Source organism: Anolis sagrei, chromosome 1 (assembly GCF_037176765.1).
Source record: "Anolis sagrei isolate rAnoSag1 chromosome 1, rAnoSag1.mat, whole genome shotgun sequence".
NCBI classification, from domain to species: Eukaryota; Metazoa; Chordata; class Lepidosauria; order Squamata; family Dactyloidae; genus Anolis; species Anolis sagrei.
Window position 1 is genome coordinate 101,111,383 of NC_090021.1, and position 72,089 is coordinate 101,183,471.

At 39.0% G+C, this 72,089-nt stretch overlaps 1 protein-coding gene across 1 annotated transcript; it reads right to left on the reverse strand.

Annotated features, from left to right (window-relative positions):
- Positions 1-3,443: 3,443 nt before the first annotated feature.
- On the reverse strand, positions 3,444-36,198 carry UFL1 (UFM1 specific ligase 1). Its single transcript, XM_060753059.2, has 19 exons — positions 36,035-36,198; positions 31,071-31,216; positions 30,030-30,058; positions 29,298-29,395; positions 28,251-28,365; positions 27,078-27,208; positions 25,953-26,011; positions 22,894-23,040; positions 21,664-21,839; positions 19,405-19,584; positions 16,254-16,374; positions 14,889-15,011; positions 14,138-14,258; positions 12,090-12,256; positions 11,077-11,207; positions 10,008-10,088; positions 8,184-8,269; positions 5,732-5,912; positions 3,444-3,678 (listed from the first exon to the last, which is right to left on the reverse strand). Exons 1-19 carry the CDS (start codon positions 36,109-36,111, stop codon positions 3,463-3,465), a joined length of 2,385 nt encoding a protein of 794 aa, XP_060609042.2. The 5' UTR covers positions 36,112-36,198; the 3' UTR covers positions 3,444-3,462.
- Positions 36,199-72,089: the final 35,891 nt, after the last annotated feature.

Sequence of the window (72,089 nt, forward strand, 5' to 3'; positions counted from 1 at the left end):
ATAGTACCCACACACAAATGAATATGTGAAAAACCTCACTTGCCTTTATTAAAATATTTTCACACATTTCACTGAAACGCATTTACAAAATAGATTAAGTTATATAACAGATGTTATGGTTGATGATTAAAAAAAATCAAATAAACCTAAGCCAACAATAGGTCTAATAGTCTGAATACATTTATTTTAAGATGGAAGCATATCCTCAGCATATTGTTTAGGTTACAGGAGGCATGGAAATGGCAGGAATGCTCTTCACTGGTGCTGAATTACACATATAGTTGAAATTCCTGTAGGTGAGGCTAGAAAATAGGCACTTAAGGGCTCAATATGTGGTAGGTTTTGAAATCAATGCAGCAAGGTTTGTTATCAGCTTCTAACTATGGATCATAAGCAGTATAACATAAATTAAACGGACTCCTGAAAGTTAATGCAGTAATTAAATGTATTCACCAAATTACAGACACATTATGAAATTACTACCAGATGAATGACAGGTTCCTCGTATGTTTGATATACATATGGTTTGTTAGTTGCAGAGGGAGGTTTTGTAGCTGTAACAGAGTACTGCTAGGTAGGCTCTTGCCTTTTTGTGTACATCCATTTGAAGAAAAAAGAAATGCAATTTTTGAGGTGCACCATGTCTTCTATTATGTTGACACTAGGGGGGATTTTTCAAAATTGGAATCAAAATGTTTAACTTTGAAAGCAAGGGTGAGGAAGCTTCAGCCTTTCAGAGATTGCCTGACTTCAACTTCCAGAAGATCCAGCCAGCATAGCCAATACTGAGAAACTCTAGGAGGTTCAGTTTATCTTTTGGAGGAACGCAGAATCTCTATCCTATATTTTAGGTCTTTTAATGCCCCCCCCCAAACACTATTGGAAATTGTAGTTGGTCTTCAAGCTTGCTATCTCTCTTTTGTGTAAATGAAGCTTACACACACACCAGCTCTCATTTCCAAACTCAGGAAATAGAGATATCAGGGTCTTCCATTGTGGGGCCTTCTATTAAATTGAAAAAATGGTGGAAACCTTCCTGTTTGTCCATATATCCCTGCTGTCAATCAGAACTTGGGAAGACTTTTTTTCTCAGCAGTTGTACCCTATGCAAGCAACTTCCAGAAGAGTTGGTCATGCCCATTCCTTAGTTGGACGGAACATAGATGCAAAGACAATCTATCTTTAAAAATGTGGGAGTAAGAGGGTCAGCACGAAGCAGCCTGAAATCTAAATGTGGGGAAAGCTAACAGGTCAGAAAGCCAAAGGCATGAGATACGTTACATTGGGGCAGATATTCCTGCCATAATTAAAGCCAAATACATTACAAAGAGAGCCAGTTTGGTAGAAGCTGGCTGTCTCGTCCTGCAGACCTATCCAGATGGTTTATAAGTCATGCATATCAAACTATGAGTTGACTATTGTACTATACCAGGCATGGGCAAACTCCCCCCCCCCCCCCGGTGTTTTGGACTTCTAACTCCCACAATTCCTGACAGCCAGTAAGCTGTTAGGAATTGTGGGAGTTGAAGTCCAAAACACCTAGAGGGCCAAAGTTTGCCCATGCCTATACTATACCCTATATTTGCCTTATATGAATCTGTGACACTACAGCATGAATGTACGTATAGTTGAGGATGATGAACATGGCACCAACACATATTTGTATTCTGATCACTATGAAAGCAAGTCATTTTTATTCTAAAAACCCTAAAGATAATAGGAATCAGGAATTGTTAAAACAAAGGTTTTCTACATATGACAACATTTGATTTTACTTATACCTCTAAGTCAAAAACATTGAAACATTGAAAACAAGAATGATAGCAACATGAAAAAATTATAAATGGTACCAACACTATTAAAAATACCCTGAAAGAATGGCAGTTCAGAAGAATAATTTGCTCAATAAAACCAAGATATACACAAAAAGCTGACACAAGAACTAATGATTGCCTATCCATTACTTTTTCCTCTTGGGAGAGATTAAAAGCTCTTTACAGCTTATAATGGTATTCTGAATACCAGAAGAGGAAAATAGTTCTAAAAATCAAAGTAGTAAAGGTGAGCATAGATGTCATTTTAGATTCATGTTATTTAAACAAAAAGATACATGATATACAATATATTACTTCTTTGAGGAACTTTTCTAATAATTCTTTTACCATAAGGGCCAAAAATATTTTCTCATCCCTTAAGGGACAAGAACTGTTCAATATACAGAACAGTTGAAGACAGTGTCGGAAATCTTTGGAAGAATTTGAGGATAACAATCAGCTTCTTTGGCATTCCATTTTTTGTCCTAGACAACAAAATTCCCTTTGGCCGTATGGTGGTTACTGTGATATTAATTTAAACATTTATACCCAACCCTCTAACCAGAGAGCTCAATATAACCAAAATGACAATTTAAAATGTGAATAATTTAACATTTTAAAGGTTACAATATTATACAATGTAACATGTTGAAAAAGATAAAGCGTCAAAATAGTTTAACACAAATCCTTTGCAGAGCAGTGGGGTGGGAGGGAAGATCAACTTGTGCCACAAAAAGGCAACCAGTGGCATTTTAAACTGTTAGTAATATGGGAAGACAGACATGTAATCCAGAGATGTTTGGGTTGAATCCAGAAAGGGCCTTGCAGACACAAGGACTCCTTCCATCAGCAGGAGGATTTTGATCCAAAAAAATATTTTTTTACTGGCTGGACAGGGGAAGATATTATCTTTACTAATTCTGCCTTCTCCATGCATATGTTCCCTGTCAATTTGCTCTGGGGGACTGTGGAAAGGAACCACTGGAAGCGAAGGGCAAGAACAAGGGTGGAATTGGGAAATGTTATCTCCCCATTTTCTCTCAGGGCAAGCATTATGAACCAGAGACACTTCTGCTGGAGTAAATGATGTGTTTTCCACACTTTAAAAACATGTTTTTAAATGATTTGGCAGAGGCTACATACACGTAATTTCAAATGTTTGAGAACTGAATGTATGAAAATGTGGATGCGTGAGAATTCACACACTCATTCAAGAAAATAATAATAATGCATCGAATGAAATTTGAATCTTCTCCCAAGTTTCAAACAGATTTCCAAACAGAACTGAATGAAACTGAAAGAGGTGACCCCTAATAATTTTGACTTCTAGCCTTTGGGATCGACACGATTGCCACTGCCCACAGACAAAGAATTCTCAACAAAGATATTAAGTCCACAGACCATTTAAAATTCAACTTTCTTTCTTTTCTTTTCTTTTTTTTAAAGCATTATCTTATAGTTATTTGCCTCGTCTTTTTAAGACTGTCAAATTCATGTATACTCTTATGGTAAAACCAGCAGTTGCTGTGTTTTGAATTATAGCGCTAAAAGATGCATATTTTTTTCTAAAAGACAAGTCAATCTCACACATCCTCATCCTTTGCAAAGAAAATATTCTGACTCTGAAAATCCTGAATGAATTTTATTATCATTCCTCTGTTACAGAAGTTTTCCTTGTTCTTAGAACAAGATCTTTGACAGAGGCAGAGAGTTCTTGCAGTTCTTTTCGGATTGCGTCAATGTTCTCTTCTGTGTCCAAGTTGTTATCCACTGAATCGTCATCACCTTGACCAATCTTCTTGTTCTGACTTATCAGCTGTTTCACTACTAACCCCTGGTATTTGATGAGAAGAGAATGTTGATCCTAAAAATATAAAGAAATCTCTACTATGATGGCAATATGTATCATTTTTTTAAAAAAAAATCAAATACCCTATATACTCATGTAAAAATCTAGCCATTTCCATCAAAAAATCAACCCAAAATTTCTGAGTCAACTTATCCAAGGTCAATATTAATTACCTTAACTTATCAAAAAAATTGAACCATTCCCTTCTCTGAGTAGAATGCCAAAAGGCAGGAGCTTTGTTCACCCCAGAAGAATCTAAAAGAAGTACCAATACCCTGTAGTCTCTCTGCCATGTCTGGTCTTTTTGGTCAGAAAAATGGATGGTCAGGGGTGGCTGTTCCTGAAGTGATATTGGTGCTTTCCCCTCTGCAGAATGACTCTTGACTTATCCTGAAGTCATATCAAAATCCATAATTCTGGCCCCCAAAGCTGCCCTCAACTCAAACATGAGGAGGACGACTAGTCGCCAGAGGAGGGCGACTAAAATGATCAAAGGTCGGGAGAACAAGCCCTATGAGGAGCGGCTTAAGGAGCTGGGCATGTTTAGCCTGAAGAAGAGAAGGCTGAGAGGAGATATGATAGCCATGTATAAATATGTGAGCGGAAGCCACAGGGAGGAGGGAGCAAGCTTGTTTTCTGCTTCCCTGGAGACTAGGACACAAAACAATGGCTTCAAACTACAAGAGAGGAGATTCCATCTGAACACGAGGAAGAACTTCCTGACTGTGAGAGCTGTTCAGCAGTGGAACTCTCTGCCTCGGAGTGTGGTGGAGGCTCCTTCTTTGGAAGCTTTTAAACAGAGGCTGGATGGCCATCTGTCAGGAGTGATTTGAATGCAATATTCCTGCTTCTTGGCAGGGGGTTGGACTGGATGGCCCATGAGGTCTCTTCCAACTCTTTGATTCTATGATTCTATGAATAACAGTAACATCAGATTTAAAGATTATGAGCATAGTTTAAAGCGGGTATGTATGAGGAAATTACTGAGATCTTTATGCTGTGTTTATTAATCTTTATAGTTATTTATGGAGGAAAATTTTGATCAATGGGAAAGAAAGCTCAACATGGAGTATTTGTTGAAACAAAGAGCTGCTGCTCCAAAATAGCAGGAGCTCTGAAATGCAGCAGGCCACATAACTGATTTGCCTACCACACTGCTTTTTGTTACTGCTCAACAAAAGCCACCATATATTCTTATCTATTTCTTTATATCCTACTTTATCTCTCCATATGGAGACTCAAAGTGGCTCACAATAAAAAACATAACAACTTAAAATATACAATAAAACAGTATATCATTATGTATCATTATATATATTATCAGTAGTATTATATTTAATATATTAGCATTATTATATAACAATATTATTGTCTTATTATATTGTATTATTAGCATTACATTACATTATCATATTATTACTATATGTATATATAATATATTATTAGCATAGCACAATATTAGTGTTATATATTATGTTGTACTATGCCACTATTCTTCAATATTATTAGTACTATTACATGTCATATATAATATACAATTTTTACTACAATATAATTCACTCTACTGAACAAAGGAAGCTAAAGGCAAATTTCTATCTCTCTCAAATAAATAAATCAAATCAAATAAATGCAGCTTCATTCAAGTAAATGTTGCGACAAGGCACTCCAACATGTCACCCAGAACACAATGTTAATTCCTCCTTTGCTTCTTTCATCATGACATGTTTGGGCTGGCATAACCAATGATCCAATTATCATCTCCTTAAGAGATCCATAAGGTTTGGATTTAATGGATTCAGAGCTGCTGGTGTCTCACTTACAGAACTGCCACTGCATTGTTTGGGGTTTTTCCATTAGTCTGGAAACAGCACAAGCTTCTATCTTGGAGAAGGTATCATTAACTTTTTCATCATTAACAAACCTTTTAACATGTACAGGCTGACAGAGAGCTACCCAAAGCCAGCACTTTTGGTCTTTTCTAAACAGAAACAAGTACATTACAGATACAAAATGGGTGTTCCGTTTCTGTGAAAAGTTTCATGCTTTCTATATGCATGTATGGAAATACCTCAGGGATTTTTGTACTCAAGAAAGTAATGATCTGTGGCACACATCGTCCTGGTGCATGCAGCATGCAGTGTGTTGTGAACTGGAACAGCAAGACAGATGTCAGGTGGAGAACAAGAGCGGGATCTTCTGTCACTTTTAGGTGTTCAATCAGAGCCTGCCTGTGTTGGTACAGGATTTGCCTAAAATAAGGAACAGAATGTATGATTAAGGCAGCCCTGATAAGAGGCTTCACATTTCCCTTTTGTTACCACAAAAGATCTTCAAATAATAGATTTTAGTCTAACACCAATTCAGAAATAAATGCCTGTTGGTATCAATAGGACTTGCATCCGAGTTAGTCTTTTCAGGACCTCAGGCTAATACAGGGTGAGGCAGCATAACTTCCTTTTTAAAAATGCGCACCATTCAGTCGGTTGAAGACGTAGCGGAGCGCTAGTGGTCTTGTTCGAGGCAGGAGTATAAAGTTTTGTCCTGACACAGTTCAGTTGCCATCATGCGTTGGAACAGTGAGGAGCGTGCTTTTGGCCGGCCCGCTCTCCAGATTTGGCTCCTTGTGATTTTTTTCTATGAGGTTTTTTGAAATCCTGTGTTTATGTGAACTGTCCAAGGAACCTACAAGATTTGAAGACCAACATCCAGGAAGAAACTGCCAACATAACGCCTGCTATGCTGGCAAGAGTCATGACAAATGCCAGAAATTGGTTTACTCAGTGTATGGAGAATGGGGGACGTCATCTGCCTAATTTGATCTTCAAAACTACGTAAAATAAAACTTTAGGTATGTGCCTACATTATTAAAAAAATCTGATTCATACAATGGGTTTTATTAAGTTTTGAAAAAAAGGAAGTTATGCTGCCTCACCCTGTAGAAAGACATGGCTTACCTGTAATTGTGGTTCTTCAACTGGTCATCTATGAACTCACATATGGGTTACTCTGAGCCTGCACTAAGACCCCTGAAACTTCGAGCTTCAGTGCTTTCAATACAGATATATGCTATACTTTTTCCATACCTGCCAGAGCAGTGCTTCTGGAGAAGAAAGGTAGCACAGTGGGAAGGAAACATATTGCTACTATGTGTTAGGTCCCCTGGTCTCTCTCTCTCAGGTGTGGCTGGAAGGGCAGTAGCAGGGACATGATGCTAGTGACTTAAGGCCAGGGCATGCAGAGAGATCATGTACCTAAGATTCAGAATAAGATCCAATCATCTGTACATCATCTGACAAATACATGTCTAAGTCTCTGATAAAGTTTTGCAAGATTAGGTTTGGAGAATATGCTGAAGCTACTGCCAAGACATAGAATTGGACAGAAATTGCTGGTACTGGTACACCTATCAAAATTATAATTGGACACGTCAGCTTCTACCATGAACAATTGCTTCTAACTAGAAGCAATTGTTCCTTGGTTATCAGGTTTTCTTCTTTGGTCCAAAATCTGAAGAAAATAGAACATGTTTGTTTTTTTGGAATTGCCCTTCTAGTGACCTTCCTGGCATTCTAGAAACTTCCATGGCTCTCTGCAACTTTTGCAAAGATGTTTTAAGATTTCCGGACCACTGCGGCCCCAGCTTGGCAGGGCCCTGAATCTGGTACTGAAGCTGCCAAAGGCCGAGGCATGTTTCTATCAGAATTGTGGAAGTGCACAGTATCGATAACTGGTAGCATCAATACCAATGTAAAATTCAGCGATTTTACAGATAGCCAAGCACAAAAAGTTGGTCCACCATAGGAAATGAGACAAAGAGATGGGAATGCTATATGTCAGGGTTTATTATGTGCCTCTAAAGCAGCTGTTTTAAGGGCACGCTCCCACTTTAGGGCCTTGAGGCTGGAATCTCTGCTGCATTTTGCCTGACAAGTGAAGGTGTAATGAGGACAGAATGAACTGTGCAATCCTTGCTGAGGCAGCAGTACATCATTTATATCCTTCGGGGCCATCATTCAGAGTGGACAGAAAAAATAAATATTAAAAATAAAACAACAATAAGAGACAGAAACAGAAAATACATTAGATTTTGCCACAATGCTAAGGAAGTTTCCTATTGATGTTACTGCTGAAGTAGGTGGAAATGAACAAGAGAATAAACAAAAAAGCAAAACAGGTGGCTGTACCAAAGGAGGCTAGCTCCAAAACTCAAGTCTAAAGGTTTCCAAAGATATATGCGCAGATACCAATTGACCCATAGGTATGGGTCACAGAAACTGTGAAGAAGGCCAAGTTCCTATCAAGCATCTTCTCGTACTTTTGCTCAGACTCCAAGTGTCATTAAGAAAGCTAGGCTTATGAATAAAGAGCTGACGAATATGAAATGGTATTGCACGATGCAGTAACATCTCATGTATTGAAGTCAGCACCTGCCATGGAAGGAAACATTTGGTCTTACTGCTGAAGACATGAATTTGTGCATATCCTACGGACAGAAATAGTAAATTACACAGAAGTATTACCTCTCTTTCTTTTTATCTCCCTTTTTCACCATAATATCACAAGCTTCTGCAGCAACATCAAGACAAGACACAAACTCTTCCACGCTCTTGAAAAAGGAAAAAAAAGTATGCTAATATAAAATCCATCAATATCTCCCCACTGACTGATTTTTTTTTATTTTATACAGAAGAAGAAAGAAAAGCTAGAGACGCAAGAACAAAGTGATGCAAAGCACACGTGTTAGGGAGTGAGAAACAGTAACAAAATACAGTAAATATGTAAGAAACTAAGATACAGATTTATAAATAGGTGATTGAGAAAGCTGGTGGGAATTCTGTACATATTCACATTCCTGCAACCAAAAGCTTATGAATGCAAAATCCAATTTGTATCAAAGTTTACATCAAAATGTGCCAGAAGGAGGCCTCTCTTCCCTACAGAGGGCAATGCATTCCCCTTATTTTAACCTTCCTTAGCACAATGTCTTCCAGTCATGTTCATCTACAGTTTCCATCAGTTTCAGCCAAATGATTTCCAAATATCATTTGGCAGACCTAGTGCAGAACACTGAAAGTGTATGCAGCATTAGCTCACAGCTTACATTATTAAGGTAAAGCTAAAGGTTTTTCCCTGACATTAAGTCCAGTCGTGTCCGACTCTGGGGTATGATCTCCATTTCTAAGCCGAAGAGCCGGCATTGTCTGTAGACACCTCCAAGGTCATGTGGCCAGCATGACTGCATGGAGCGTCATTACCTTCCCACTGGAGCGGTACCTATTGATCTACTCACATTTGCATGTTTTCAAACTGCTAGGTTGGCAGAAGCTGGGGCTGACAGCGAAAACTCCCCAGATTCGAGCCTGCAACCTTTTGGTCAACAAGCTGAGCAGCTTAGCGCTTTAACCCACTGTGCTACCGAGGTATCCTGCTTACATTATTAGGGTTATGTTATTCTCCATCCCTCATTCCCCAAGTGCCTTTTAAAAACACAAAGAAACCTTAGCATTTCAAAATCTTATACAGATGTTTCTGTATATTTTCTGATAGATTTTGGGATTTCTCCTATGACTAGTGGGGCTTTCCCTTCATTGGAATCTCTTCCAGTAAGAAGTCAGCTGAGAAAACGTAACTGAACAATGATAAAAAGAGAAAATGTGAATACAGCAGGCCTTCCATATTTGCAAGCTTGACTTTTGCAGATCTGATTATTCACAGACTGTATTAATATGTTCTCCCAGGGATTCTCTACGTCAATGTCTGATGGAAATCTAGGTCTATGCTCACTGTCAGGTGGAAGATAAAGAGATTCCTAAAGAAGGGTACTATTAGGTTAAAGACGTATTTTTAGTCATGTCTTCCCTCTTTCACAGAGTCCTGCCCCATTATGTTGAGAGCCCACTATATATCCAAAAATACCCCAGTACATGTATAAAAGAAAAGATTGCGTACAACAACAATGGGAATATTCTGTTTTAAGGATGAAGTGGAATTAAACTCGATTCATTCCAGTTCCACTGTAAGCAAAATCTTAATCTCCTTTCAAGTTAGAATCAAGCCTTTCACCAAGGTTGATGAGAATGCATCCAATGAACTCCCCAAAAGGAATTCTGGAATGTTCTAACAGAACACCCAAGATGAGAAACTTGAGCTTTTCCTCATAAGCCCACCACATAGGTTCCTCCATATGTTTTGCTTTTCTACACCTGCAAATCAAGTGCTCCATAACAGGCCACCACTTGTTTTGTTTCACTGGCTGCTTATTTTGAATAACTGAAGATTTTATTTCTAAATTAAGAGCAATAAAAAAAATGAAAACCAAGCTTGTATAGCGCCGTAGAATTTACCTTGCCATTCAGAGAAATGTGGAGTTTTGTTAAAGGACCTCTTGTTTCTTCAGGTAATGTACTTAAAATCTTTTTCCTCATCTGTAGGGGTTTAAAAAGGACACACAACATTGAAAATAATATTTAAGTTAGGTAGCTAAATTATCTTAAGACTTATTATTAATTTTTATAAACACCAGGTTTTGTTTACAAGATAGTGTGAATGGGTAGCTTGCACCCCCAACTCACTGTCCTCACATCTCAGAGCAACCCAAAAATACTAATCTAAAAAAATTGGTAGCGAACATGTACATTTTTATCCTGTCTGTTTCTTAATTCTTGGATGCGAAAGAAACAGTATTATTAACTATATTTTTATATCATTGGTTTATTGATTCTAACAGAAACAATGTAATTCACAACCAAAATAAAAAAGAACAAAAATGAGAGAAAATGGGAAATATAGCTATACAAACATGAAGATACACATGTATATATAAGACTAAAACCAAATTAAAGCTAAAACACACTAATAGTACCCCACACTAAAACAATTAAACACCAATTAACTAAAACATTAAATATAAACAGTACAAAACAAGAACACTAAAGAGTTCTGTTCCCCTCTGAATCCAAACTGTAATGAAAAAGGATTATATAGCATTACAGATTCAAATAAATAAATCTAGCAGAAATACTAACAAGCATAGCTACAAATTATAGCACTGTTAGATTTCTTGGCACTCAAAAAGTTCATAAGTGGTTTCCAAGCTTTCAAAAAGTATTCAGTTAATTCAGATTTAATTCAAATATTACTTTGGCAATTTGGGTTAACTTGGTAACCTTAACAATCCCTCAGCCATAAAAAATATTAATCACAAAGGCCATGCAATGGGGTAACTAGGAAGCTGTCAATATGATTGGATAGCAATGATACACATGTGAGCATGTCTGTGAAGGATGTCTGGCTGATTCTTGAAATTGCAAAGGAATGTATGCAAATAATTCATGACTATTTCAATAGGCTCAAGATCCAATGCTTACTACCTTAAAAAAAACTTCAAGGCTAACAAAAATGGCATTAGTGTACCTCACTTGTAATGGCAGTGTAATCTTCTGCTGCCATCATTTGATCAGCAGCTAGGAAGTTGAAAATAAGATTAGTGATGTCTGTACAAACCGTCTTCAACATGTGCTTGGCAATATTCGTTTGTGTCTCATCTGCAAAACAGAATTTATATAATTAAAAAGCAGCTTATAAATCAATATATTACATTAGTATATCTCTCCTGGTCTCAGCTCATTATAGTCATTTTTCACAGCAAGAGGAACCAAACTTCACCCAGTAAGCTTTTGGCTAGGTACAATGCACAACCTTCCTGCTTCCAGCTGTTTTCAGGAGCATTAAAATGTTTGTGCTATCAAAAAGCATGAAAGGCTTATAAATGTTACAGGAAAGGTCAGACAAGATATCTCAAACCAGGCCATCTTGCTTCAAGCAGAGAAAGCAAAGATTAAATTGACTCCTACAGGCAGCTCTCTGTGTGGATCACAAATTGTAGAAGTCAATGACCACCAACACAAAAATGTCTGTGTAGATGAAAGGTAGATGGGAAGTGAGAGGGAAAGGGGGGAAAAAAGAAGTCATAAAATGGAAAGTTCAAGACAAAAGACCATTAATATTCTCAAGGATCAGCTAGAAAAAGGATCCATGATAAATAGAAGGAAAAGGTAGTTAAACTATACATATACATATTCATAAATAAAAGAGGGAAATAAAGATGCTGGACAAGTCCAAATGCATTCCAACTGCGGCATGACTAAAAAATATCCAAATGCACTCTTACTACTGTAAATGTAAATACACACACACATCTGAAATGACTGCAGTGAAGCAGCAATATGTACTTTGTTTCTATAATGACATACATTTGTAAATTCCTAAGCATTTCTAGTTTCTAAGTTGAATACTTTTCATCTGCTGCATTTCAGAATTATTTTAAATCAACAAGCAGATTCATTACTTCTAAAGCAGAAAGCAAACTCCTAAGCAGAAAAACTCTCAGCTACATTTGTTTGAAAAAAGGAAACTGTATACGACACCTGTAAAATGCCTGGCTCCTTTTTCAAATAAGCGGATATTGTTATATAAGTTGGAAACCTCTTCTTGCAAGTCCTTGATGGTCTTTCTCCTGCTAGCTCCAGAGGAAGTAGATGTTGAGGACATAAAGACAGAACGCAATTCTTCCTGATATCTCTTTGTTAAAGGTCTAAGGAACAGGGAGGGATGTAGGGCATTAATGGGAACAATACAGAATCTCAAAACAAAAATGACAAAAACGAATCATGCAAAATCTAAGCAAAGATCTGTTTATGATGGATTGGTTCCTGAGCAGCTGATGCTACTGGCAAGGTAACAGTGGAGAATAATGAACCTTCACTTAAAGCATGGGGGAGCATGACACTGAGTAAAATGTAAATTCTCAGTCACTGTCACATCTACCCTATATGCTCATGAATTAGTCTAGAAATTTAAGTCAAATGATCAGCCCTCCAAGCCTGGATCAATTTATCAATGGATCGATCTGACTACTGTACCTTGACTTTTATATATATATATAAAGGAACCATCTCCTTCTCTGAATAGAAAAGTGAAAGGCAAGAGTTTAGTCCATCCCCAAACCTAAAAAAACAAACAAACATTGACCCCCTCTACTTTCTGTGACATTCTGCTGCTTCTGGCCTATGGAATGCCAGGGTGACAGCTGCCCCGCACAGGGTGCACTGATTGCGTTTTTTTTACTCCACAGAATGGCCCTCAACTTACCCACAAGACATATCAAAATCCATAATTTTGGTCCCAAAACCTGTCCTCAACTTAAACACGTGGTTCTTGTACATGTTAACCTTCAAATCTCCAGTAAATTCAAAGAGCTTCAGCTTCAATTTATCCCTCTTGCATATACTAAAATGGTGACAGAAGTCTTGTCAATATGGACACCTTCTCCCTTTTTCCTGCTGACATAAAGAGGAAGGCCAGTTCCAGGTTTAGGGGGTTCTGGACAAAGTGCCATCTACATCACCCTTAGTTAGCTAGAATAAGTTACCCATCCTATCAGGCTCACCAGGCATCAAATGAGGACTAAAGTGACAAGCAATGATAGCCCAGGGTGGTGCAGGCCACCGATGTAGAGGCTTGCAAGGTTGGTTCATACTAAAGGCAGAGACCCACAGCCTGTTATTTTAGGTCTGCCAAAACCTTTAAAAAACTTCCCCCTTTGTATGTAGGCATACATGAAAGCACTTCCTCTTCTACTGGCAGATGTTGCTACCACTACTAAGTATAACCACAATTGGCCAGACAACCCCCCTTCCTATGGCCATACTCTGTGAACGAATAAGAAAACTGAGAGGTCTGCAGACTTAGCCGGTGGCAGGTGCAATCAAATGGACACCATACAGATATTGTGACATTATGATAGATGGAAGTCCCTAGGGTTCTTCAACACAGCTATTGCCCTAACTCTGCCAATGCATGTCCTCTCTTTCTCTCTCTCTCTCCTATTAATTCTTTCCCCCTCATGGGGCTCAAAGATACTTTGCTAAAACAAATCAAAAGATCATCTAATCCTGCATCACTGTTTTCCCAGTGGGCAATCAGTTTTTTGAAAATCATACAAAGTCTTCTGAATAGCTTTTGGATGTTAACTGAATTTGCCTGCTAAATAATGGCAGATTCTGATATAGCATTTGGATGCCTAGACATGTTTTGGAAGTGCTCTCATAGGATGCCTACATGCAGACATTGCAATGAATTTGACCACAAAGTCATGTTTTGGGGGATTTGTGCATCAAAATATTCCAGGAGACCTTTAAAACATTTATATGAATGAACTATAATAACATAGATGAAAATTCTGCATTTTTGTTCAAAACCTATGTATTTTAGAATGTAACAAATGTTATAATGGGCCATAATGGGTAACACAACAAACTATTATCATCTGTAGCTACACTTAAAATGCTGGAATATATTACTTCTATTGCAAGTTGTCTATGAGGTCATGAAAAAGACAATGCTTGAGATGCTGAGTTCTTGATCTTTTGTAATGTTAAGTGCCATTAAAAACAAGATAAATGAATACCATTACCTTATTAGATGATCAGCCAGTTCTGTTATGAGATCATCAGGACAGTCCTTTACATGTTTTCTTAAAACTTCCTCAATTTCTTCTTGTGACATGAAAGGGATCTCAAGATGCTTGCTCCTACCTATAAAGCCACAAGCAAAGTAATATTTTTAATTTATTTAAAAGCTCCCTGATGGAGAAGGTCATAGGAAAGGGTCTTATAGAATATCAAGATGGAGAAAATTGCTATTAATTTCAGATCACACAAAACCAATATATACCAAACACATTGTGAAAAATGTAATTAAGTAATTAATTCCAAAATTTCATATTTTCTGTCTTTTCATCAATATGTGACATGTGATTGAACAGGAAAACAGCAGCAGCCAAACTGACCACTGCATACAGTTATTTGCTATAAACAATACGATTACAAATGTATTTGCCATGATCCCTTAATGTGAAAAAATGAAAGTAATTTAAAATATCCAGATTAAGATGTCTCTTCTATGTGCCCTTGTTTTTTTTCATATTCTCTTCTTTTTTGCTTGATCTTTGCTACCATTAAAGGACATAAACATGACAATTTAAATAATTATGTATTTTTTAAAAAACAAACAAATATATTTGGTATTTTATGGTTGGATGAATGTGTGTATACATACATATTTTTAGAAAAAATGATTTAATATAAATGAACACGTGAATAAAGGCAAGACAACTAGATCAGGGAGGCTAAAAGTGAATATAGTCCAAAATAAAAATTACAAACTTGAGTTACTTGCTTGTGATTCCTCATCACTGTCAACATCCTTCCTTCCCTTTTTCTTTGTTTTCTTAATCTTGTATTCTCTAGCATTTCCACCACTGCCACCTCTCACACTTCCAGTGCCCTCTGGTGGAAAAATGATTTGGTTAGCAGTCAAACAATGATTGAATACTAAGATGTTTTCATAAACGTAAGAAAATGGGCCTAAGCTCTGTGTAAAAGCTGACAAAGTCTAAATATGTTTATTTATAGAAATATCAAGAGGTATTGTCACTAGATTGATAATAAACATAAAAACAGAATTTAGTCCCATTTCCACAACATCAGTATATAAACTGAACTACAAGAAAACGTGAGTCTTATTTAAATAGAGATAGAGGAAATGGAAAGAAAGCAACATTCTCAGCAAGGTCCATAAGTACACATTGTTTTTAAAAAGAGAAAAAAACCACATATATTCAACCCAACTATAGCCCATAATCTTTTATTTGATTATGGGCTATAGTTGGGTTGAATATATGTGAATACAGTTGAATATACAATCAACTTTTTTTTTTTGTCGTGTCAGGAGCGACTTGAGAAACTGCAAGTCGCTTCTGGTGTGAGAGAATTGGCTGTCTGCAAGGACATTGCCCAGGGGACGCCCGGATAATTTTGATGTTTTATTATCCTTGTGGGAGGCTTCTCTCATGTCCCCGCATGAGGAGCTGTAGCTGATAGAGGGAGCTCATCTGCCTCTCCCCGGATTTGAACCTGTGACCTGTCGGTCTTCAGTTCTGCAGGCACAGGGGTTTAACCCACTGCGCCACCGGGGGCTCCATACAATCAACTAATACCAGCATTTAGGTTACAGTATTAAACCTACTTGCCACTGACCCCAATGGTACTTTTAAGCAGACAGCTACAATGCGAGGTTCTAAACTGTTTTGGGGAAACATTTTTGCTTGCAGAAGACTTTATGAACAAATATACATTACTCAAAAATTGACATGCAATTTTTGCTATCTTGGGCTTACTCCTCTGCTAGTGTTCATATTTACATGACTCATAAATCCTTTTTTCCCCCTAGTCCTTATCAGGCATCACTACACCACTCCTGACATACATCACTACTCTAGATAACATGCCATTAACTTTAAACACTTATCCCTAAACATGGTTTGCTTCTTAAAGAGTGAAGTGCATTTGTCATTCTTTGTGCTAAAAAAGGTTAATAAGTGACGCAAATAAGGTGCAAGGTGATACATGTACAAAAGTGAAAAAAGACATGATATGTGTATTTGTAGTTTCTCCAGGACAGCTTCTACTGAGTCAGTTGCAAAGAAATCATAGATCCTTTTACCAGACAGTTAAGTTCCAGTTCCCCACCTGTTGCTTTCTTCCTTCTTTCATCCTTTCTGTCTTTTTTACTTGAAGATGCATTTTCTAGAAGGGCCGACTGCTTCAGATCCTCTTCCGTGATTAAATTGACGGGGTTATTTTTCATTTCCTGAAATGAAGATCACACACATGTTCAATCACATGTGATCTGTTAGAACTTTCTGCCTGTTTGTTGGCTTTTTGATACTATCCCTTCTTCCATTTTGCATGGTCATAAATGCACTTGAGTGAAACTAAAGAAAGTTGGGGCAGTGCATCATAAATATTGTGAAGTGATTTTTTTTCATCCAAGAATTCTAAAATATGAAGACATGTATGCAGTTGACTTGAAACTAAAACCAAGCACAGTTGAGTGGGGCAAGGGTTGACTCTTGACAGTTCCAAGACACATTTGCTGAAAAAATTATGCTTCCTAACACTGAAACTTTTACCAATCATATACCAAATATTATTCATTCTGAGGACCAACTGTTCCTCAAAGTATCAGGCAGAAATCTCCTGAGCACTATTTATATACTTTGCTGAACTGGAACATGACTCCCTGTAAGCAAAGTTCAACCTAGCAGTTCGAAAACATGCAAATGTGAGTAGATCAATAGGTATCGCTCCATTGGGAAGGTAACAGCGCTCCATGCAGTCATGCTGGCGACATGACATTGGAGGCGTCGACGGAAAATGCCGGCTCTTTGGCTTAGAAATGGAGATAAGCACCAACCCCCAGAGTCAGACACAAATAGACTTTACCTTTACCTTATGCAAAGCTCTTAATACCGAAACAAGATACCTATTTTAGCTCTTGAGCAAACTATCCTTTGAAATCTTTCTGTTAGGTGTGCTGCAAATGTTTCTAAATTTGCACCTTCAAAATTAGAATACTTGGCTAAGCTAACATATTCTACATAGGGCTTCCCTTCAAAACAATTTAAAGATCATGGCAGATGCACAAGACGGTAACGATTTCATTGTTTGTCTAGACAATGGACAGATTCAAGTCCCTCCAAAAAATCTATACTATGTTTTATGATTCTTCAAAATAGTACTCACCCTGCACTTGACATGCAAGATTTAGAAACTATACCACAACAATCTGGCTGCTAGCGAACTGCCCATCTTGGGGACTATAAAACCATTTTAGAACATTTCTAAGGAGGTTTGCAAACACATGACAAATAAAGTAGTATGCTAATTTCACAAAGATAATGGTGTGGTGGCGGTTCCTTCTTTGGAGGCTTTTAAACAGAGGCTGGATGTCTACCTGTCGGGAGTGCTTTGAATGCAATTTTCCTGCTTCTTGGCATGGGGTTGGACTGGATGGTCCACAAGTTCTCTTCCAACTCAAGGATTCTATGATTACCATGTACCAGTGTCTTGCCTGGTACAATTACTATGTACTACTGTATATTACTAGTACTATTACTATGTACCATTGCTTCTTCTGTCTTTGCAATTATAAATAATACTCGCAAAATACCCCCTTTTAAAATATATTATACTTTCCAAATACTAAAGATTGAGTTCACATGATTTCTGCTGACATGAGAGACTTGAGAAATCATTTACAATTACTAGTATTTTCATTTTCAAAGTGGAGAACAAATAGAGAGAGAGAGTTAATTGCTGTGTGGGGAATCTGTGTATGGACATGTTTTCACATATGCTCTCACTGTGTATGTAAGAGGTTGTGTGAATGCACACTTCTATTTCTGTCATCCAGCTGTCCTAGTACTAACTATATGGGGATCCAGCATCATTCACCTACAAATAAAGTAGCATGCTCCCTTCACAAAGATAATTCAACATAGTTTTCCTTTTCTTGTTTTGGGTAGCTCACTCCCTAGATATCTCTCATCCTACAAACACACACACACCACACAATGAATCATATTTACTGCTGCACAGAGAATGGAACTGGGAAATCCCTCAAGGCCATAAGCATTACACCTCTGTCCACCAGCTGATAAGGAAAACCAGCAGAGAAGGCCTGAATCCTTTCTATCTGCTTTGCAGTAGCATCTAGCTGGCTACATCTGAAAGACAATGCTGAACACAATCCTCTGACCAACTTAATGGCAGAACTGGTATGTCTTTATGACATACATATATTCAACCAATTCCCGAATACACTGCTGTATCAGTATAATCTTAAACTTTGATACTATCTGCTGTGCTATAATTGGAAATCTTTACAAAAATGTTTATTTATTCCTTTTGTCTTTTTTCAAAAGGGATCTTTCCTGCAGAGAAACTTCGTATAAACAAAACTTGACATTTAACAGCACAGCAATAATGCTTCCATTTTTCTTTGCTGTATATAGGTCTAGCTTAGAGGCAATCAACTATATAGGTTTTCTCCAACACTTACTGTGTTGGTCTTGTTTATCAGCAGAAATGCCAAAACTCTGACAATGAAACATTTGGGATGTGACGTACATACAGATTTACTCAAATAAATGAGCATCCCAACATTTTCACAAAGGTGCTGAACAAGGTATACAAAATGAAACTGTCATGTAACTGTAAGTAAAATTCAACTGAAAATGAGAGGGAGAAAAAAGAAGGGACCTGATATCAATTTCACAGATAATTCACAATTAAATATACAAATACTTTATGAAGATACACTCACTCCACATCCACATCCAGAGGAAAAATAAATGATTATGATATTGATATTTGCTTCAGTCTGCAAAGACAGCAGCACATAGATGTTTTGTTGGTAGGATCCACTAAAGCAGTGGTTCTCAACCTGTGGGTCCCCAGATGTTTTGGCCTTCAACTCCCAGAAAGCCTAGCAGTTGGTAAACTGGCTGGGATTTATAGGAGTTGTAGGCCAAAACACCTGGGGACCCACAGGTTGAGAAACACTGCACTAACGGATACCAAAGGAAAGGGCTCAAGTAGCAATTTCCTTAGATCTCCTTTATATTACACAATTAAAACACTTTGATAACACTTTACCTGCTAATGACTGCTTCCTTGGGACTTGTAGTTTGGTGAAGCCCTAGCACTCTCTGGTAGAGGAAAATCCCATGAAGCTATGAACACCAGGATTTCATAGGCTGCAGAAATGCCAGTTAAACTGTATCAAAGAAGTATAAGCCTGTAGTGTGAAACTTAAACAATCTGTTTAGTGACAAACCTTTTCAGCTTTCTGGTGCATAAGATCGATAAACAAGTCAGCACAGCTGTTCAGAAACTTCTCACTGACTACATTAGTGTCACCAAAGATCAAAGTTGGAGGTTGCTTAGTGAAGGCTCTCATCACTTGCTGAAGCAACATGCTGGCATCTTCCACGGATAATGAGCTAGGAAGCAGAGGCTAACAAAAACAAAGGGGAAAAACCCCAATCACATTCAAGTTCATATTTATTGTTGAGTCAACTGGCTAAAGTAATTGCAAAGTCATCCTGGCATAGACTTTGGAAGTCTTGAAAACATTAAGTTTCGCTTGTCAAAGGAAAATACAAAGGACTCTTTTAGCCTTCACCATTGCCATGACAAACTTGCCAAGTATGTTTATTTATTTATTTAATTTATTTGCTTCATTTCTATACCGCATTTTCAGCCCAAAAAGGCGACTCAATGCGGTTTACAGGGTACAAATTATCATAACAATCTTAGTGCAATTAAAAACACAACAAATATAACAACAGGATCAACAACACCGATCCACAACAATTAACAAACAACATGAAACAAACATAGCGCCTCAATGAAATCAGATCCAAACTCATCATCCTTGTATCATTCCTATGTTCCATTTACCGTTCAGTTCAGTTGCACCGTTAACCAAAAGCTTGTTCATAGAGCCAGGTCTTGACCTTTCTCCGAAACGCCAGCAATGATGATGCCTGTCCGATGTCCACTGGTAAGGCATTCCATAGCCGAGGGGCCACCACTGAGAAGGCCCTGTCTCTCGTCCCCGCCAAGCGCGCCTGTGACGCCGGCGGGACCGAGAGCAGGGCCTCGCCAGACGATCTTAATGTTCGAGTCGGTTCATAGGTGGAGATGCGTTCGGAGAGGTAAGAGGGGCCAGAACCGTTTAGGGCTTTATAGGCTAAAGCCAGCACCTTGAATTGTTGACAGTACATGGTTTATTTATTTGTCGTGTCAGGACAACCAGTCTAACAGAACAAAGCAAACAAACAGTACATGGTGAGGGTTGTTGTTTCCTCATCAGCTTCCCTATGCGGTCAGTGGTTCCCTTGATATATGACAAGAACATTTTTCCTCTGGATGAATCTTTGTCTTTACTCTCATGGCTTGTTCTCAGTCTTACAGCTCTTCTGATGTCATGGCAGGCCAGAGAACCATTTTCAGATTCAACAAACATGCAGTGCTTTTCTGCATGAAATTGAAAATGATTTTTAAAAATGTTTTGTGTTTACATTTAGGATAGGGCCACTGAAATGGCAACTGACAGCAAAGCTGTACTCCACAAATCTACAGATAATTGTTTGCAGTAAGTCCTGTTGACATAGAAAATCTGTCAGGACATGAGGTCTAATACTAAATATAAAAGAATAAAGTTGTGCAATGGGCTTGGGGACTTCCTTGTCAATCTCATATAAATCTATCTGTACCACTACTGTCTGTACCACTACTCTTCCCAGTGCCTCCTACCTAAAATAAAATTTAAAGGTGCAGAATGTTTGGATTGATCATGCAGAAAAATGGTACCTTCATCGCCAAAGAAGCCCTATGGAGATTTTATGGATGGGAAATGCTTTCTCTTAATCCAAAGGTTGGGCAAGATACAGGGTATGTGTGTGTGTGCGCGTGTGTGTGTATGTTTTTTTTAAAAAAGATGATTGTTTTTAAAAAGTATCTTGTTATTAAATCCTTTGATTTAAAAATTGCTATAAAACAACATTTCAGGTTGCATTGGATTTTCGCACTCAACTGTAACTATTGGCTCAATATTGATTTTATAAACCTTGCACTTTAAATTTAAGGTTTCATGCTTTTAAGTTGGCAATGGCTAGCAACTGGGGATCTTTCAACTATCCTATCCTTTAGTCTTCCAGTTTCAGTAATCATGGTTTCAACTCATGGTGGTCAGGTGAAGCACATTCTGCTTTACTGCCAAAAAAGAGCATAGGAATACAGATGCAAAATCAATCCTTCCAATTAGTTTGTGAATATGTTAACTAGCAGAAATATCCCAGGATTTCAGACAGATGCTTTTGGCAGAGTGTGTAAAAGATTTATGGATTATAATATTCAAAAGTCTTCAGCCATTATTTCACAGGTGAAGCTCTCTGAGAATCTGGGAAGCGGTGAATCTCTTCTTAAAGATGTCAAGGATTGAACATGAACCTTACTGCACACACAGCTTTTGCTTTACCAATGAGTTACAGCTATCTAAGCAGGGAAAATGAAACATGAAGAAACATACCGCAATATCCACCCATGTTCCAGAGCTGATAGCTTCATCCACAGAGGCCTCCACTTGATCCACCATTTCCTGACCAACACAAGATGCTTTCAGAAACAAGAGTGGCAAGGACTTGTATCTTTTCTTTATGTAGGTCACAGGATCTGGGATGCCAAGTCTGGACAACGCATCAAATTCTACAAAATTACAGAAATTCCTTGACATTGAAGGAAACCATAATATTTAGTGCAATGAGCTAAGGCTGTCACACAATGAAGACCAGCTGCTGTCTCCATAGACTCCATACAGTTTCTATTTTTTGCTTACAGAGATGCATAAGGACGACAGACACTTGAATGTTAACTATGTAGAAGAGTGCCTTCTACAGTTTCTCTCCCTAGTACCACAGAACACAACACATTGAATTGCTTCAACCTCCTTCAATACAAAAGCAGTGTTGTTGTCGCTGAAATTCAGGGGTAAATGGGATAGCATGGAATGAACATTGCTGCTCATACCAATCCAATCCCATCCTGAGCAGCCAAGGGGATAAAGAAGCAGAACCAGGCTTGCTTTTCTAATCTGCCCTATTAGTCAAATTGATTGTTACCAGGTCCTCAAAAGGAGGTTAGGAAAGCTCATTTCCTCTTATGCAGAAATTATGTTTGGGACTGGGAGAATAATGTTGTTCTGCATTGCCTTCTCTCCCTGAACCTGTTCTGGTGGAAGGGAGGCAAATCAAATGCTAAGTTCACCATGATACTCATGAGGTAGAGGCTCTTTTACCTTCTTGGAGTCTGAGGCTGAATCTACACGGCTGTATATCCCAAGATTTGATCCCAGATTATCTGCTTTGAACTGGATTATATGAATCTACACTGCCAGATAATCTGGGATAAAAAGGTTCACAACAGACCTAGTTTAGCCCTCCCACAATAAGATCATCCCTTATTCATATGAGGAAGAATGGCAGCCATTTACTTCTGGCTTTCAAGAATGCAATTTCTATCAACCTTTGTTATTGGCTATACTGGTTGGACTGATGAAAGTTGTGGTCCATTTATTTCAACAGGATAAAGTAAAAGGCTGCATTAATGAATATATTGGAGACGATACATTTATCTCTTATCTATAACCCATATAGTGAAATCTGTTTCTTTATCGTACAATAGTGGGGTGAATAGTGACAACTGGAACAAAAAGTTAGAAATAAGTTCAGAAACAAAATTTTGTTTAAAAGGAATACTTTACCTAAATAACCATTTTGTTTGAAAAACGAATCCACCCAGTTACTCTGAGTTTTGGCATAGATGTCAGGGATAAATACAGCCTTATCCTGTCTTCCACCAACCACTGTGCCTTTTAGATGTCCTGTATTAACCAGTTCTTCCAACATGGCTGATGAAACAAATGAAACAGTTATACTATTAGAAGGTTTTGTGAGCACCTTTTTTCCAAAGAGAGCAACTGTAATCTGGATGAATACACACATTTTTCCAGCTGCTCCAAGTAAACATAGCGGTTAAAACAATGTAGGTGGTTGGCAATCTGGTCCGCTTTTCTTATGGTATTTAAATTGGATATTTGATTCCAATCGAATAATTTAAACTTCACTTCTGAGTTTGGGGAATTAGGCTTTCTAGATATCTGCTAACCATGCTCCAGGAAAGGAGCTTCTTACAATATTTTTATTATTTCAACTATTAATGCATATCATTTTGTAAAATAATAATAGTAATCCATTTTATTTGTTACTCACTTCTCCTAATGGCTTGAGGTGGGGTACAACAAAGTCAAAACATGTCAACATAAAATAAAATACATACAATAAAATACAAGTATCAAAACACATCACCAATAAAACATACACCAAAACACAGTGCACAAAGTTCAACATACAGTGGCAATAGAATGCACATCCAAAGCTCATGATTCGAAGTTGACTGGGTAGGCCTGCTGGAAGAGATGGCTCTTCAGTTGGGTTTTAAATTCTGATAGCTCATTTAGCCGTTGGATTTCTTTTAGCAGGTCATTCCACAATTGTGGGACAGCTGGTGAAAAGGTCCTTTTGGGTGATGGCTACTGGTCGGGTTCTGGATGTTTGGAGTAAGTGTGCCCAGAAGAACCCAGTATCCTGAGGTATGGATTAGCATACTTTTAAGTTTATATACAATGTCTGATGGAGCAAGAGTAGCTACAGTATGAAAAATCTTAATTAGCTCCCCAACTAATAGGGCTAAGACTTTAACATACATGTTGCCCTCATGCTTCCAGGGAAGCAGCGATTTTGAGGAGTTAATGGTAAACAGTATGCCAGAGGCTGCATGGCATCTTATAACAATACTCTCCCCCTTTGCCCCTTGCACAACATTTTGACTTCAAGTCCAGCTTCCCACCTTTCCACAACATAGTTAGAGAAATGTGGTACATGTCCTTTAAGTCTTCAAATAATAATCTGAGCTGTGAGAACCCATGCCTCTTCACCAAAATTGAGGAGCTGTAGCAGAACTGGTTCTCAAAAGTGGCTCATTCAGGAAGTACAAGCATACACATAAATGCTGCATTACAACAATCTAATACCAATTCATTGAATGAACATTTTCTTTCATTAATACCAGCACTATAACAGTTTAAAATCTTTACAAACTACAAAATATCATTAGTATATAGTATAGGGAGACAAATATCTTGATATATGCAGATGACATAGTATTGTTATCCACCACCCCAGTCGGGTTAAGGAGGTCCCTGCAAAAACTTAGCCAATATTGTACTGAAAATGCCCTCACTATAAGTAAAGAAAAATCCAAAATAATGGTTTTTGGTAAGAAAGCTAAGGCTTCCAACTGGCACCTTGACGGGCACAAAGTGGAGCAAGTGAGGACATTTAAATACTTAGGCCTTCATTTTGCGGCATCAGGGGCATGGACCCAACATCTAAAACTAAGTATTGCAAAAGCTGATAATGCTGCACAGGCAATTCATAAATTATGCAACCACAATTACCCGGGCTCTCTGCGCCCCTTTCTGAAGGTTCTTAAGGCAAAGGTGTTCCCCATCGCTTTGTATGGAGCTGAAATATGGGGTGAGCAAGACACTTTATTGGTAGAGAGATTCCAACTGCACCACCTGAAAATTGGCTTAGGTGTGGAGAGATCATCCCTGTCAGCTGCAGTGAGAGCAGAGACTGGAGTACCCCCAATCTCCACCACAATTCTGAAGAGGCAGATCAATTGGTGGTACAAAATAAGACAAATGCAACCACACAGACTCCCAGCCCTATGCCTTCTAGAACAAGAAAACCACAAAGAGTGGTCATCTTGGCTTAGCAGATTTGGCCACACAGTTAGTAGGTTAGGTTTTGCCCCTCACGAGCTAACAAATTTTGGGGCAAAGGTATGCTCAATTGTATACCAAAGAGCTCTCGACATTGCTGCACAAAATGATCTAATGAACATAGCGCAAGCTAGAGCCACTCCATACCTGGCCAAATTTAAATGTAATGTGGGCATGGAACCTTACCTCTCTTTTATACTTCCACTCTATCTTAGAAAAGTTTTTACCCGGGCTAGATTTGAGCAGCTCGACATTAAGTCCAAGTTGGGACGACATCAGAATATCCCCTACACGATGAGAACCTGTGGGTGCCGTGAGGTAGATGCAGAAGTGGAGGACTCAGAACATTTTTTCTTAAAATGTCCCTACTACAACAGGATCCGGTCTTACTACCTAGAGCCTCTGCTGGAGAATCATACTTATTCAGAGAATAAGGAGAAATTGCACATCCTCCTTCAGGGCTCAGATAAAAACTCTATTTTAAAATTGACCCTTTTTATCCAAAAAGCGCTGGCCATCCGTGAGAAGATGGAAGCAGAGAGAGGCGACCTTGCTGCCATCAACAAAACTCAAACTTAAAAACTTAATATGGACACGCCACTAGTTTTACCTACCCATGCCCCCACTCTAACCCTATTTTAAGGAATTAAACAATTTTAATCTTTTAACCTTTTTATCTCATAGTTGCTCAATTATTTAGGAGTGGGCTGACAGGCCAGTAGGCCATGATGCCTCATATTCATATATGGTTTTACTGTATGTGTATGTTTTGTATGTTTTGATATGGTCAAAATTGACTAATCAATAAAGAATTGTATTATTATTAGTATATAGTAGTGGTTCTCAATCTGTGGGTCCCCACGTGTTTTGGCATACAACTCTCAGAAATCCCAGCCAGCTTACCAGCCCTTATTCAATATTTTCAGATATTACCAAAATTAGAATTAGGATAAAACAGTTTGAACAAAACTTACAGTAAAGCAAATGCTCTTGAAATCCATGACGAGTGATTAAGTTTATTATTGGTGTAGGCCTAGAGAGAAAAATAACATGCATGAGATGCCAGGAGACTCATATATGAACATTATACTTTTGTTTATTCCACTGACATGGAATAAACATTTACCAAACTACTGAATAGAGCAAATTACACGATGAATGAAAATAATCTGGCTGTTTTGTACTTTGTGAAGAAAATGCTAATAGGGGAGCTGTACTGGGGTGGTGCTTTAATATTTTGCACAGCTGTATGCTGCTCCTTAAGGCTATAATTAATTGCATTTCTGTGAAGATATTGAGCTTTTGTTGTTTGACCTGGTGCCTGATGATAATTTCTGCAGATACAGAATTAAACAGTAGGCAGTAATTCTAGGAACTAGCAAAAGTTTTCAGGGAGAGGTAACCTGTATGATTCACAAATGTTTTCAGCCTTTTGACATCCAATCCAGAACCTCTGCCCTCTAGCCTTCTACCAAGACACATTATCATCACCTATTAAAATTTGACAAATACTAAGGATGAAAGCTTGCTTTTTTAGAAACAACACCTCATAAACTAATATGTGCATTCTAAAGAGTCTGAAGAATTCACTGAACAGAATTCACTATCTAACATAATCTGAATTGATAATAAATTTAAAGCTGTGCCCTTCCTCACTTATGAAAAGCAAGAGCTGTATTTGTACATGTACACACACACCATACACATGCTACCTGTTTACTGAGAATTGATATGACTTATGGTGTGAGAAAAATAAAACCCATTAATTCAGATCAAAGAAGAAATGAAAACTAAAGCATGGATGAAGAAATGAGAAAGGAGGGACCTTTCCTTTTTATTCATTCATCCAAACAACTACTATTGACTTATTCACCAACTGAGAGGATGTTTCGGAAAATTCTAATGTCAAATGGCCAGAGCTGAGGTCTGGGAATGATACTTGTCCTTGTTCCTTAAGCTGCTAGTGTTTCTAGTTCATCCTCCTTTGGCAATTCCTTCCATCTGTACTTTCTCTTATTGTGCACACATGCCTTAAAAATGAAGGATGATGGGCAGGTGAAATAACCTAACTGCAAAAATAAATAAGTAATATGACTTGCCGAGTAATGGCACGGAAGAGACCACGAATACGAGCCCGATGCCGCGTGACAAATGCTTCTGTGAAAATCACCCCTCGGTTGTCTTGATCAATTTGGCCATGTATAATTTTCCCCAGGCGGATGGAAAATGCCTAGTAACAACAACACAGTGATTAATTGCAGAATTATCTTACCCAGTGTTATGTGAAGTTCCACCAGATGAATTAGATATACTCTAACCGTGCTTCTGCTTCTTTCCCTCATATGATGATTTAGGAAAAAAAGTCCATTGATTGCACACTTTTTCCACTCCTGAGGTTAACAAATCCTTTCCAAGTCTATAGTTGAAAGATTTGTGTTGAAACAATGACTTACTATCACTACTTTTGTCTTTACAAATAATGTTCTGGAAGCAGGAGTACTGATTTTTCTTACAGTTCAAAGGCACAAATGATAGCCAGTGAGATTCAAAGACCCAAATCTAAGCACAAATCCCAACTTGACTTGAATCAAAGAATCAATCAGTCATAGAGTTGGGGGAGCCCACATTAGGTCATCGATTTCAACCCCCAGCCATGAAGGAAAAGCACAATCAAAGCACTCCCAATAGATAGCCATCCAGCCTCTTTTTAAAAGCTTCCAAAGAAGGCACATCACACTCCGAGGCAGAGTTCCATTGTTGAACAGCTCTTACAGTCTAGAAATTCTTCCTAATGTTCACTTAGAAACTCCTTTGCTGTAATTTGAACACACTGCTCCAAGTTCTAGTCTCCAGGGCAGCAGAAAACAAGCCTGCTCCCTCTTCCTTATGGCATCCTTTCAAATATTTAAACATGGTTATTAGGTTTCCTCTCAACCTTCCTTTCTGCAGGCTAAACATACCCAGCTCTTTAACGACAACATCCACTGTATCAATGGTTGAACAATCAGGCAAACATAGGGTAAATTCAATTGGTTCAACGGGTTCTGTGAAATTGGGACAAGCAATGCCATATGTATAGTGTATATGTATAATGTATAACTGTAACAATTATACATGTATATGAGGACAGTTTAACTTCAAGCATCATAAGAAAACAATCTTACCATGCTAAGTATACCAGCCAAGGATTATGGCAACATCAATGTCACAGTTAAACAGTTATGAAATAACATGCATTCCAGTGAAAAGTTTGTAACTTTCATTTGAATTACCTGCTTCAAGAAGTCTCCTGGAAGGTCATATGCTTTGCACAAGTCCGATATTTTCACTTGCCCAGATTCTTGTAACTTATCATTTGTCTCTTCTGCTATCTGATCTAGGTAACGCCTAATATGAAACCAAAAATAAACATTAGGATAAAATTTCAAATCTGCTTGCCAGGTTAATAAACCTTGTTATTCTTTATTTACAGTAACAGTACAATACAAAAGCTTTAGCTGAACTATACCACACAACATGAAGGAGAGGTGAATAAACTGACTTGATTTAATCTAATTAACAATTTATAAATACAATAGCTACTATTAGATTTTTAGATAACAAATAAACCAAATGTTGAATTAAAGTCCTGAAGGCTGATCTTGGTTTGAGTCTCAATCTTAGGATACAAAACTCAAAGACTTTTCCTATTTCAAGGAAGACTATGGCAGTAACAGAGCATCATGTTACCATGAAGTATGAGATGTTTACTTTCAGACATGGACATTTTGTTTGCAATTCATATAAACAAATACCCTTTCATTTAGCAAATTTCCAAAAGAAGACTTCAAAAAATTAATATCTTAAAGATGAGATATTTTACTGAAAAGTAAAAACTCCTTGTAGTTCATTGCCCTCTTCTTACAGACCCAGAAAACAGACTATTAAGGACAGTGATTTTCATCCATCTCCACTTTAAATAATAGACATGAACAGAAATGTCCCATATTTTCTACTAACAAGTTTCGTTCCAGCTCTTCCTTTCTGAAACATATCTAATCATACATAACAAGAATCCACAATCCTACCCCCCTCCCCATTATCGGAAAACATTTCTTTGTCTTAATTTTTTAAAGAATAAGTTAAAAAGCTTGGTGCTAGAACATGATTCTCAATGTTTTTGGTGGGGCTTGTGAAAAAGCATTGAAGCTACTGCCTTATAATGCCAGTAATCACACAGTCACAGCCTCCCGACCCCCAACAGCGGCCTTTAATTCTCTGCTACATTCATCACATCTAAAGGCATGTTAGGAATTAAAATTACCTACAAATGAACTTACTCATCTACAAGTTGTCCCAATACTAGTTGAACCGTTCGATCAGATTTGACAATGTCGTGAGCTCGGTTTTCAATATGGACCAGATCTACATTTACTGCCTAAGGAATTTTAAAAAGTTAGTGCCCAGAAGTCAAAGTATGTTTGTGCTATTAATTCAGACTCATGCATTTTAATTGCCAATACTTTCTTAGTCACTATACAAAAATACCTTAAGTGGAATTAATACGACAAGACTAGAAAAGAAAATAGCAATCAAAACAAGTTAATACACGGAGTAAAATATCAGTAAAATGTCTAATCATTATGAAAGTCTGCCATTTAGTTGAAGTTTAGGAAGAGATAAAGGTTAATGGAATCAAGATATTAATTAATTATCTGAATGCCCCAGTGATCAGACATTTTTACTTATACATAAATGTTCTGACATTTAACAAGGAATGAGTAATAAAATGAAGCTCATTTTTCTGGATGGATTAAAGAGTGTTTCAAAGAAATTAAGATAGTTTGATGGATACTATGAACATGAATAAAAACATTTGATTGCAGTATTACAAAGAATAACAGAAATATAATGGTCTCTAAAAATGTAAAATATACAATAAAATACATGAAACATAGATGAGCACTTAAGTGACTCCATTCTTTAGTTATTTAATGACATAACCATCAAGAGCAATTGTAAACTTCATATTGCTAAAATTAAGCAAAGTTGAAACAAATAAAAATATTTACCTGTTGTAAATCAACAATATTTACCCGACCTGTAACAGTATAAAAATATGTTAACAAGGCTGCAATATATTTATTGAGAAACAGTGACAGATACAGGATATACATTAAGTAACCATTTATTAGTTACTCTTTATCTCCTGATCTGATGCATATTCATTCAAAGTAACCTACATATAAAATGTTCAAATTATTGCCACTTAAGACTACCTTCATAATGCTTCCATAATTCTTGCTCAAGTAAGCTAGGAGATATGCGATGGAGTCTTATGCATATCTGGATCAGTATGAGATCGATTGAGACAGTGTGGTGAAGTGGTTTGAACAGAATCCCCAGTAATGTAATCTCGAACCAAGGCTTCCCACATAGGCTTTTTACAAAAAAATCTAAATAAGAGATCTAAATATGGGGTGTTTTTTTTTGTGGCTCAAATGCATCTTTCAGATCAGATAATTCTGCAGAAACAAATACATATTCTCATCAGTAAACTGATAAAACCTTGTCCCCATCAAAACTAATTTTGTTACTATTGCAATGCTTCTAGTCAGTACAGGCAAGATGTCTTGCACTTCATCAGCATGTTAGACAAACAACTGCATGCACAGGAGAAAAATATATGAAGTTTACCTGGGAATAACAATTCTAGGTAAATGCAATGATACTTTGAAGTAGACGAGTTTAAGATTGTCACTTAAAATATGTACAATTACCACCAGCATTTAGGATGATTTTAGGAATGATTCAGAAGTTATGACTTCATCTGGGAAAACTTAAGCTTTCTCTGTCATATGTAAGATGCCAATTTGCAAATTCAACCCCACTCTTGATATATTAAAATTATACTTCTAGAAGAAATTTGATTTCAGAGAATTAACAAAGCATCATTACTTTATACAAATGGGACAATGAGAAGCCTCCATGAGAAATACATATATTCTTACGTCACATACTTTTCCAAAAGCACATTGGTTTGAAAGTTTTTATAAGTTACATTTAGACTGCTAAATGGATTTTAGAAAAAAACTATGTATAGGCATACTTACCACCACGAACATGAAGTTCATCGCGTATCTCTTTGATAATCTGTGCAGGAGTAATATACTCTTTTCCATCAAGAGTATGCACTACTTCCAGCTGTTTTTCAGCAATTAACTTAGAAACGATCTCTATGCAATTACGCTCTGATAGTCTGCATACATAAAAAACAGCCAAAATACCTTGTGTGAGTTACTGAAAACCCAATTTTATCTGGAAAAACTTCATCAGTATATCTATAATACACACATATTCACACAGGGCAAAATGTTGAGACACATTAATCTTCAACCTTCATCCGGAATGTAGAAGAGTGACTTTCCCTTTAACCTCCCAATGCTATTAAAGGGAAGTTTCAATCGAGATAGATTCTGTAGGTTTGTTCTTAAGTTGAATTTGTATATATGACGGAACAGGTCAATTTTAAGTGAAACTCCAGCCATATATATATATATATAGAGAGAGAGAGAGAGAGAGAGAGAGAGAGTGTTACAAACATACAATTTATAGTTAAGAACATGGGTGAGACACCAGAAAGTGAGTGAAATGTACCCCTCAAAAGGGAAATACACTGCTGAAAGAGTTGTTATCATGGGGGAAAGGTGTCTCCACTGAAGCTTTCTCATCAATCCTTGTTTCCACAGCAAGCCAAATTTTTCAACATCCAATTGTCGCAGGAAGAGAAAGTGAAATGAAATATTCTGAATAGGCAGCAAAATAAACACCACAGGAGTGTTCACCCTTCCCTATGCTAGCCAAAGCATGCATGCACTTAACTATGTACCTGTTCCAACTTGTTCCAACAAACCTACAGAAACCATTTCATTTGTAACTTGTGGACTGCCTGTACACAGATTTGATTACAAATGTTCTCTCTAGGAATCTCTAAGGCCTGCAGCATGGCTCTATGGTGAAAATCTGCCAAAAGTTGGCCATTGAGTCATGCTAGAGGACCTAGGAATTCCTAGACAGGTGTTCTCTCAAGTATTAAAAATAGCTTTTTTGTTATTCATGATTTTTCACTTTCACATGGGTCCTGTGCCTCTAACCCCAGAGAACGTTAGGGCTTGGCTATATTTACGTATGTATATTGTGCATATACATAATGGCACTGATCAATGGCATTAAAGGATTTATTTTTTCCAGTTGAATGTATTTAAATTTTAATTGGATCGTGTGGGCCAAAAGTGATTTTATCTTTGCCCTCTTCTACCTGAAAGTCCATGAAATGTGTCCTCATAATTGCAGCAACCCACAGAGTGCAGTGTATGGTGGCACAGGTGGCACAGGGTGTGGAAAGGGGAAAGTGTGGCACCGGGAGGGAGAAGACAGGCCCTGCATAAACCAGGCAGAGATACTGTTAGATGACTCATAGCTTCTGCCCAATCTTCTGTGTAGGAGGGGAACAGTGGGGACTGATGGGAAGAGGTAGGGGAGGAAAAGTCATGGCCTCTTTCATGGATAGATATTCAGCACATACACTATAATTCTTATAATTTGCTGTCAGGTGCCTTGATTATTGGTTATTTTTATTTATTTATGCCCACCTTTTTCCAGCCCTGGGACCCAAAGTGATTAACAAAATAAAACAAGATATACTGATGAACGGGAGTCTGGGAGATCTAAAGCAAATGAATAATTATACAAGCAAAGCTGCAATTTATTTACTTATTTATTTTATTATTTGGAACATTTGTACCCCATCCTATCTCAATCTTCGAAGAGGGACTCAGGACGGCTACAAACAGGCAACAATTTGATGCCAAAACAATAAAACACATCATAAAATACAATCAAATGCCTAAAAAATAAGTATCAATATACTTTTAAAAAGTATGCCAGGTTAAAACGTTATCCAAATCAATTCAAAATGCGGTCCAATAAAATTTCATCATTGCCAGTAAAATCAATCTAATCTGCAAACGCTTGCTCCCACAACCAGGATTTAAGACATTGAATGCAAGACATTGGTTTTGGCCAAGCAACACCTGAAGCATGTTAAATATTAATAGCTGTATTATCATCATATGCTTCCATGTATTCCAGTTCACTTCATCAGATATTCTAGCCCATAAAAGTATACCATAATGTCAGTCTTCGGAGAGCAATAAAACACGTGTTTTGTTAATTTTAATCTGCATTTCATCAGCGGATTTTAACTTGTATTTTATTTACATTTATTTATTTACATTGTTTCTATCCTGCCCATATCAGCCCGAAGGCGACTCAGCATATCTTGTTGTTATGTGTTTTAATCATGTTTTAACAGTGTTGTACCCCACCTCAAGCTGCAGGGAGAAATGGGTAATAAATGTGTTGTTGTTATTTAAATAATTATTCTAAAACAGACCCATGTCTTTCACAGGGCCCTTCCACACAGTCATATAATCCAAAATATCAAAACAGATAATAAAATGATGATGATAATGTAATAAAAAAACTTTATTTATATCTTGCTTTTCTCCCTAATGGGACCCAAAGCAGCTAACAATATAAAACAACACAAATCAAAGCATATTTAACATAAAATAGAGGGAAAAAAATCGCACAAACCATAATAACGTCCAGAAATAAGATAGGGGCAGTTTTAATCTCAATGGGGGAGAGAGTTCCAAGAGGCCAGGGCAGCTATTGAGAAGGCCCTCTCTCTAGTTGCCTCCAAAAGTATTTATGGCGGTGGCAGCAACAAGAGAAGGATCTCTCCGAAAGATCTTAATGATCAGGCAGATAGGTAAGTTGGGTATGAACTGTTTAGGGCTTTAAAGGTCAAAACCAGAACCTTGAATCAGGCTCGGAAACATATTAGCAGCCACTGTAGGTGCTGTAACAGGTAATTCACAAAATCTGCTTTGAAATGGGTTATCTGAGTCTGAAGGGGCACTGATGTAGGGGCACGGGCTCACTAGCACTCCAAATGCACAAGCTTAGGAGTCCTCTCAAAGGCCCAGATAGCAGTGCAAGGAGGCCATAAGCTGGATTCTTTCTACAAAGGCTTTTATTGCTGGCCTAACTATAACAACAAACATCCTCACACCTCTGAGGATGCTTGCCATAGATGCAGGCGAAATGTCAGGAGAGAATGCCTCTAGAACATGGCCATATAGCCCAAAAAAACCTACAACAACCCAAACATGAATACAGGATGCAAGCCCCTTTTATCATTTTCACAGATAATCATTTCATTGGTGTAAGCTGACTAATACAAATCTCATTGGCTCGTTATGACTTTGACAGGCACGAAGGCACATGTGGCGTCTTAACAATGGCACAACTATAGTCTATTGTTCTCAGGCCATGAATACACAGTTGGAAAGTATCTATAAGTCGACACTTCAGGTGGCTGGGAAATTAGGGAAGTACAGGCTAATTAGTTCTGTCCTGATGTACTTTTATCCTTGAAAAGTAACTTTGGGCCCTTCCAGACAGCCATATAACCCAGAATATCAAGGCAGAAAATCCCACAATATCTGCTTTGAACTGAGTTATCTAATTCCACACTGCCATATATTCCGGTTCACAGCAGATAATGTGGGATTTTATTCAGCTGTGTGGAAGGGGCCTTTCTCTCTGCAAGTCCACACCGCCAAATAATCCAGTTCAATGTGGATTTTATACAACTGTGTGCAAGGGGCAACATACATCCAATTCCCGCCTTACAAATGTTACATGTCACAGAGGATTTAAAAAAAAAATTCTGGCAGTGCTGTGTGTGTGTGTGTCAGAGGATCAAAATAAGCAAACAAAGCACACATTTTATTGACAGATTTGAGTGAGTAAATACTGCTAGGTTTTCTCTGTTTTGTTTTGACTGACTGCACATGAACCTGTGCCTTTGACAGCAACCTAGAAAAGAAATAACCAGTTGCTGAGGCCCAGAGACAAAAGTGATGAGTCTATTCAATGGCAGTCTGAGGGCTCTTCCACGCAGGTATAAAACCCAGAACATCAAGGGAGATAATTTACAATATCTGCTTTGAAGTGGATTATCTGAGTCCATACTGCCGTATGATCCGGTTCAATGCAGATTTTATATTGCTGTGTGGAAGGGGCCCGACATGCAGAAAACTGGATTTCTGCAAGTGAGGCTCTTCAGCATGTGAAGACTTTCTCACTCTCTTTCCTTCACTTTCTACACATCAAGTTGCAGACAGCCAATTCTCTCACACCAGAAGCACCTGGCAGTTTTTCAAGGTGCTCCTGAAACGAAAAAAAAAGCCTCCACCACAGGCACAAATAGGTGTCCCCAAAATGTATACAGTGGGCCTCTTCCACACAGCTGTATAAAGTCCCACATTATTGCCTTTGAACTGGGTTATAAGGTAGTGTGGGCTCAGGGCGCTTCCACACATCAAGTAACCCAGAATATCAAAGGAGAAAACCCCACAATTTCTGTTTTGAACTGGGCTATCTGAGTTCAAACTGCCATATATTCCAGTTCAAGGCAGATAATGTGTAACTCTGTCCTGTGGAAGAGGCCTCATTTCAAAGCAGACATTGTGGATTATCTGCTTTGATATTCTGAGTTATATGACTGTGTGGAGAGCATAAGTACACATACTGGGGGCGGGGTGTGAGGGGGACCTGCACAATCCTTATTCTTTTCTTTTCGAAAATTAAAATTCCTTAAGGGTGTACACATCTTTTCCCTAAAAAATAAAAAGGAACAACCTGCACATATGTTTCCCACAGCATTATAAACTCTGAAGGGTACACTGTTTTTTTTCAGGACACCTATATTTGACCTATTACGGTAGTAATCACCACTGAGACCACCGCAACTGCGCCTTAAGAACGATGGAAGACAGAAATGCGCTGGTTCTACATGTATTACGGGCACTGAAGGGAAAGGCGGTTAAGGGGCTGAAAGGGAGGGAGGGGGGAGGGGTAAGCGGACCAGAGGGCCACGCGCCTCCGCGAGGGGCTCGCGCTTGGCTCCGCCCCCTTGAGGGGGGCGTCTTCCCTCTCCGCTCACCTCTGCGTCGCCTGGGCGAACTGAGCGGATTGGAATTGCTGAGACAACTGGAGGATCTCTTCCCAGGAGGCTTCCATAGCGGCCCCGCAGCCGGGAGGTGGTCGGCGAGAGAGTAAAGAGGGAGGGGGGGGAGGAGGAGGAGGAGGGAAAGGGGGCGTGGCCAGAGGAAGAGCTCTCAAGGCACACGTCAGCTCTAAATGTCATTCTCGCGACGGGGTGCGACGTGGGACAATCTTCACCGGCGCTGCTGCAGAACGCGATCTGAGCTGCCACAGCGCCGCCTTTAGGCACCACCGTTAAGAGCACGCGCACAGGGATCATGGCTAGCTATCCCTTAGGCCCCTCCCACACAACCCTATATCCCAGAATGTCAGGGCAGAAAATCCCCCTTTATATGAGTGTGGATTCAGATAACCCAGTTCAAAGCAGATATTGTGGGATTTTCTGCCTTGAAATTCTGGGCTATAGGGCTGTGTGTAAGGCCCTCAGTCCACACTTAAGATATTTTGGGATTTTCTGCCTTGATATTCTGGAATATAGGGCTGTGAGGAAGGGCCCACAGAAAATCTCACATCTGCCTATATGGCAGTGGGGACTCAGATAAGTCAGTTCAAAACAGATATTGTGGATTTCTGCCTTGATATTCTGGCTGTGTGGGAGGGCTCTAGGATATCAAGGCAGAAAATCCCACATTATCTGAGTGTGGACTCAGGCCTCTTCCACACAGATGAATAAAATCCCACATTGTCCGTTTTGAAATGGAATATATAGCAGTGTGGACTCTTAACCCCATTCAAAGCAGTTATTGATGGATTTTCTGCCTTGTTATTCTGGGATATAGGGCTGTGTGGATGAACCCTCGGGGCGTATCAGTTTGACACCACATTGCTTGCCATGACTGTGCTCCAGAGTGCTAGGATTAGCTTTGTTTAGAACAATGATCTTCTGGACATTGAACAATAGAGAATGGATATTTATCTTGCTCACTATGGAGTACAAATCTTTTTACCACAGGAAAAGCAGGAAGGACCAGACAGCTCTGGGGAACAAGCCCTGTGAAAAGCGGCTTAAAGAGCTGGGCATGTTTAGTCTGCAGAAGAGAAGGCTGAGAGGAGGCATTATAGCAATGTATAAATATGTGAGAAGTCTTTTGTTTTTCAGATTTTAGTTAGAATTGGATTGTACAAAATATTCTTCATTAAATAAATGTATGTGGGCTAATAATTGCATTTGTTTTCAAGCAGTCTGGGTCCCAGTCACCAACAGTTTATCAGAAAGAGGAAAGAGCAGTCTGGTTTCACAGTAGTGTCTGGTAGGAACAGTGTACAGCAATGCCAGAGTTTATGCACAATATGGTATCTAGTCTCTCTAGCCTGTATCACTTTGATTGTGGCTTCCACATTTAAGGTGCCCTCACTGCTTGTCTCGGTTTTCGAATACATTGTTTTTTGCATATTTGATATTGCAGATGAACATAAGAGCACAATAACAAGATAGCAGCACAGCAGCTGCCCCACATGTAATTACTGTTGTCAAGATTTTCCATGCATAAAATCTCACTAAAATTGATATACTGATTGTTCTAACTAAGGCCCCCTTCTACACTGCCATATAAAATCCTGTTTATTTGCTTTGAACTGGATTATATGGCAGTGTAATGTGGAATATCTGCTTTGGTAATCTGGATTATATGGGAGTGTGGAAGGGGCCACAGTCATCTCTTGCAAGTTCTATGTAATTAAAGTGGAGAGCTCTGGTCAGCTGCACATTGGGAGAGAGGTGTCTTGGTGCAGCCTGTTGTGAATTGGAGACCCCTGCTCATGGGTAAACTAAAGGATGCTTCCAGCAGCGCCAAACTCTGGGTTTTAAATGGGAGGGGGGTAAAAACATCCCAGGACCTGACTGCAGGTCCCCACATAGACTGGTTAGACCAGGGATTGGGTCCCTGCAGTCTTCACAGGCTTATTCTGTATCAGAACAAGATGGAGGGTGGATGGGAAACATCCAGCTGAAGTTTTTTTTTATAAAAAAAAATCCCTCCAATATGTGCTTTAATATAAATATAGTCTACATGGTCCTAAAGTTTTGTCCAGAACTATTAACATCCTGCTTTATGCTGATGACATGGTGATTATGGCAACATCTCCAGTGGGACTAAGAAGATCCCTGGCAAAATTCAATATAAATATAAACAAATTTTTATGTGCATATATGAGGTCCAGTGCCTAACGGAGGGATTTTTTTTTTTAAAAAAAAACTTCCACCAGATCTCTCTCTTATCCCAATTGTTAATTCAAGATCTTTTAAATATTATAAAGTGTAAAATAAAGTATTTCACAGAGTTCTAATTGCTCTCCATTTGTGCTTCCTTTAAATCAGCTGTGTGTCTGTTTGACAGACTAATCAGCTGACTAGCTGTTTTGGGCTTTTTAAAAACTAAATCTTCTGGATCAGTCTCCACAGGGGGGAAGAGAAAGAAATCACATACTTTTCCTCGAGTGTAGGGATATACAGTGATGTGAATATGCACATTTCCCGGCCGGAATTGGGATATAAGTGGACCTCTTAAACACGTTTGATTTGTAGCAGCAAATCAGTGTGGATTTACAGCTAACGTCATTTGGCCACCCCCTTTTAACCTGGTAACTTCTACATTTTAGGTGCTGTGTAGAAGGGCCCTGTGGCCCCATCTAAGGTTAGATCTATGTTGTCCTGTATCCTAGGATATGATCCTAGATTATCTATTTATCCCAGATTATCTGACAGTGTAGACTCATAATCCAGTTCAAATCAGATAATCTGGGGCCTCTTCTACACTGCCATATGATATTCAGATTTTCTGCTTTGAACCAGATTATATGGCAGTGTAGGTTCATATAATCCAATTCAAAACAGATAGTAGATTATCTGCTTTGATAATCTGGATTATATGGCAGTGTAAAAGGGGCCTGAATCTACACTGCCATATAATCAAGGACAAAGCAAATAATGTGGATATTATGTGGAAGTGTAAAAAGAGTCTTCATATAATCCAGTTGGGAGACCCCGGTGGCACAGTGGGTTAAACTCTTGTGCCGGCAGAACTGAAGACCGACAGGTCACAGGTTCGAATCCAGGGAGAGCGCGGATGAGCTCCCTCCATCAGCTCCAGCTCCTAATGCGGGGACATGAGAGAAACCTCCGACAAGGATGATAAAACATCAAAACATCTGGGCGTCCCCTGGGCAACATCCTTGCAGACGGCCAATTTTCTCACACCAGAAGCAACTTGCAGTTTTTCAAGTCACTCCTGACATGACAAAAATATATATAATCCAGTTCAAACCAGATAATGTGGATTAACTGCTTTGATAAACAGGATTACATGGCAATGTAGAAGGGACCTGTGACTTTCCCATAGTCCCCCAGTGGGTTTCGTGGCCAAGCAGGGAGTCAATATTTGGTTTCCAGAGCCATTGTTCAATACTTGAACCACTACACTATGCTAAATCTTATACAGTTGCATATACACCACCCAAAATATCTTGGGGCATCCCTTGTTAGCAAAAATAGTCCAGACGGGGAAAGAGAGTAATGCATCTTACTCCAAAGGGTCAGAATTGGGCAACCCTCCTGCTCAATCTACAGAGCTCTTGAAGACCATCAATGTAGACAAGGGGATGCCATAGCTGTCCAACCTTGTTATACTAATCTTTTTGGTTTCAAATAATCCCATCATGTTGATTTTCCACTATGAATCAGTGTGCAGTGGGGGCAGGAGGAGCTCCAACATGATGGATAAATGATAGTAGGATAAACAAATGGCTTATTGGAATCTTACTCCATTTCAGTGCTGTGACTTTTACTGGCAATAAAAATTACAGAAACAATTTACTCTTTTTATGCAGAGACAAGCAGTGGCAGACTGTGGATTGATTTTTAAAAATCACTGTGTCAATATTGTGGCACTGATTGATCGTTATTTGCAAAAAAGAAACATTACAATGAATACAGGTTTAACATACATTATACATTTCAACTATACCATATTGATTCACTCTGGGAATAGCCATTTACTTACCCTAATTAGAAACAATAAAGGCAAATTCCAAGGTATTAATTCTGTCAGAATGAATCAATGCTGCAAGTGTGACAAACTATGTTACAAAATAACTACAATACTCACAGGTATTATAATTTGCATTCACTGATCATTCATACAAGGCTCAAACACTCCTAGTTGATAAACCAAGTATGAGTTAATGAAACGTTATGCCAATTCTATTAGTTCCGTTCAGAGCTTCTGAAAAATTCATTGAGATTCATGAGATTAATTTCAGTAGAACTTTACAGAACACACAAACTTTTAATGGCCAATTGGTCTTTCTAAAAATTGTTTGATTACATGGCACTACCAGACAGGGTTGTTAAAAGCCCATTTTGGTGTAGGTTTTTGTCCCCTCACCTCCCCCCAAAACCTGGACTTCCCAGGGGTGTGAGTGTCTAGATGCCCTCCTGGTAGTTACCCCCCCCCCCCAAAGCCCTTAAAAGAATAAATTAACTTACCTGGTCACCATTAAGGTACTGCTGGAGTCCTCCTGGTATGTAAAAATGATATGCCAGGAAATGAGGGGGCTGCAAAGAGGAAAATCGCTCCCCCCCCCCCCCCCGGCATGTCATTTCTATATTCCAGCACTCCAGCAGTACTTTAATTTTTATTTTATTTTAATTATTTATTTCAGATATTTGTACCCCACCCTGGAGGGTGATCTGGCTGTCACCGCATTGATCGCCAAGGTTGATACTTGTACCCCGCCCTTTTCAAAAAACCCGGGGGGGGGGGGGCTCAGGGCAACAATTCAATGCCTCCAATGTACACATAATAAAATACATCATAAAATCCAATAATTACATACATTTAAAACATTAAATCACATTAATTAATTAAAATCTGTTTCTGTTTTAATAACAGCCTGGTGGCCAGGTAAGTACTGGTGGCTGGGTAAGTAATTTATTCTTTTAAGGGCTTTTTGGGGAGGGGTTGGGTGCCCTCTGAGTTTTCTGGCCAAAACCAAGAGTGCTGTGTGGATTGGGACCAGGGATTGCATGACGTGGTCTCCGGGCCCAATCCACACTGGGCCCACACCTGGTAAGGCCCAGCTGTTACCAAAGATCTCGGTCTTACCAGGTATCAAATTAATTTGGGACAAAACAATATTTACCTGCTTTGTCCTGAATTAATTTGCTTTTACTGGAGGCATCGTTTAGAAACCTCCGGGAAAAGCCCAACAGGTACTGTATTTTGGGGCCTGTCTGGAAGTGTCCTATGGGAAGGATGGGGATGAAGGGATGAGAGAGTGAGGTTTCTATGATGAGGGGAAAGTGCAAGAGAGGGAGAAGTTTCATAAGGTGAGAGGAAAGGGTTGGGAGATGCAGCAGTAAAGTGTAAAGAATAGGTGGGAGAATGGTGGAGTCCATGGAGGGGAAATAATGGGGCTAGGGCAAGTTATAAGCAGCAGAGGTCCCCCAGGAGAAGGGGAACAGTGTTATTCATGTATCCTTCTGCTCCCTGAAATTACCACCTCATGATATTAATCCAAAGAAAGTCGGGAACAGAAGATAGATAGGCATTAAGTTAGATGGTAGACATGTATATGCAGATTATTGGGAATGATAAAGAAAAGGTTAAACCATGTTGAAACTGTTAAAAAGTACAAGGATTGTGTTATTGTGTTATGCTGAACTAGCCTCTGTTCTGGCATACCTTTTTCTTAAACTAAGGGATATCTTTCAAAGTTTGCAAGAGGATAGCTGTGTTTATTTCTGCAAAACATGAGAATATATTAACTTTGCATACAGCAGCTCACTTTACCAGATGTATGGAGAAATGTCCCAACCAGCAGATATTTATGCATATGTTTGGGATAGAAGGTCATAGCACAAAACATTAAAATAAATAAGCACAGGCATTTATAAGTTCATTAATTGTCACTAACAAACATCTGCCCTAGATGAACTGCTTTGATGAAAAGTCAAACAGGTGGAAGAAAGTTATAATAGTCCAATTCTAATGCTTCATTTGTACTGTATCTCTCAAGGAAAATAAACTCAGGTTTTCTCTCTTCAATTACTGCTGTTTGTCCTTGCTTTCCTCTGTTTCTTGCCCTGTGAATCAAATGGCAGTTGGTCTCAAGGGCCTCCTGTGATATTTTCATAAATCATAAAGGCAAAAAACCCTGTCTGACGAGACTATGACTGGAAGTGTTTGTGCATGGCAATATGTTAATATTATTGATGTTCTTTTGTTTGTACTACACTTTGAATGTGGATGCCCGCTTCACATGGTTTCCCTCTTTCCACAGCAACCTTGATAGAGAAGGCCCACTGTCAGAGGGTAAATCATATCACCAAGACCTCTCTGTTACGCATCCAGTACTTTAAACATTACTCTGTATTGCTCCTCTCTGATCAATTGTAACTGTAAACAATGTTGTGAAAGTTGAAAAATAGTGGCAGAAAAAAATGCAAAATTAATGTGCCGAATTCATGTAATTAAAATGTAAATTAGAATAGTCGGCACACTCAGAATAATTTGCATAATATGCAGAATAAATGCACAGGTTTCAGGAAGTGGAATATGATAATTTCAGCCTAAGGCATTTTCCTAATAAATGTCATCTAAATGTTGAGGGAATGCTGATTCTTCCCTAGAAATTTAGAAACCCCAACCACAGAAGTCGAAAACACCGCTCTCTACTTCTTCCCCAAAGAAGTTAGCCTACTAAGTCCCCCTACGCAGTGGGTCCTTGGTATCAGCCTTTCATATCCCCATATGATTTCCGAAATCTGTGAATTCTCCATTCTGTTGTAATAGCATGGCAAAGTGGGGCCCCTTATAGAAAATTGCAAAATCAAGATTCACTTTTTTATTTTTGTTTTGAGAGGAAAAAGGAGAAAGAAATTGGGATGTTTTAAAAGCAGCCAAAAAGCCACGAGAGGGGGCAGAGGATTCATGGGAACTATCAAACTGGGCTAGTTAGAGGATATGGGAAAATAAGTGGAGCAGATCCTGTAGTGTCATATGGAAAAGAGGAATGCACTGTGAGGTCATCTTCAAGCCATGAATGGTTGAATCCATGAAAGGAGAATTTGTTGATACAGAGGTCTGACTGTACTCAGGCAATTTGAACACTATTGTTTCCAAACTAATCATTATTCTGCAAGTTAAGATTAAATTCATTTTATTCATTTACATATTTATTCTCTTATTTTTCTATTTCTTCATTTTATTAGTAACATTTATATCCCACCTCCCACTCAAGAAGTTCAAGATGATGTACAGGCATCTCTGACTTATTCAATCATTTAGGGACCGAAGCATTGTCAAAAAGTGAAAATGGTTGAAATACGGAAACTAATTTAATATATATTCTGTAAAGATATGATTTTATTATATATTATAAACACAAATACTGTGTTATATGCACAAATAGAAGTGTTATAAGTATAAATACTGCACTACAAAAAAGGAGAGCTGTACCACAAATGACACTTCTACATTATATGGTACCGTCCACAAGATGGCAATGAGGTGATTGAGAGAAATAAGCAGCAGGTGGTTGCAAAAGTGCAAATATGACAAAAGAGACAACCACAAATTGAGTATACAGGCTCTGATATGATTAAATTAGTCAAAAGAGTGAGTTGTTTCAAAGCAGAGGATACATTGCTCCCCGCGTTCGTCCTATCTGCCTGTAAGGTAGGTCAGAGAGGTGGACCTAGAGTCACTCAGCAATTTTATGCCTGAGTGGAGACTTCAAGTTGAACTTCCTAGGTCAAAATACTACCCACTACATCCTATGCTTAACTTATTATTTTTAAATAAAAGGTCTAATTATTGCACCCCATACTTCTCTTATTATTTTCCAATAAACAGAATTACACATGGATAATCAGCAGATCCACCACTCTTTTTCTCCATTTCCAGCCAGATTAAGTGTTCATAATCCCACATCTCCTTCTACATTTCTAAATTCAATATGCTGATTTACATTCCTCCTTCTTTGTCATAATTATGTTGACTACAATTAATGCAAAGCATCCCTTGACAGTATTTGCCAAGAACTTGTTATTAAAAACTGTGGGTCAGGGGAGGCAAATGCTATGTCTCTATCTTGTTAAAGCTCATTATTAAAGCCACCTAGGAAACCAATTATATTAACCACTTATCCAAGCAGAAATTGAGACCCTGTTTTCTGGCCCTTAAAATGATCCCAAGGTAGCTTGGAGTCATAAAATAAATCACATGCCATAACATGCAACACAAGCCACAGTAACAATGAGCTTAAAACAGATTAAATAGTTCACAGGATATGTTTTCCGCCTTATATTTTAAAAAAACCCTATGTCACTGGGTTGTAGGTTTTTCGAGTTATATGACCATGTTCTAGAAGCATTCTCACCTGACATTTCATCTGCATCAATGGCAAGTATCCTCAGAGGTTGTGAGGTCAGACCTCACAACCTCTGAGGATGCTTGCCATAGATGCAGGTGAAACATCAGGAGAGAATGCTTCTAGAACATGGCCATATAGCTCAAAAAAAACTTAAAACAACCCAGTGATTCTAGCCATGAAAATCCTTCGACAATAAACCCTATGTCAATTGTATTGTGCCAGTTCCAGGTTTTGACAGCCCTTGGACAAAACACGCCCTTCCCTTTATTGACTTTGCCTTTTCACGAGCATTGCTGCCAGCTATGACAAATCTTCTTCCACATCCACTAGAATAGTGGTTCTCAACCTGTGGGTCCTCAGGTGTTCTGGACTACAACTCACAATAATCCCACTCAGTTTTCCAGCTGTTAGGATTTCTGGGAGTTGAATGCCAAAACATCTGGGGACCCAAAGGTTGAGAACCATTGCACTAGAATGATTGCAAGGCAGATAACTCAAGAGCAAGTGAGTGATGGGCATTTGTGGCTCCTCTTTCAACCATCTCTTGCCTGAGCCAAAGCAAGAGGTAGATCATGGATAAGCATGTTGCAATGGGGAAGAGAAAAAGGATCCAGAAGCAACTCAGCATCCCTACGAAAGGATTTCTTTTTCTTTTTGAAAACTTACTAGCAACCTTATAGTTGCCATTTGTAAAGCCACCTTGAGTCCCCTTCGGGGTAGAGAAAGGCGGGATATAAATAGAGTTAATTAGGCATTTTGTACCTATTTTTAACAGAATAGAGTAAACATGAAATTTTCCAGGCATTGCATACTATTTTCCCCCAAAGAAAGGTGTCAGGGTTTCTATGAAAACTTTGTTTCATAGATTCAATAGCATGAGTGCATTTGCCATTTGAGTAAAACATCTCTCCACAGGCCCAAATGTAACTATGGAGGAGACCGAAACTTCCCACTGTCATGGATGAAGCCGATAAAAGAAAGTCATCATGTAAAGGGATTTATATATGGCTAGTCATTTCTATGATCATGGATGGCAGATGGCAACTTTTCCATTGGTGCTGTTTCCACTAATTAATTAAATAATTAACTCTATTTATATCCCACCTTTCTCTACCCCGAAGGGGACTCAAGGTGGCTTTACAAATGGCAACTATTTGATGCCTTTGGAGAACAAAAAATTAAATACAATTAAGTTTAAATTTAAAATTTTAAAAATTTTAAAATTAGAGTTAAATGCACATTAAAACATATAAACATTATAATCCCTACTAAAATCACAATTGTAATCTGGGGCCATTACAAAAAAAATTGCACACAATTCCCTAGCTATTATTATTTTTGCACTGTAGTTACTCTCCAAAGGTTTGACCTCAGAGCCAGGTTTTCACTTTCTTCTGAAGGCCAGGATGGAGGGAGCCGTTCTAATATCATAGGGGAGGGAGTTCCACAGCCAAGGGGCCACCACTGAGAAGGCCCTGTCCTTCATTCCCATTAGACATTGAAGCCAGTTATTTTTTAAAGACCTGGCTTCAAGGGGGAGATGCTCAATTCCCTCCAATTCTGAGCTATTGTCAGTCTTGCAGAAAAACAAAGAAGAATGATCAGGGCTTTATGATATAATGCTGCACAATTACCACACAATGCGGTGAGAAATCTGATTTGTGGGTCAACAGGAACTGCTAGGTTTTTGATTTGACTTATTCTTAGAAATGACTTTTTCTAAAATTCAGAAATACTGGCCCACTTCTAGAAAGGAATTTCAAAGTCTGGGTGTCATGATGGAAAAGATTCCCCCCCCCCCCCAATATCCCAAACTGCCTCCAAAAGTAAAAGGACAATAGAGCAGTTCAAGTTCTATAACAGGACAGAACTTAATCATTGAAGGATTTACTTATATTTAGTCTTGGCAAGACAAAAATGTATGTTGCAGGTCTTAGAGGAGCATGGTAAAATAAATCCATTTATTTTACAGTTAGAGAATCAATAAAATGTATAAAGCTCTCTTAATTGCAGGTGTAAAGCATCGCTATATTCTGAAGCAACCCTTTTGATAGCGAGCAAAATAACATATATACCAACCCACACCCATGTAGTCACCAGAGCAGTATAAATATCTTGCAGTAGAAAGATGTAGTGTTATGAGGGCACAGCAGGATTAAATTAAATGTCAAAAGGTGAAAAGTAGACAATATTTTATAAGTTGGTATGGAGAAAACTCTTAAATGTAATTTTGTTATAAAAGATCCTTACTATGCAGTCTTAGACCTGACTAATCAAAGCAAGGTCCACTGAGGTCAATGGGACTCCAAATAATGGTGTAAACTATATAGTGCAGAGGATTTCAGCCTTAATAATTTTTTTTCATAGACTACTGTTATAAATGTGTATAAGTAAAAAATAGACCAAAATCACCTCCTCTCCCCCCAAACTGGACCAGCTTATACATATGTCAGTGCTGGAATAGGGACCTAGTGCAAAGGCAGTGACAAGAGGCAGAGTCAAGAAGCTCTTACCCCCATTACCCCTCCCTCACCCAAAGCCAAGGAATGAAAGATATCCTTTATTCCTTTCTGACCTTCTTTTTCTAGTACGAATAGTGTTCCTCAGCATCAATGAGGAACCTGGGACATGCTGCGTGACTGTCATTTTGGGCTCTTGACTTGGGGCAGAGTGGCGGCATCAATTTTTCATAAAGCTTCCTGCATAAACTTCTTTACAGATAATGCAACGTGCATTTTTAAAGGTGACTTGCACAAAGTGTCTTAGTTCTCTTGATTTGGACACAATGGATCTGTTGATGCAGCCTAAACTTTATTGGCTGGAGTGTTTTGCTTGTTTGTTTCAGCATTTCGTCTTTGCATTTCCAGCATTCCAGTCTAAGTTCTGTCTATATCTTCTAATCCAGCGTTGTAAAGCCAAATGGAATACATCTTGAATTTGTACATCTGCTTTTTCCTGCCCCAATGTAGTCTTACATACACGCTGATATTTATTATTATTTTAGCCTAGTTCTCCTGTCTATTAAAGTAATCTTGAATTGAATTTGTCCTCTGGGGTGGGAGCTATGCCCAGGGGCGGCTCGTCCATTACGCGAAGTAAGCGGTCGCAGAACACTTTTTTTTGCCAGGGGCACAGAGGCACCTCTGTAAATGTCCCTCGACCACCACTTGAGGAGCACCCCCTCAGCTCACAACAGCCCTAGCAGTCTGGGGGGAGCCTCGGCTTTTTTGCCTCGCTGCCGGGCGATCCTCTTCCCAAAGGGGCCGGGCTCTTGAGCCTCACCTAGCCCCTCTCGTTCCTGCTCCACCTGGCCACCGGGTGCGTGAGCAGAGCTGGCACTCAATAGTTCTCTGCGTTCGATCCCTTCCCCATGACCAGCTCCCTTTCCTGATCTCCTGGCGCTCCACCCGCCTCCTCTCATCTCCCCAATCCACGGGTGGGCCAAGGGGTGGAGCCGCTGTGCCTGGCCCTGTTTGGGTCCGGAGGCGTGTCTGAAGACCCCACCGTGCGCACCAAAAGTCGCCTCTTCTCCTGACTTTCTCTTCAGCCATTGGGACCAGAGAGAAAGAGAGAGAGAGAGAGCCCCTCTGGCTGGAGGTATCTCCCACCTCTGCTCCCTCCTTTGTGTTTGCGCCTACCTTCAGGAAAGGTGGGCATCTCCACCTCTCTCTCTCTCTCTCTTTCTCTTGGTCCCAATGGCTGAGGAGAAAGTCAGGAGAAGAGGTGACTTTTGATGCACACGCCGGGGTCTTCAGGCACGCCTCCGGACCCAAAGCGGGCTAGGCAAGGGAGCAAGTGAGGCAAGTGTAGTTACTGGGATGTATAGTTCACTTACAATCAAAGAGCATTCTGAACTCCACCAATGATGGAATTGAACCAAATATGGCACACAGAACTCCCATGGCGAACAGAAAATATATATCAATGATTGGTTGGGGGGGGGGAGGGCGCCAAAATACTGTTTGCTTACCTTTGAAAATTACTTAGGGCCGCCTCTGGCTATGCCTCACAGTTTAGTATAATGTGCAAATTTGACGAGCTCAGGACCATACCTTGTGGCACTTTCCAGGGTTCTCCAGGATGACACTTAAGAAAAATATATGAAGGAGATACCAACTATTTCTACTGTTAAGCTCAAAACATGTGAATCCACATTAAATCCTTACTTTTGGAAGATGAAGTAGGGCCAGTCCTATATCTATTTACTTACAAGTAATGCATCTTTGAACAATTTACTTTTGAGTAGACTTGTATCAGATTTTACTGTAGACTTTAGCAATCTGTTTGCCTTGGAACTAAGGCCAAATAAGCTAAACTACTTTGCTAAGTACATTTCCATCCTCAAATGTTGTGCCAAGTTGTCTTTGATCTCATTTCTGGGAAACATTGAAATGAAACACAGGGCTTTACTGGGACTAATTTATTTTATCTTGTCGGTTTAATAACTCACAGTACCTTTGCAGCAGAAGAAATATACATTTTGATGCTCTTAAGCTTTTGCACAGTTTAAAATCAAGTTTATTGTCATGTTGGTAGGATAGGTAGAAAAATATTACAGTCGAATTGGCCACTTGCAGGCCATTGTGCAACCAAATAAGTGACTGGAAAACCCCCCATATATTTCAGTCTAACATTTGTGTGATACCTCAGTATGAGAAGAAACAATTTTACTGTTCTATTAAAGTGTAAATGTAACACTGAAATTAGCATATAGTGAAATCTGCTTTGTTTGGCTTCACAATTGATAAGAAACAGTAGGAATTATTTTGCAAATACACTGTTGCAAAATTTGAATGCATCTGCAAATATTTAGCCTATGGAGAAGTAATATGTGCTTTGATTGATAGCAGATGTATTCTAATGTCTAACTAGTGAATAATCTTTCTAACCTAACCATGTTCAAATTGAGTGGTTGATTTGTTTTAATGACCGGAAAGGCTTTTTTTTACAATGATTCCTGATTGCGTGGTTTTAATAATGTGTTTTAATGTTGATATGTTTTTAATTCTAGTTTTAATGTATATGTTATTTTATTGCATGTATGTTTTTATGGCATTGCTGCCTATCCGTGAGAATGTTCTGAGTGAGAAGGGCAGTATATAAATGTAGTAAGTAAATAAATAAACCCAGATTGAGAATTTTGGAGTATGTCGATATGGTTTTGAAGTTTATATTGCTTACTTAAGTACACAAATTTGACCAACTGACAACATACACCTGTTATTTTGACTTAAGTGCCATTCACTTCAAGAGTCATTTTCTGGCTTGGAATGTTAGATAAGAGCCTGCACAGGTACTCTCACGTTTCGGTAGTCAGTGTGCCCAAGGACAGATGTTAGTCAAAGTTAATTCTTTAGTCTTGGTAAAACTATAGTCACCCATAAAATGCTAAGGCAGATTGCAGTTCCCAGTGATAGTAAGATAATGCATATGTACATGGCATCATGTACACACATTCAAGTGTAAGAGACATCCTTTGAAAACAGATGAGCTGTTCATGAATTCTGGCTAAGGAAATTTATAAATATTGAATCCTTTCCAAAGCAAACTAAGGGAAGTCTGTTCATCACTGCATTCAGTTCAAGCTTCATCATTTGTCGGTCCAACTCCATCCACCCTCAGCACTGGCACAATTGGTCATAACCTGGAATGTATTCATGTACAAGATTATATTAGCTCATAAACAAAGTAAAATATGGAAATGCTCTTTTTGGATCAAATTCAGATTATTGTTGTGAATCCTCTGATCTCAGCGGAATATACTGATAAGGAGAAGGTTAATGTGCTAAGGATGTTAACTTCATTTGGTAACCTTAGCTAAAATAGTGGCTTAGAGTATTTGGCATAGTGTTCCTAAATCCAGTCCTATGAATTTGCATATTTCTGGAACCTGTCAAAGTAACAATCCTTGGCTTTCATGTGTTTTGGGGCTGTGACGGTTTTGTTCCCCATCATATTCTACTTTACCATAACAACAATGAAAACGTCTTCCTAATCTTGCATGTTACAAGTATTGTTGTTACTTGTAAGCATGTTACTTTTTTTGAACAGTAAGAACACAAAGTTAATATAATCGAATGGGAAGAAATTTACTTTATTGGAGATTAACAGTTCATATCTACTTTTAACGGTATCTTTAAAAGGTCATTTTAAAGTATTTACACACATTTTGCCAAGACTTTTCATGTTTTGTGACATTCCCTTGCTACTCCAGATATTTTCCCCCCAAAGAAAGTCACACAAAATAATGATGTAGCAAACAATTTAGTGAATTGCTTTTTAAAATTTTACCAAATAATGGTAACGATCTTTTAAATACAGCTATATAATTATTGACATTTTAAGACAAGCACATGAATAGTTTATTTATTTAAATAGCTAGACATTTGAGCTATATGTAGATGTAGCCACGATATAGCTGTAGTTGTAATTAGTTATTTTTATTTTTTTTAAATGCTGGTTCTTTACAAAAATAGCTATAATTTTTAAAAGAAAATCTTAAATATGGTAATGACAGATTGGGTATCCTTATTCCAAAAGCTTTAGATCAGAAGTGTTTTGGATTACAGATTTTAATATATCTGTATTTATATACACATACATCATGAGTGATCTTGGAGATGGATCACAAGTTCAAATGTTACCATATCACAACATTAATTTATATCTTGTCATAACCCTAATTCTTATAGCTTGTAGACTATAGGCAATACCCTGTTATGCCAACCAAAAAGTGTGTAAACACTACAAGGCTGGAATTGGAAACCATATTATGGCATTTTGAAGGGTTAGAAGTGGGAAAAGTTTACCCAAATGTATATCAAAAGAAAAGGCCATTTGTACTATATAAGGGGACAGTTGCTTTAACACAGATGGAAACAATAAATGGTATTAATTGCAATATTTATTGTATAAAGGGTGTAGAAGATATAAAACAGGAATGGCATTTTGAAGCAGATCAACCATGTGAAACATTTTGTGAGATACAGTTTAATTGTACTACAGATTTACAATTCACTATGGTAGAAGAAAAGACACTGGATACAACAGATGGAAAATGTTGAGCTCCAAATGGAGAAGTGCTGCCTTTAGTGTATGGGATTTTTCAAATAGCAAATGTAACACAGGGTTCAATAAAAAAATGTACCCTCTTTGATAAAATGGCAAGAAGCCGAACCAATGATCATAGGACCTCGATTTCACAAATGGGATTTACAATTAAACATGACATCTTTAAATATAAGTTCTTGGAAACCTGAATGTGCAAAATATGTTAAACAAATGTATGAAATTAATGAAAAAGGAACTGGATGTTGGAAAACACAAAAAAGGGATCTTTTGAATATGATGTTAAGAGGAATAGGTACCGCAGTAGGCGTGACTCATTCTTTAGATATAGAAAAAAGTGCAAATAAACTGTCAGCTTCAGGAAGGTTACAATGGAAGACTTTAAAAATGTCAGGACAAGATTTTGAAAATGGGTTTAGATAACATATGATCATGGCAGATCTAAGTTTGAAGAAATTTCTACAGCTGAATAAAACATTTTATGCAATAAAGGATTGAATTATGACACTTCAAGATTGGTAGGGGAAGCTTTGACATGTATAGTTTTACAACAAATGACTATTGATTTGGTAGAAAATCTAAAGATTGTTTTGCTGGGAAATCATGCTGATTTATTCATACAAATGGAAAGATTAAAAGAGTTGGTTTACACAGATTTTGAGGGATGGTATAAGCTGATAACTTATAAAATAGATGGAAACATTTGGAAACTTGAAATATTAAGCCTAGAGAAAAGTAGGAAACATGAGACATTTCAAACAATGGTATGTGACACAACAACAACACCTGTGGTAATAAATGGAATATTTTGGATGCCTTATTTTATGTCAAATAAGATATTGTGGTCAGATACAAAGATTTATAAAGGAAATACTACAATAGATATAAAGTGATGTGGATCATGGGAAGCAGGTTATGTGTGCCCACCACACTTAACACAGATAGAACCATGTGCTATAAATATGGAAGGTGGTATATGTAGGTTACAAAAAATGGGTAATGGTACATTCATACAAGATACAGGAATGGGATGCCTTTGTGTTACTACTGTTCAACCAATGTTATGGTCTGATGGACATATAATAGAACCTGGTAAACAAAATCAATAGTGTGAATGCAATGTTACTTATATTCAAAATCTGGTGACGGGAAATATAGTTTTTGCTACAGAAATGATTAAGAGTAAAATATATTTAGAATTGTTAACTTCAGATTTAAATATAACAATAGGACCTAATTATGTAAAATTTAAGGCATTACTTTTGCAAAATGAACAAATCAATAAACACTTAGAACAGCATGCTTGGAATACTAAAACAGATTTTGAGATTCAATAAGAACACGGAGAATTCCAGAGGATTGCAGATCAAGAAAGTTCTTTGACTGAATACCATTGGTGGGATATTTTCAAGGGATATTCACCAAAAGCTTCAACTTTTTTGTATTTAATGATTCACCCAATTGTAGTGATTATAATGCTGCTATTTGTAATGGTTCTATGGACATGTATTTTGTTTAAGAAACTGAGATCTGTACAACTAAAATTAGAAGCTACTTTACAATATCTGCATGTTGGTTTATAAATGAAATTATAAATCAAGAAGGGGAATATGTCATGATAAAATATGATGGAATCTGTCAGTAATTTACAACTTTCAGAACCACATCAACAGAAAATACTACATAAAAGGACCCTTCTCTCTCAGAGAGAGTGTGTCAGACCAACTGAACACCATTTCTGAACACCATCATGAACAGCCGCCTCCTCTCAAGAAGCTCCTCTCATCTTCAACAGGAAGAATGGTAAGAATGCTTGATGAATGAATGAATGATGATTGAATGTTAGAGTATATGTGTAAATGTTGATGCAATATTCCCCACTGTCTATGTAACCAATATAATTATTATAAAACCCAGCACTGGAGTCTGTGTCTACTTCTTTCTCTGAAAGTGACTAATGCAACCTGTCTCACTGAAAGCGGAATAAAAGAACCTATTTAATGTTTTAAAAAAGTATTTATGACAGGGATTCATCACGCATCATGGCGAATCCAGTGCGGTCCAGTGGGAAGTGTAGGAAACCTGTTGCCCCACATCACCCGCCTTTCCTCTCACCTCATCCACTGCTCAGCTTCCCTCTGTTGTTTCCTATGCAACACTGGGAACCTCCTGTGTTGCCACCGTGGTGGCTTACTACCACTTCACTTGTGACATGGAGCCCCACCGGAAGGAGATCAACACCATGGGATGGGAGCTGGCGGGCTCCATGCCGCAAGTAAAGTGGAAGTGTCGTACAACGGGCAATTTTGCCCATCTGATGAGGCTGTAAGTAGGTCACACTCACAGCTACCTCTCCACAGGTACTTCTCTTCACTGCTTATAAACAAATCATAGCTAAGGAGGCTAAATGAGTTTTCCTACATTCTAGTGAATCTCAGAGGGGGGAAAAGCATATCAATAATGCAATTTATATGGAAAATACAGCTCTGGCAGGCTTTGCTTCATTAGTCCTTTCATTTAACAAAGGAAAAATATGCTAGACTTGAGAAAATGAGAGACAGAGGGAAAAGGTGTGCTTTTGCCCATCTGTTTCAAGGCACAAAACCAGATGGCATTCCCTGCTGAGTAGTTGGCCCCCTAAGGGGAAGGAGGTGTTTTACTTCAAGACTTGTGCTCCAACTAAAGCATTGTTTGCAGCTAAAGTGAATCTCGACTGTTCTTGATATTAACCTGAAATACATTGTAATCCAGAGGGGTAACTGCTATGGCAGAAAGTAAATAGAATCATTGAGTTGGAAGAGACCACAAGGGCCATGCAGTTTAACTCTCTGCCATGTAGGAAAACACAACTAAAGGTGGTCCAGCTTCTGCTTAAAAACCTCCAGAGAAACAGCTCAAAGTTAGCATATTCCTCTGCCAAACAGCTCTTACCACCAGGACGTTTTTTTCTTAATGTTTAGGTGGAAATCTCTTTTTCTCAAATTTGAATCCATTGCTCCTTGTCCTAGTCTCCAGAGCAGCAGAAAACAAGCTTCTTCCCTCATCAGTGTGACATCCTTTCAAACATGTGTGGCATATGAATGGGGTGGACAACTGCCAGGTTTGGGGACTGGAGGGGAAAGTACACATCTCAGCATGCCTTGCCCCCTGCCCTTTTTGCTTAAAAATCTTGGGCAAGAGGGACAATTTCTCTCTCCCCCCCACCTTCAACCCAGCTTTAGCCCCAGGAGACACCTCTTTTTTTTGCCAACAAAAAATGATCCAAAATTTAACTTTTACCAAATGTGGAGTGCTCATGTAAACAGGAGTAAGCAGCTGGAATAAGAAAGTAGCTACAGAATGTATCAGAAAGGTAAACAAAGGCAAGGAAAGTTGCATTCCCACATGAGCACTCGATGACAGTGTCTTGCATTGCCTTGCCAAGCTGTGAGACAAGCCTGGGAAGCTATCTATGGGTAGATCTACACTGCCATATAATCCAGTTACTGAATCCAGATTATCTGCTTTGAATTGGATTACATGAGTCTACATTGCCATATAATTTAGTTGAAAGTGTAGATGGGACTTCTGTGAGGAGGAAAGAAAAAAATCTTGTGATGTGATCAATCCATGATCTATGTGGACTCGCTTGTATCCTCCAGGCCATTCTTGGAGTGTCTCTAAAGGCATTCCAAAGCCAACCAGATTTCTTACATCCACATTCTGATCAGATTAATTGGCTGTGTGGAAACACCGAAAGAGTTGCTCATTTCTCAAGCAAGCAGAAACTTCTTAAATTCTCTCTGCTACACAATAGTGCACAGGAATCCTTTCCCATTTTCAGTGTGGGAACCTTAACCCAGCTCATCAAACCACTCTTTGAACAAAACTGAAAATTGAGGCAAAAAACAAACCACCAAATCCTTAACCTAGAACACCCAACAGTAACTATTATGTGGCCACAGGACCTCATCACAGAGGTCCATGGACTCACCACACACTGTGGCAAATCCATGGGGTCCCAGCAGGGGGTGTGGAGAATCTCTTGCACCATGCTTTACATCATGTGACTCACCAGACACACCATCACATGGGGGGAAGCGTCGCCACCTGGGTTCCCGCCATTGTCCTGAAGGCAACATGGGAAAGCTCCCATGTTGCCATGGTGGTAGCATACACCGCTTGCTCTCTCTTTTCCTGACAGCCTGGCCAGAAGTATACATGTGTCATGTTATGGGCAGTGTCAAGAAAGAGGAGAGCAACCGGTATACGACAGAGAAAGGAGTCCATCTGATGAGGTTGGCAGTTTAGTCTACTCCTAGTTTCTATTTCATCTTTAATGTATATCTTTATTTATTTTTCTGCTCTTTGTTTTTGCTTTCATTTTATTTTGGTTCTTAATTACATTGTTAAAATTATTTTTTTAAAAAACAATACAAAGTTAGGATTCATTAGGTTGAATGTACTTAAACATGGTATTGGGTAGCTGGGGAAAAATCTTGACTGGGATCTGCATGTCACCCCTTCCAGGTTATTTCAGGCTCCTGGTATCATCAACTAATATTGCCATACTTCCTCCTTTGGTCTCAGGAGACCTTTTTTTCAACAGGAAGTCAAACAGAAGCTGCCAGAGGGTGAAAAGAACAGAAGACCTCCTCCCCTCCTAAATGTAATGAAATTGTCCCCATGGTGGTCCATAGCATTTGTATTTTTTTTGCAACCCCCAACCCACCCATTTGAACATGGAATACTAGGGGGCCAAGGTATCCCCTCACCAAGAAAACCCAACACTAAACTTGATGGTTAAATGTTTGCAAGACAAGGATCACTTTATGAAATCCCTTCTACACAGGAGCCATCTCTAGTTCTTACACTGCCAACCCTAAGATGGACATCTTTTTAAAAAATCTGGTTTTGAAATGTAACAGCCTTCAATTGAATGGAACAAAATACTGCCATTTAAGAAGTGGAGAAGGGGAAATGATATTACACTGATAATACAAGGGACATTTTCACTTAGCCAAGGAGGAATGATAGGAGAAGGGCTTCATCAATAACATCTGGACAGCCCCAACTTCCCCACTCCTGGCTTCATCGCTACATATTCCAGGAATGGATTCATGTTTCTCATAACCCATCCAGCATTTTGAATGCCACAATGGGGACACAACACACTCCTCTTCTTGGTGTTTTCTAAATCAGGGCTAAAGTCTTGAGGAAGGCAGAAGGGGAAGAAACAATAGCATTTTTTCATTGTAAAATCATGTAATCTGAACTGTAGACAATTTGATCTTCATTTTATTCCTCGTTTTTACTATACAGTGCTTCATGTATCCTAGTGAGACGGATGTTAGATGATTAACTTGCTGTTTTAATGCTGTATCAGCCTAATTTAAAAGCTGGCAAGCAGCTGCTGTAAGAGTTTGATATAAGGATTAAGGGAAAATATAAGAAGAATTACCTTCAGACTTTATGCTTCCAGCTTTCCTCTTTCTGGAGCACATCATGCTGTGAGTTAGGGGATTGGAGGTGTCAATTTGAGGACTTATAGTCATTTTAATTCCTTATTAAACTGAACATGCTTTTCAAGTTTCTGAAATTTTAGTCTAAAAATAACATCTGACATAGTTAAAAAACAGGATGAAAGGCAAGTGGAAGTCTGCAGTACTTTGAATGGTGGTTGGGATTTAGAAAAATGTCCCCTGTGCCATTATGTTTGCCCATGGCTAATAGACACATGCAGAAGCACACACTAGATGTAAAAGATGCATTCAGTACGTTTTCATACTGCCACATGTGAGGAAAGAAATGTGCTAGGTCTGCCTCATCTATTGTCCCTTCCCTCATATGGAGGTGATACGTCTGAAGAGGAAAGATTGTTGCATTTCTATAGTCCAAAACATCACCTTTACATATTCTAGCTTGTGTGAAAAGCCTGTATGGATACTGTAGGTTCTCTTCTTTCCTCGAGAGAAAGCAGCCTGTCTCATATAAGAAGAGGGAAAATGTCTGAACCATGTTTGAGATCTGATGCATGATGCAAAATCTTCCCATTCTCTCTCTCTCTCACACACACACACAAAGGCAAGTGTGTATTGTGTTCTCTTTCCTTTTCAGCAGGAGATTGCTCCTACCACAATCATGTGAATCTCTTGTTCTTTGCCACAGAGCACTGCAGCAAGTCTCGATCTTATTCTCTATTGTCAATGGAGGGACTTCAAATTTCTATCAGCTCTTGCCAATATGGCACAGGGTTAAAAATGGGAGAGGATTGGCAACATCGTCAAGGCTCAGCTTTCCATTTCCTGTTCTAATTTCTGCTCAACTGTCTTTCTGTGGTTTATTGATTTTGATACTGATGATCAGTTTTTTTATCAGTTCATTGTTATGATGGTCATCATTGGTCCTCTTTAGGATTGTGCAGGTTAGCTCTGCCTAGCCCAACTAGCCTGTCAGTCACACGAGTCCTTCAGGAATTAGAATGAAACCTAAGCCACATAAAATAAAAAGTTATAAACAAACAAATATTTAAATGACAGAATGAAAGAGCACTGGCACTCCTTACAATGGTTATACACACACACACACGCACACATATATACATACATACACACACACACTACAATGGAAGATCGTAGAATGCTTTTGATGAAATACTAGTTCACATCCTATGGCAACTAAATCATCTAATTCTGACCCACATTTCTATCACATTTCTATCACAGTAAATAAGCATTTACTCATTAGCACATCATACTAAACACTAATTATTATTTTTAATATGTATATTTAACAGAAATACATTTTAATAGGTGTATTTGTGATATTTTAACAATGTTTATGTTTTTTAATTATTCTGTAACCCACTCAAGCCACAAGGAGAGGTGGTAAGAAAATTATTATTGTTATTATTATTATTATTATTATTATTATTATTATTATTATTGGATTTACTTTCTGCCAAGCCTTCATAGGAACATGGCCATAATGACAAAGGATTACTTGCAGGTTGAGTAGAGTATCCCTGGTTTGAAATGCTTGGGACCAAATATTTCAGATTTTGTTTCCAGATTTTGGAATATTTACATATTTAAAATGATATATCTTGGAGAAGGGACCTAGGCCAAAACACAAAATTCATTTATGTTTTATATATGACTTTTACACATAGTCTTGGAACCTAACCGCAAAAGGTTTGTGGTAAAAATAACACCTCAAAAACCTAAATCTCAGGTTCTTCTTGTTTCTGTAGAAAAAAAAAAAAAACATTGTTATTATCATTGCAGTTGTTGTACTGTTATATAATTATTTTCTAATTTTAATCTCTCCCCCTCCCCTCACCAACCCATCATCTACTCATGCAAATTCCTATCTACTCTCTTTTCCTTCCACAGTCTCTGGGCTAATCATTATGCCATGCATAGTCTGGGAGTACAATTCTTCAGGGAAAAGTCTACTAATTAATAGGATTAATTTGATAGTGTCACAAATTCTCACAAGTTTACAGTCTGGAGACAATGGCAATTTGTTTGCTGCTGGCTTCAGATGCTTTCTTCATAGGGAAATCTGCAGGGAACCAATAATCTTTCATTTTGTAATTCATTTGTTTCGAAGGTGATGGTAAATGCAGGATTTTGGTGGGTTGATGGGTTAACTCAACTTGGAAGAAAAGGGTAGCACCTCTGCTTCTGTCCAAATTGCTGCATCTTACTATTTTCTAGAGCCAACAGTGCTTAAAACCCCACAGTATACACTGTTCTCTCATAAGGGTTGTAATGATCTTTTTCTGCTTCAGGGTTGTGGAAGACAACATTCTCATCTCTAATCTACTCAGTTCAGCGACATTTCCCCCTTCCATTCTCTAAAAGTTAAGGAAAAAGAAAGATGGGAGATAAGCCTTTTCCTTTAAAAGCACTAAGAAACCATTTCTCCGAACTACAGAGAAGGAAAAGGTGTTTCTCCAACCTGCTACTGATTGGAGTCAAGAGCTTTCAAGTGAGAAAAGGTCTTATTTCCGATCAGGTACTGATTGGAGATAAAACCTCTTGCCTGTAGAAATGGGCCAGCACCCATTGGAGGAAAATGAAAAGGGACTTTTTTGAACAAAGTCTTTCCTGGTGGCCTTCCCTATAACAAATACTCAGCTACAACAGAGAATGCCCAAATATCACAACTGATTCTGTGTCTACTCAAACGGAAATTTCCAAGAGTAAAATCAGTCATACTCAAAGCATTTTCAAAAAGTGACTGATCCCACTAACCCTCTGATAGCACATATAATACTATGGGTAGAAAGTGAATATAAAGTGAGCATTTTGGAATGCTCTGGATATGACAATGTGTGTCTAGTCTATGCTTGGAAAGAACCTCTGAATTCACCCCAAATGGAAGGCTATGTGTCCTCACGATATACAGCAACCTCTGGTGAGTATTATGGTTTGCTTTTAACAGACTTTGTCCTCAGTTCTTGTGGGTTTTTTCGGGCTATATGGCCATGTTCTAGAGGCATTTCTCCCGACGTTTCGCCTGCATCTATGGCAGGCATCCTCAGAGGTAGAGGTCTGTTGGAATTAGGACAATGGGTTTATATATCTGTGGAATGGCTGGGGTGGGGCAAGGAGCTCTTTCCTGCTGCAGTTAGGTGTGAGTGTTTAGCTAATCACTTTCATTAGCATTTGAAGGCCTGCCTGAATCTGGGAAAATCTGTTGCTGGGAGGTGTTAATCTGTGCCTGGTTTCTTCCTCTCTGTTGTTTAGCTGTTATAATTTTAGAGTTCTTTAATACTGGTAGCCAGATTTTGTTCATTTTCATGGTCTCTTCCTTTCTGTTGAAATTGTCCACATGCTTGTGGATTTCAATGGCTTCTCTGTGTAGTCTGACATGGTGGTTGTTGGTGTGGTCCAGCATTTCTGTGTTTTCAAATAATATACTGTGTCCAGGCTGGTTCATCAGGTGCTCTGCTATGGCTGACTTCTCTGGTTGAAGTAGTCTGCAGTGCCTTTCATGTTCCTTGATGCATGTCTGGGCGCTGCGTTTGGTGGTCCCTATGTAGACTTGTCCACAGCTGCATGGTATACGGTAGACTCCTGCAGAGGTGAGAGGATCCCTCTTGTCCTTTGCTGAACGTAGCATTTGTTGGATTTTCTTGGTGGGTTTGTAGATTGTTTGTATGTTGTGTTTCCTCATCAGCTTCCCTATGCGGTCAGTGGTTCCCTTGATGTATGGCAGGAACACTTTTCCTCTGGGTGGATCTTCATCTTGACTCTTGTGGCTTGTTCTTGGTCTTGCAGCTCTTCTGATGTCTGAGGTGGAGTATCCATTGGCCTGGAGAGCCCAGTTGAGGTGGTTCAGTTCATCTTGGAGGAGGTGGGGTTCGCAGATTCTTTTTGCACGGTCTGCCAAGGCTTTGATGGTGCTTCTTTTTTGACTTGGGTGATGGTTGGAGTTTTTATGTAGATATCTATCTGTGTGTGTGGGTTTTCTGTAGACGGTGTGACCCAATTGTTGATCTGGTTTGCGGATGACTAGGACATCTAGAAAAGGCAGTCTTCCTTCATTTTCTTTTTCTATGGTGAACTGGATGTTTGGGTGGATGCTGTTAAGATGGTCCAGGAATCTGTTGAGTTCTTCATCTCCATGGGTCCAAATGGTGAAGGTGTCATCCATATATCTGAACCATATCGTGGGCTTTTTGGTTGCTGTCTCCAGGGCTTGTTCTTCAAAGTGTTCCATGTAGACAACATACAAACACAACATACAAACAATCTACAAACCCACCAAGAAAATCCAACAAATGCTACGTTCAGCAAAGGACAAGAGGGATCCTCTCACCTCTGCAGGAGTCTACCGTATACCATGCAGCTGTGGACAAGTCTACATAGGGACCACCAAACGCAGCGCCCAGACACGCATCAAGGAACATGAAAGGCACTGCAGACTACTTCAACCAGAGAAGTCAGCCATAGCAGGGCACCTGATGAACCAGCCTGGACACAGTATATTATTTGAAAACACAGAAATGCTGGACCACACCAACAACCACCATGTCAGACTACACAGAGAAGCCATTGAAATCCACAAGCATGTGGACAATTTCAACAGAAAGGAAGAGACCATGAAAATGAACAAAATCTGGCTACCAGTATTAAAGAACTCTAAAATTATAACAGCTAAACAACAGAGAGGAAGAAACCAGGCACAGATTAACACCTCCCAGCAACAGATTTTCCCAGATTCAGTCAGGCCTTCAAATGCTAATGAAGGTGATTAGCTAAACACTCACACCTAACTGCAGCAGGAAAGAGCTCCTTGCCCCACCCCAGCCATTCCACAGATATATAAACCCATTGTCCTAATTCCAACAGACCTCTACCTCTGAGGATGCCTGCCATAGATGCAGGCGAAACGTCGGGAGAAATGCCTCTAGAACATGGCCATATAGCCCGAAAAAACCCACAAGAACTGAGTGATTCCGGCCATGAAAGCCTTTGACAATACAGACTTTGTCCTGTTTTTAGCAACATTGGGGGATTATCTAGAGTCTGCAGAACCTCAGAAGTACCTCAGGGCTTCAGGGCTGATGGGACATGAGGAATGGGTCTGCTTTGGTCTGATCCACTGACCATCATCCTTTCATTGTGCTCATCAGTGTACAGAAAGGGGATGGATCATGCCCATGAAGCCACCATAGCCACCCACTGAGTGCTGTATGAGCTCCTGCATATTGTGGACATCTTTGCAGAACAAGATTTTCCTATAACCAGTACAAAGGAAAGACAGTGATCTTTGATGGTAGCAGAGGTTCCTGTGAGAGCCAGAAGCTCACACAAAACTGTGTATGACTAGTTACATTAGTGCCAGTGATATGGAGGAGGTAAGATAGGAGCCTCTCCAGTAAGTGGATGCACTCTCCAGCCATCTGAAAAAACAGCTCCAGATCTGGGGTCTCTCTGAATAAACTGCTTAGTGTTGAGCTCCTGGACAAGAAGCACAGAAACTGAAGAGGTGGGCTAAAGGGTGACTGACTTCTTTGGTACTGGCTTTGTAGAAATAGCTTGTTTGAATCATTTTCTCTTCTGATAAGTAGCCTCTATAGCAACACTCATAACCCCCACAACTATTCCCCCCTCAATGTTAATGTTAAACAAATCTTCACCATCACTATCTAATGGGAGACCACAAAAGTAATTAGAGAACACCCACTCTTCCCTTCGTAAATTGGGCACTGTTCATGTTGACTTCTTTTTTCTAAGCCTGATTTTATGGAACTCTATTAGTTTGATATTTTCAGGAAATGAGCTCTGGAAGGACTACCGTGGACACACCACTGATGAAAACAGAGTAAAATGGTATTTGGTAAATGACTGTTGTGCCTTACAATGAGATGGAACAAGACATCCATTTGGATGCCATTAGAAGGTAGCAAATTAGGAGTGACATGATGTATTACTAAAAATGAAAACAAACAAAAAATAAAAATTATCAGAGAAAACACTGCAGGGATTCTTGGCTTCCAGAGTCAAAATGTTTTGACCTGTCCATTTTAACTGTCTGTCACCTTTACTCTTAGAATTGTGTGACATGATCCCAAAACTGCTTACTCCATTTCATGTAAGCAGCTAATGGAGTATCATGATGTTTGTGTATTTGATAATGAGGAATGCCAACTTTTCCCTTATTTGTCAAACATCTACTTTCAAATCTAAATCTCATTAAAACCGTTTTGAAAAAAAGAAAAAGAAAGAAAGAAAGAAAGAAAGAAAAGAAAAGAAAAGAAAAGCAAATAATGAAAGAGAAAAATGACCAGGAAGAGACAGGGCTATTATTCTATTCTATTATTCACTAGGCATAGGCCTGGTTACTGTTTTAGCTGTTGTTTCATGTTTTTGTTCCATTTGTTTCATTCGGATGGCATGAAATGGTTCAATTCCCCCCTCCCCCCAATATGAAAATAATAGTGAAATGAAAAGTAGCAATGGTACCCGCTGTGGTTGCCTGCTTTTTGGGCCATGTGGCACGGCCCAGGGAATATTTCCATATTACTTTATCTCTGAGCCCAGTTGGGACAATCAAAGGAGAAGAGCTTAGTGATGTGGGCACACATTGCTCAGAGTATTTATTGGGGCGACCGCCCCCAAAGTGCTCATTGCGTGGTGTGTGTCTGTTGGTACTGGAGCTGCGAAAAGGTGTTGAAGTGTCACTTCCAAAAGAGTTTGACCATGCTTGGTCAAACTTCTGATGCCATACTACACAGACCTTGCCCCTTCTGTGGGCCTTGCCAACAGTCCCTTGGAAAAACCTCTCTCCCCCTCTAGCCCTAAAACTGAGGGGAATGGTAGCTTGGGAAGTCCTCCAATTGCCACCAGTGGGATGAAATTTTTCATTCTTTCGGAAGCAGAACAAAAACACCCATTCGGAAAGGCACCTGTTTTTGGAAGCGGTGCTTAAAAATGAAAATGGGCCCATATGAATTAAACAAATAGAAATGAATAGCGATTCTATACAAATGCACGAGACTATTATTCACCCCCTGCATCTGCATTCTCAAGAAAAGTGAGATGGAGGCTTGAAGATGCAGATGCAGAGAGTGGAATGGAGCTAGAAAGTCTCAGCAATGCATCAGAACAGTGGTTTTAAAGGGTGGTAGTCTGGAGAAGAATCTTCTGGAGCTTCTCCCTGGAAAACTTCCTGAAGAGTAACAGGAGAGAAATTGAAGAAAAAATTTTTTTACCCACTTTCTGGAGTCCTGGAAGCACATTATGGTTGCTCTGGGGATGATCCATGAGTTGACCTTGGGTTTAAAAACCCCTATTTTAGAGCATATGTCAATGCTATGTGCCCTGTCTACTGCACTCAGGTGCAATGGATTATAATATCATAGCAAGAAGGCAGATTCACTTGCTCATTTAGTCATGTACAGTATGTGGAAATAGGTGGAGGTAATATCTTGTTCTCCACCTTTGACCAAAAAAATGTTTTGGATGCCTCTGGGAAGAAACCACTAAAGTCTGGATAAGGTGGTGGTGATTCCTTTATCAAGCAGGCATTGCTTGCTTTTGATCCAGATTTCTGAAACTAGCATTAGAAAAGCATCTCCTTATGATGACTATTGCCTGTCCCTAACTGACAATTATAATTCCGTTACAGATGCATCCAGACGCATTTAATCAAACCATATCCTGTTGTGCAAACTGAGATCCAAGTTCACAGCTCATCCCTAAACAAATTACGCTCAGCGTGAGAGCCCAAGTGCTGAATAGCGCCTTCATAATGAATGTTGCCGTCTTCTTCGGGTCAGCTGGGAAATTGGGTTGCCACTGTTAGTAATTTCTAAAGAGTGGCGGGGTATCTCATTTTCGCAGTTGCCTTTTGGATATCTAAGTAGGTTACCACATGTGGCTCTGTATTCTTTTGCATCTGGAGTGTTTTGCTGAGGAGGAAAAGCTTAAGCATAATGTCCTCAAGATTTTGCTGAGAGCCAGCTAACATTCTGCCCTCAGTTCAAATGGCACCAAAATTGCACAATGGGGCAACCCATAGGTTACTATTGTTCTGGAAACCTTTCATCCAAGTAATGCAGGGCATATTTTTGCTGTCTTCCTCTCATCAAGAGAGAACGAAATCTACCCTGAGATAGTACTGTTTTTCTGCTAAGCCTTTCTGTGCTTAAGCTTTTCATTTTTAATTCTTCTGCCAAAACCTGGAGAGAGATTTAGGTCTTGAGCCCAATGTGCGTATAATTTGCTTTTCTGATTTCCATTTCTAGGTTATTTTGTGATAATGAACTCTAGATGGCAGCGTGGGTGAGTGAATATTGAACATTAGCAGATAAGTGATTTCTACTCCAAGCAAATACACATACTGTATACTGTGACAGCATTTTCTCTTTAATTCACTTTATTATCTCTTTTTACTGCAATTTTTACTAAATGCAATTAAAATCAATACTGCTGGATGCTATTAGGTTTAACACCTTGCTGTATTAAGTTTTCCATCTTTTTTTCTCTTCTTTCCACCCCAACTTTTTATCTTTGAAAATGTTAATTCAGTGCTTGATTTAATACCAGAGCTTATTTAATCATTTTCAATTGCTTTTCACTATTGTAACTGATTGGGTTTTAGCCGTATTCTGTTTTAATTCATATCATAGGTCATTTTGGGACCTGTAAAGGAAGAAGGGCAGAATATAAAAGAAATAATAAAACCTAAAAATACAGATGTGTCTAAAAATGTGATGGTAGTTTAGTACACTATGACCTTTACTTTCTTTTCCGAGAAGAAACGCTGCAGGGAAATTCTGTGGAGCAGGCTTGTCAGAGGGTTACTGAACCATCCTGTTAGCCTTAGGCAGGAGGACTCAGCACAGTCAGAATGGAGGAAATAGTGCTCAAAATTGCCACCTGGGAGTGCTTCATTTGGGCCTAAAATTCCTGCAAGTTCTCTGAAAGCTAAGCATCTGGAGACATCAGAACAGCAAGGAGCAGACTGTTTGGCTACTGTAGGAACCATATCAGAAGGACAGGGATGAAAAGGCCCCCATGTGATTCTCATGATCTCTTCTGCCTTCCGCAAGTGGGTCTTTCATTGGAGTGGAACACAGTGACCACAAAAATATTTCTTATATGGCAGTGATTATGAATACACACATACACAGGCCACCTGGTAGCACAGTGGATTAAATCGCTGAGCTGCTGTACTTGCTTACCAAAAATTGGCAGTTTGAATCTGGGGAGAAGGGTGAGCTCCTGCTGTTAGCCCCAGCTTCTGCCAAACTAGCAGTTTGAAAACATGCAGATGTGAGTAGATAAATAGGTACTGCTTCTGAGGTAAGGTAACAGCGCTCCATGCAGTCATGCTGGCCACATGACTTTGGAGGTGTCCATGGACAATGCCATCTCTTTGACTTAGAAATGGAGATGAGCACCAACCCCCAGAGTCAGACACTACTAGACTTTGCATTTACTTTACCACACACACACACACACACGTTTGTATAAAATGTGTTTTGGATTATTGGCAGTCAATTTCCTTCGCATAGGCTGGTTTGCAGCAAAAGTAATATAGTAAAGTCTTGTAACGTGTATACAGGCAGGCACAGAGTTGCAAGCATCCAACTTACAAATGGTTCATAGTTAAGAACAGGGGTGAGACAAAAGGAAGTGAGAGAAATCTACCCCTTGGAGGGGAAATTAACTCTTGAAAGAGTTATTATGGGGAAAAGGTGTTTCCACTGAAGATTTATCACCAATCCTTGTTTCTATAGCAAGCCATTTTTTTCAAAATTCAGTGATCACACAAACAGAAAGTGAGGTGAAATCTTCTCAACAGGAGCACAGAGAGCAAAACAAACATCACAGGGGTTTATAAGGTTTTCGCTGTTGTTTTTAGTTGTTTTAATTAATGTTGAATTTATATTAATCATTATATTTTTATATGGTCATTTAATTAATTTATTTATTTATTTGCTTTATTTCTATACCGCATTTTTCAGCCCAAACAGGCGACTCAATGCGGTTTACATGGTACAAGTTATCACAACAATGTCAGTGCAATTAAAAACGCAACAAATACAACAACAAAATCAACAACATCAATCAACAACAATTAACAAATCAAAACATAGCGCCTCAGTGAAATCAGATCCGTTCTCATAATCCTTGTGCCATTCCTATGTTCCATTTACCGTCTTCCTATGTTCGGTTGCACTGTTTAACCAAACACTTGTTCATAAAGCCAAGTCTTGACCTTTCTCCGAAACGCCAGCAACGAAGGTGCCTGTCTGATGTCTACCGGTAAGGCATTCCATAGCCGAGGGGCCACCACTGAGAAGGCCCTGTCTCTCGTCCCCGCCAGACGCGCCTGTGATGCAGGCGGGACCGAGAGCAGGGCCTCCCCAGACGATCTTAATGTTCTAGTCGGTTCATAGGTGGAGATGCGTTCGGAGAGGTAAGTGGGGCCAGAACCGTTTAGGGCTTTATAGGCTAAAGCCAGCACCTTGAATTGTGCCCGGTAGCGGATTGGCAGCCAGTGGAGCTGGCTCAACAGAGGAGTGGTATGCTCCCTGAGTGCCGCTCCCGTTAGCAACCTGGCTGCCGAGCGCTGGACCATCTGAAGCTTCCGGGCAGTCTTCAAGGGCAAGCCCACGTAGAGCGCGTTGCAGTAATCAATACGGGATGTAACCAGAGCGTGGACTACCGTGGCCAAGTCAGACTTCCCAAGGTACGGGCGCAACTGGCGCACAAGTTTTAGTTGTGCAAATGCTCCCCTGGACACCGCCGAAACTTGGGGTTCCAAGCTTAGCGAAGAGTCCAGGATAACACCCAAGCTGCGAACCTGCGTCTTCAGGGGGAGTGTAACCCCGTCTAACACAGGCTGTAACCCTATACCCTGTTCGGCCTTTCGACTGACCAGGAGTTCCTCTGTCTTGTCTAGATTCAGTTTCAATTCATTTAAGCTTAACTATCAATTATTTTGTCTGTTATTAAGTTTAAAATTAAGTTGTTGTATATTGCTTAATGTGTTTTGTCCTGATATAATTACATAGAATCATAGAATCATAGAATTGGAAGAGACCTCATGGGCCACCCAGTCCAACCCCCTGCCAAGAAGCAGGAAAATTGCATTCAAAGCACCCCCAACAGATGGCCATCCAGCCTCTGTTTAAAAGCTTCCAAAGAAGGAGCCTCCACCACAGTCCGGGGCAGAGAGTTCCACTGTTGAACAGCTCTCACAGTCAGGAAGTTCTTCCTAATGTTCAGATGGAATCTCCTTTCTTGTAGTTTGAAGCCATTGTTCCGCATCCTAGTCTCAAGGGCAGCAGTAAACAAGCTTGCTCCCTCCTCCTTATGACTTCATCTCACATATTTATACATGGCTATCATGTCTCCTCTCAGCCTTCTCTTCTTCAGGCTAAACATGCCCAGCTCTTTAAGCTGTTCCTCATAGGGCTTGTTCTCCAGATCCCCGATTATTTTAGTCACCCTCCTCTGGACACATTCCAGCTTGTCAATATCGCTCTTCAATTGGGGTGCCCAGAATTGGACACAATATTCCAGATTTGGTCTGACCAAGGTAGAATGGAGTGGTAGCATGACTCCCCTGGATCTAGACACTATGCTCCTATTGATGCAGGCCAAAATCCCCTTGGCTTTCTCCTGAAGCACACCAATGTACTCCAAGGTAAAAAAAAAAAACCCCACCAATGGGCCATCTTCTGTACATTTTTCCTCAAGAATTATCTGTAGTTATTTTTAGATTAACTGGCCAATGAATATGCATCTCTTTAATAACACACGGGCAGCAGTGTTAGTCTGCTGCAGCAAAAATAACATATGTGCTCCACCTGATAGTGCAAATGAGTTGGCAATATTTGTTGTTGTACTTCTTGGGATTTTCCCCCTCCTTTTAACATCCATCCATCTTCTTCTTGGTTAGCCCTTCCTTTTTCCTTTCATTTTCCTCAACATTATTATATTTTACAAGCTTTCCTGTCATCTTTGCCTCTAATATCCTTTCCTCCAGTGAGTAGTTGGGCATTATTTCCTGGAGTGTGAATGGTTTGATCTTCTTGCGGTCCAAGGCACTCTCAGAATTTTTCTCCAGCACCGCAGTTCAAAAGCGTCTATCTTCCTTCGCTCAGCCTTCCTTATGGTCCAGCTCTCACATCCATAGGTTACTACGGAGAATACCATTGCTTTAACTATGCAGACCTTAGTTGCCAGTGTGATCTCTCTCTCTCTCTCTCTCTCTCTCTCTATATATATATATACACACACATATCAGGCAAACAGAAAAATCCAGCAAAACTCAAGGATCTCTATTGTCATAACTCATCCTTCATTAATCCAATCTGGAAGAGACCAAGGGTTATATACCAAAATGTCTCTTTGCCAGGGGAATGAGTGTCACTAATGCAGGCATGGGCCAACTTCGGCACTCCAGGTGCTTAAGTGGCTGAGGGAAAAGTGGAAGGGGCCTTAAGCTGATAGGACTTGTGGGAGTTGAAGTCCAAAACACCTGGAGGACCAAAGTTGACCCAGTGGAATAGATCCCCCATGTTCTCTGAAACTCCTAACTCACATGCCCCTTAAATCTACCCTAGAGGATTGGGAGACCCACTGGGGCAGAGTCGAGAGCATAGAAAACTGCAAAAGAGGAGGTAATCTGCTCACATAAGGATATCGTCCTAACATATGTATTATGGCATCAGATTAATGAAACATTATTTTGAGTTGGCAGATAACATCAGAAGAAAATATAGTACGCAGAGCAGCAAATGACCATGAAATGCAAGCAATTTGCGGCCATCAATGTGTCACGTAAATATATAAAAGACCAATATAAAAGGAAGGACCAATCAGAACAGCAGTAAATTCGGATAACACAATCGACTATCATAGCTTTGCTATGTTAATTAATACATCCACTGGAACTGGAAAACTGTTTGTTATACTGAAATGTATATGAACAGAATGTAATTCTTAATAGGATCCACTTCCGCAATTTTAAACTGTAATTTTGGAATTCTTTATTGAAGAACTGAACTTTTGGGTCTGTAGTTGAATGTCCTGGGAGACTGAAATCTTTTCCATTGGTAACATTATCAGTAATAGCACTATCTTTCAAAACTAGTTAGCATCAGATCTATGTTTTGCAGAGAACACAGTGAAGCACTCTCTCCTCTCTATGGGTATCACAGAAAAAGCAGAGAGATAAAAACACGAAATGAAATGAAACAGAACAGTGGACATTCTTCATTCCTGTGTTCCAGGAAGGTTGAGATGCCTGTCCCCTAGTTTTTAAGATGATAAGGAAGAACACCTGGCCTGCAAGATATGCTTAGATTACAGTCCCCATTAGCTCCATCCAGTGTGGCAAAGAATGGTGACAATTGTGCTCCTTCTGGAGAGCCAAAGATAACTCAGTTCTGTCCTAAAACAAAAGTACAGACACTAGACAGCATGATAATACTGTTCTTCCTGCACAGATTTGTGGCCTGAGAATATATTTACTTATTATTTAATTTACATCCCAGCTGTATTCCAGAACAACTCACAAAATGACCCTGATACAATCAAAAGCACAATGAATGATTATATTTATGAATGCATTTAAGTTTCTTTTCCCTTCTGACTATTCTCTTGTAAATGCTGTCTTCATGTTCTCTGGAATATACATGGCACTAAATCGTCATTTTATTTCAATTGACAGCTCGGAAAAGGATGAACCCTTTACCACCTGTTGAGCTATTTCCATATCATATTGTTGATTCTAATGATGCATTTTATCATTTTCTTCAAGCAAGAATATATAAATAAGATGACACACAGGTTTTTTTCTCTCTGATGGGTTTGATGCAACAACTTCACAACATCAGAGAGCAAAATATCTTCTTTCACTGTGAAATCCATTGCTGTTCCTCTGTTATAATTAAATATTAATTAAATAAAAGGAACATCAACATCACAGCAGGTATAAACTGAAGGAATTTAATTCAGTTGTGTATACCCTTAAAATGCACTTCAGCATGGATTTGATACAATAAGATTTACAAGGAGGAGTAGAGGCTTCTGTTGCTAGAGGGGTTTTTTTTTATTAATGATTTGGATCAGGAAGAGAAAGAAAATTTAGTGGAGTGTCACTGGCATCAAATTCAAACATTTATCAAGCACAGAGAAAGGGCAAACCAAAGACTTGCCTGCTTGAAGAATCAGTTCTACCATATCAATTCACAGTAAGCAAGTACAGGTTGACTCTCCTTTACCCAGAGATTCAAAATACTCTAAAAACCATTTTCTACCCACCAGAGCAATTCTGTGGAATTCAAAGCTCTTTGTGTATGAATGAAACCACATTCAATGAGCTCTCTTAATAAGTGGGCTTAATGCATTTTGTAAGAGTTGGGGTGCCTAGGTCAGTAGTTCCCAAACTTTTTTTGATCAGGGACCACATGACCAGGGACCAGTCTCCAACATTAGTACCCAAAGGGTTACAAATCAGTTTTTGGTCAACTTTAGATTCCGTTTGGGGTGCTGATTCAGAAAATTGCATTGAATAGACCACATCAGTTCTAATTTCTGATTCAGAATATATGCCATGGTCAATGACAGAAGGAGTGGCCGGTGATGTGAAAGGAGCTGAAATAAAATAAAATAAAATAAAGAGGCCACTGGTTGTCCGCAGCCTACAGGTTAAGAACCACTGGCCTAGGTGAAATAAGCAACTCCACATTTCCATCTAAAAGTGGTATTTCACCATTTCACAGGTGCACTATAATGCTAAAGTTAATTTTTTAATGAGAAAAAGGATGAAATAATTGCCTCGAATTGTTCTATCATCCATCCTGAAACCATCCAGCATGCAAACACTGTTGTCTATCTACATGACAAGACATGTAATTGAGTGAGTGATCTGAAAACTTAGCATGGACCTGAACGAAGGGACTCTTTTGATCCAATGTATTTCATGATTCAAAACAACAACAACGAATGGAGGCTGGGCATAAAATGTTTCACTTGTTACTGGGAATTGCCAGTATATCATTCATTATAACAAAAACATCATTTTCAATCCAC

Excerpts from the sequence above, each read along its gene's own strand:
- UFL1 (XM_060753059.2), bottom strand. The coding sequence starts at position 36,111 with ATGGAAGCCTCCTGGGAAGAGATCCTCCAGTTGTCTCAGCAATTCCAA. Across the intron at positions 31,217-36,034 it reads TTCGCCCAGGCGACGCAGAG|ACTATCAGAGCGTAATTGCA; the intron begins GTGAGCGGAGAG and ends TTATGTATGCAG. Across the intron at positions 26,012-27,077 it reads CTCTTCCGTGCCATTACTCG|GCCTACACCAATAATAAACT; the intron begins GCAAGTCATATT and ends TTTTCTCTCTAG.